The 61,511-nt window shown below is 43.9% G+C and overlaps 1 protein-coding gene across 1 annotated transcript; it reads left to right on the forward strand.

The window, feature by feature from the left end:
- Nucleotides 1–5,207: 5,207 nt before the first annotated feature.
- LOC142016089 (hexokinase HKDC1) lies at nt 5,208–50,713 on the forward strand. The gene is made up of 18 exons (XM_075000243.1): nt 5,208–5,339; nt 12,168–12,330; nt 19,539–19,687; nt 19,779–19,898; nt 20,838–20,933; nt 22,225–22,324; nt 23,573–23,756; nt 25,284–25,439; nt 26,762–26,995; nt 27,886–28,190; nt 28,758–28,906; nt 29,466–29,585; nt 34,835–34,930; nt 35,008–35,107; nt 38,354–38,537; nt 39,947–40,102; nt 47,231–47,464; nt 48,784–50,713. Exons 1-18 carry the CDS (start codon nt 5,277–5,279, stop codon nt 48,926–48,928), a joined length of 2,754 nt encoding a protein of 917 aa, XP_074856344.1. The 5' UTR covers nt 5,208–5,276; the 3' UTR covers nt 48,929–50,713.
- The last annotated feature ends 10,798 nt before the right edge of the window (nt 50,714–61,511 follow it).

Raw genomic sequence — 61,511 nt, forward strand, 5'->3', positions numbered from 1 at the left:
CTTTGATTGAGGGGACTGGTCACGACTGCAGCACAAATAGTAAATGTTATGGATACTGAATGGCTGGTAGGAACTTGGGCTTTCATTTGTATAGAACTAGTCCTTTTTTAGTCTTAAATGTAAACTGTCTTCTAGAGAGACTACATGCCCACATCACAGCTACTCTAAAGCTAGTCTTCCTTTCCAGTTCCTGGCATTTTACCACCTTCCTATACTCGACAAAAGAGTGAGAGACAGTAATGGAATCCACACACTCCATGGTATGGCTTATGTCAGCATTGCCACCAGAGGAAACTGGGTTAATAGCCACCCTTAGTGTTTGTTTTAAAGACAACTTTCCCCCATGGTTCTCTCGTGAAATGGCATCTCATAGAAGGCACTTGAGTGTTGAGATGACACTGGGATGAACCTGCTCTGCCACATCTGAGGGAAGAGGAAACAGCTGTCTTCTATCCCTCTAGCACTAGGCGTCCCCTTTCATCAGAAGTGTTGTCCTGTGCATATGTGCTCAGAGACAGCAGGTTGCAGATGCTGTTGACTTCTCCAATGAGGAAAATCTTCAGCTCCCAGCAGCAGGGAGTGTGCAGAGAGTTTTCTCGACAAACTGTCGACTGTGTGTCCCTACCGAAGTGTGGATTGGAACAGTGATCCGCTCTGTTGACAAAGCGGCCAGATGCCCTGAAAGCCAGCCAAACAAGGTCACATGGTCGGCAAGCCCTTCCAGGAGCCCCAGCCGGGTGTGCCCTTAAAGGGTCCCCCACCCTGGCCAGTGCCTGCCCAGGTCTTGCCCTGTGTACCCCTCCAAGGCACAAACAGGCTGGTGCAGGGATCACTTGCTGCCCCCGAGGGACCACACAGCCCAGTGGAGGCATGGACCACAACCAGCCCCCAGGCTGGCCCCTCAGTGCCCATCAGCTGCTCCAGGCACAGTTCAGCACAGTGCTGGCCCTTATCGCCTATGTGTAGGGGGAATTGCCCGACCCTGTGGATGCTGAGGACTCTCCTGCTGCCCCAGTGCCTCCCCTGCCCTCACCTCCCCTGGGTGCTGCATTGGGTGTGATGCTATAATGCCAGTGCGGAATGGTGGAACTGCCTACTAATGGGGGAAGTGGACAGCCACCAGTGGCTGCAGTACTTCTGCATATGAAGGGAGACCTTCCAGGAGCTCTGCAGTTGGCTCACCCCTGCACTACGTGGTCAGAACACCCACATGCAGCCAGCCACCCCTGTTGAGAAGCAGGTCGCCATCACACTGTGGAATCTCGCCACCCTGGACAGCTACTGCAATGTAGGCAACCAATTTGGGGTGGGAAAGTCCACTGTTGGGTCATCCTAAGGCAGGGAAGCCACTCTTGGGCTGCAGTCTTGGCTGGGGGTGGGGAGGTGGGGGAAGATGGGCTCCTGGGCAAGGGGAAACCAAGGAAGGTGGAGGAGTGAGTTGTGGGCGGAGTCGGGGAAGCCCCGCCCTCGTCCCCAGGGGGCCATGCTGTTCCAACCCCACAGAGACTTGTTGCTGGGGGGGGGAAGTTGCGCAAGAGGGACCTTTGGAGAGTTGTGGGAGATAGGGGAGACTGCTGTGGCCCAGGAGCTGCCCCCTACAGCCCTTCATGAGCATTCAGCCCCATCTTTTTCTAGGTAGTGAGGACTATGAACAGGATCCTGCTGAGGAGGCTCATCCAAGTCACTGATCTGGACTCTGTTATGGCTGGCTTCAACGCCATGGGATTCACAAAATGTTTTGGGGCTGTTGATGGGACCCACATACTGATCTGCGCCCCGGACCACAACACAGCACGATACATCAATCAAAGGGTACCACTCTATCATCCTGCAAGCCCTGGTGGATCACCGTGTCACTTCACTGATGTCTGTGTGGGGTGTTCAGGCCAGGCACAGGACGCAAGAGTTTTCTGCAACTCTGGCCTGTGCCAGTGGATGGAGGTGGGCATGTATGTTGGGACATTGGCTGTTGGGGACATTCATGTGCCCTGGTGCACAGTGGGGGATGCAGCTTATCCCTTCATGCCTTGGCTAATGTGCCTGTACACTGGCCACCTAGACCAGAGCAGGAAGCTCTTCAATGGCTGCGTCAGCCGGGTGTGGAACCAGGTTGTGTGCCTTTTGAGCGTCTCAAGGGGAGGTTCTGCTGCCTCCTCACTGGTCTGGGTATGGGGGAGACCTGCGTCCCTGAAGTGGTGGCCACATGCTGTGCCCTTCACACCCTTGTGCAGGGTACGGGGGAGGTCTTCCTCCCCGGGTGGTGGGCGGAAGCTGACTGTGGCTTTGAACAGCTGGGCATGGCAGTGGCCTGCTGGATGGGGATCTGCATCTGGGAGGCCCTGCAGGTAAGTTTCACCTGCAACCCTGAGTAACTCTCCCCAGAGCACCTCCACAGTAGCTGTGTCAGTGGGAGCAGCAGAGGGGGCTGGTGGAGCGAGGGGGGTGGTTATGGTGGGGCAGGGGCGCTAGCCACGGTGGGGTGGCCATCGCCATCTCCCACTGCAGGGCCTCGAGCATGGGGATGGGAAGGGCAGGGAGGGAGCAGGAGTGCAGGTGGGAGGCAGGCGGCGGGGGCAGGCATGGAAGCAGGACCGGGGCAGTAGGTAGATATGCCTGTGCCAGTGTGGCCTTCCAGAGGGTCCAGATCTGCTGGAGCTCGTGCCACCATTTGGACCCAGGCCCACTCACACCACTCTAGTAGCCCCTTCTGGAGCTGGTGCTGGCATTACAGGGCGGCTGCATATACAGCTGGAGTGCCCGAACTTGTGGCGGGGGGTGCCAGCTGTGGCAGGTTCTGGTCTGGGGCTGGCTTGCACCTGAGCTGGGTGCAGCTTGCTGGGTCTCGTTGGGACACGCTGCCGGGTGCGTGGTTGCACTTGTGGTGTGTGCAGCTTGGGGTCCCGCCCAGGCTGGCCTGGCAGGTCACACACCACCCCCATGTGCACCCACCCTCTATGCCCTGGGGTGTGTGGCCCAAGGGGTGCTCACTGGATGGTCCTGCGAAGAGGCCCAGAGATGTCTGTGGTGTTGCCTCACTGCAGGTGCCCCTGGTTGGACTCAAGGTCTGTGTCTGGCTCCGCCCCGACAGTGTCCCTGGCAGCTCCAGCTCGGGTGGCAATGGCCGGCCTCCTTGGCCACGTGGATGACCGCTGCATCATTGGCGCCCCCCAGAGGTTTGTGTAGCTGGGAGTAGTAGAGGCAGATGGCTGTCCTTGCCCTGACCTGCGGCATGCATCCCGGGCCTGCATGTACCCCAGCCACAGTTCCTTGGCCTGCACCGGCTCTAGGGTGTGCGTGGGGGGGTCCTCATCCAGGCTGTGGCAAGGTGTAGATAGACTGGAGCATCGCACCTCATGGCCAAGGGGTTAAGGAGGATGTTCTCCTCAGTCCACAGGCTGATCAGATACTCCAGCTCAGGTCTGCTCCAGGAGGGTCCCAGCATTTGCTGCCCCAAGGTGGGTCCTGGACCTCCTCTGCCCCCCCTGCCCCCCCGCAAAGGGTCCTGAGCAGTCCCAGGGTCCCTTCTTCCCAGCCATGGGCTCTCAGAGCTGGCTCTGAGGAGTACTGGGCAGCCAGTGAGCACGCTGTTGCTCTCGTGCACTCAGCTTCCTGCCATGGGCTTTCCAGGGCCCCCTGCAGCTCTAAGAGCAGCTGCGGCTCAGAACATAGAGCTGTGATTGCTGTGGACAGGGACTCCCCATTACCCAGCTGGCCGGTGCCATGCAGGACCCCTCTGTCAACAAAAGGGCTCCCCAGAGCATCCAAACAGCTCTTTTAGTGACAGAATCTATCGACATCGGCATTATTCCTTGTGCCTGAGAGGCAGAATGCTGCCCACGAAAGGTGCTGAATTTTGTTGACGAACTCAACAAAATGCATTTTGTGTGTGGACCTTCCACCTGTTTTGTTGACAACCTGGGTTTTTATCAGCAAAACTCGCTAGTGTAACCACAGCCAACGAGTAAAGAGACGGGTGTGTGTGTGCGTGTGTGTGTGTGTGTGTGGCTAGTTAGGTTAGAAGTTATTAAAAGACGAATTGTGGCGAAATGAGCCATGATCTCAGGCTGGCACAGTGTTTATTTTTAATGTGAAAGGTCTAGTTTAGCAATTTGTCTTATTTACAACAGGCTCATCCTCCTGTCTGCATTACAATTGGCTTGTCTGCTCTCATCCTGTTTCTAGTATTTGACAACTTATGAGAAGCTGGTTAAATTGGTTAAAGCTGGTAAAATGTGGTTAAATTCATCTCTGACCTCAGTAGATCCCTTTCTCAGTAGGCATAGCATACCTTCAATTATGATAGAATTTGTCTGAGTAAGACTGAGTCTGATGTTAGAATTGTCAAGCTGCCAAATGGGCCAAATTTTTCCCTTGCATTTGCCATGCTGATGGCATAAATCATACATTTTGTCATATCAAGCAGCTGAAGTTGATGTGTAATTGTTGATGAGGGTGGGAGGGGGCACAATTTAAAGGTTCTGCTGATATGCATCAGAAATCAGGGCAAGGCATAAAAGTCCTGGCAGAAATCTTGGTGGGGAGACACAATTCCACATTGTTGTGTCTTTCACCCCCATCATGCATCGCCACTGCAAGGAGCACAAAGGGAGAATAATGTTCTGCAAGTTGGAAATTGTCTAAGGAATAACTAGGGGCCAGAGTGAGTGTGAGGGCTTACTGAGAAGAGCCCCAGGGAAGTGTACACCGGAAAGAGTGTGACACATCTAAGAAATGTGGGTTTGCCTCTAAAACTGGCATGCTCACCAGAAGAAACAAACACCCTATATTCCAACAGCTTCACGTAACTTTCTAAGTGACTTAAAGTTCATTGCAGCAGCTTATGTTTGTCGCATTTTTGTGGACGTCTGTCAAATGCCACACAAGATGAGGCTGGGTTAAGCAGAGAACTCTGCATAGTAACTGGATTGTTAAGTGGTAAAAATTCCTGAATGGACCAATACACATCATTTTTTTTTCTTCACCTTGGCAGTAAGCCAAGTGCTTACTATTAGACAATAAAGTGTGTACCAGGGGAAGGGAGGGACTGGTGGGGAGAGAGAGAGAGAGAGAGAGAGACTGAAGTTTAATCATTGAACCAACCAAACTGATTGGATTTAGTCCTGGACTTGATTTCCCTGGCACTCTAGTGTCTCACTTGGGGAAATGGCTTTGCTGAAGTATTTTAAACTCTTAGTTCATGAATAAGGTCTGCCACTTTGGAATCAATTATTCACAGCAACACTTTCATTTCTGGATCACCAATACGCTTAAGGAAGATGTTTGCTGTGCATTTATTAGCTTTTTATTGTACAAAACTAAAAGAAGATCAAATAAAAAAGGTAAGGTGCTTTTTTGTTTGCCAGTAAGATTGACAGGGGTTAGAGGAGAGCAGAGCATATTTCAGTGTATGAGTAACAATGAGTGAGCATGGTGTGTCGTCTGCTCTTGGCAAGGAGGTGGAGATCAAAAGGTTGGTAAATCTTTGGACTTCAAAATAGTCCTCTCTTTATTTCGTCTTTAGACCTGATAAACTTAAAACTCAAGGAAACAAAGCTATTCACATAGTGAGTGTGTTAGTAATCTTCAGTGAGAGAAGACTGCAATGTTGGCTCTGAGGCTTCCTTTTAAAGTTAATGAAGTGTTTTCCAGCACATGCTCCAGCGGAGGATAGTATGAGAAGCTTTCACATTTTCCTGGTTGCATTGGCACTTGGGTTTAGATGGTGAAGTTGAAGTTTTTGAAACTGAGGAGGGGTTTCAGAGTTCACTGAGATGACACCCGTTGTCCTTGATGGGCTTTGGATCGGGCTCAGGGGAATTTGGAGATGCAAACGCCTTTTCGTTTTAATTGGCAGGGTTTCTTTTTTCTTGTTTTTTGTTTGTGTCTAGATCCATAGTTCTCAACCTGTTTGTTGTTATGGGCCACAGGTTGAGAACCACAGTGAGGTTCTGCCCTCCCCACCTCCGGAATAGGGCCAGGAGCAGAGCCCTGAGTGCTGGGCTGGGGAGCCAGAGCCCCCATATGGGACCACGCAGATGGACCCTGGGCCCTGCAGCAGGCCCAGGTGGCTGGAGCTGGGATGCCATGATTTTGAGCCTCCACTGCTGGGCCAGGCAGCTTTCAGCCAGATTCAAACCCGCTATCCAGTCTAAGTAGACCTGGATGTTGCAGTGTGGGGAAGGGAAGCTAGCAGGTGACCCATGTGCTGGACTAGGTGTCTGGATTCTGGAACCCAGCTGTGTGGGGCTGGACGGCTAATGGGGCGTGGAGTCTGGTGGCTGGCATCCAGCTCCTGCTATGCCATGCTAGATAGCTGGACTGCAGGATCTCATCATAAAGGTCTGGGCAGCCAGCAGCTGGACGTGGAACCTGCAGCATGGGGCCAGACAATGGACCACATGATCTGGCAGTGAACTCACACCCAGAATTGTCTAGAACTTCTAGTTGGCTTTGAACATCTTGGACAAGTTGATTATTTTGAATTAAAATATTAAAATTCAAGTCCAAGACAAACCAGACTTTAAGCTTCTTAGGTGAGAACAAACTAATGGTGCTCTGCCTGGGGCACACAACATGTAGCCACGTGGCACCATACTCGTATGTAGGCTCATGGTAATGTAGCATAAAAGCCTTGTACCTAATGCCTTGTGTCTTCTGCATTTCTATCAATCGCCCCACCCACCTCACCAATTTCCTGCCTTCTGATCTAACACTGGGTGGCCACTTGTCTCTGGCCAAGGGGGTCTACACTTGACTCCCTGTGGGGTCCTGTCATTGCCATTCTTTAATGAGCTGGAAGAATGGATGTTAAGATACACAAACAAAGCAGAAGCAAAAGTAGGCTGTGTTAAGCAAAACAGCAAGAGAAAATGAGCCCAGATCCCTTGAGTGATGTAAGCGTCACCACTGGGTTAGTCCAGCAATAGAATAAGGTTGGACCCTCCCCACCCCAAAAAACCAGAGTGCCTTACGCTGGAAGGGCTTGCTGGGTTGTTCTGTTGATGTCCTTCCTAAGAAAGAGGTGGTGTGTGGACATCACAATGGGTAATATGCTGTCCCTTTATCCTAACAAGCAGCTTTCCCTTTGATTTCCCCCTTGGTCTGTGATAAGCCTCCAGTTGTGGTCCCATGTAAACAGCAATGTTTTTTCATGATCATAACTAAGAAAGTGAGCAGCAACACGCGGAACAGCACCTTTCCTGGAATTATGCTAGGGCATTATTGAGGCTTATTGATGTAGAAATTTAACAGAAAAGCCACTGTGGGGTTTCTTGGAAGGACATTATTTAACAAAGTCAAAAAAAACAAAACAAAAAAAAAAAACCTTTGCTGCAATCAAGATCTCCCTAAAGGCAAAACACTCGCCATTTGGAAGTACTTTTATGGTGTCCGGAGATAAGCAGTCTCTGGTACAACTGATCTTTCAGTAACCAAAGAAGTGGGGAGACTACATCAGAGGCAAGGAAACTATCCCTGGCTTCTCTACTATTTTAGTGAAAAGATTTTAATGTGTGAATGCCCTAGAGCCCTGCTCAGCTCACCACAGCTACAGTGTCACTTTCTTAGGCAAGACGCTGACCACAAGAACTGTGTTGGTCTGATGGGATGAGAGGGAGCTGGTTAGATAGAATTTTACTGGGCTACTATGGAGGTTTTCCTGATCTTATGAAAGTCCCTATCTTTATAGTCAAACAATTTAAGGGTATGACCTTGCTGTGGGTGTAAAGCAGTTTAGGAATCACAGGAGGCTGGCTTGGTCTTTCTGGAATGTTTTGTTTTGAAGGGCTCTCTTATCTGAAGTGCAGAAGTTCCTAATGGATTTATACTTGTCCACAGCCTTCAGCTAAACAAGGGGGGTGATTGTCCAAAGTGAGCCTGAGAAAATGCTAGCAGAATACAAATTGAGCCTAACGTGTGTACACACCCACCCACCACTTAATCTGTTTTTTTTCCCTCAAGGAAGCAGATGATCAGGAGTAAATCTCTGCAAAAGAAGAGGAACTTTTTGATCACTATTTAGATAGTCCTCTCAGACTTAGCTGCTCTGAAGGAAAGTGTGTGTGTGTACACACATGACAGAGAGAGGAAAGAGGCATGTGTCTTAATACTTTCAATATAATTTTTTTCAGAAGTCTCAAGTTAGATGATACATTTCTCCGTTATCCCCAGGGTCCTGGCTGCATCTGAAAGACTGGCCTGTTTCTTATCTGGGTTGTCGTGTATGTGCTTTGATTAATGTTGGCTCATTGGTTTTAAATGGGACCATGAACGAGTAATTACTTTTCAGACATGGCCTATAAAAATATAGCTATCGGTGTTAAAATAGGCCAATTTACTCCTTTCCTTGCCCTCATTTAACTGAAACTGCCCGTGTGACTCCCGTTACTTTACCAACATGATTTCCTAGCACTCCCCAGGCTCCACTGTTGGACACCTTTTACGGTCAATGGCCAGGAAGCATCAGACAGCTGAAGTAGGACGGCAGCTTAAAACAGATAACCCTTAAGACCCAAAAGAAATGAATCTTTGGATCCCTATGATCCTGATCCTCTGAGGGGCAGAACCCGCTCAGCTCCCACTGACTCACTGCTGCCCATTGCAGGTGTCATTCAACACCTCACAGCACTGGGTACTGTTTAGATATGCTGCCATCAGTAAGGATGAGATGGCATTGAGGTACAACCCACCTGTACTGCTCTCAGTAGCTCAGCTGTGGTACGAAAATATCTAACTTAGCAGGGTACAGCAGAAATGAATGCTGGGGCGGGAGAAGGCTTAGCACACTGATTGGTTGACTCTTCAAAAGAGCCTGGAGAGTAAGTGATCACCTTCCCTGTGAAGGAGGCTCCTCTTGCTGAGGTGAGGACTGTGGTGATGTCCAAGGGGCAGGGAGCTTGATCGCTTCCAGTCTTGCTGTGCCCTTTCAATGTATAGGTGGTCAGACTGGTGTGTGTAATACTGTGCCATCCTTCTGCACAGGCGCAGAAACCGTGGGGTACACCTACGCTACCCAGTAGATCAGCCTGGTCAGGGTTGAGCTTCTGGGGTTTGATTTCATGCGCCTAGTAGCCATGTGTAAAATCAAACTGTTTGGTGTTGTCTGTTGATCCCTGTATGCCTCCATCTAGCGAGGAATCCAGGAGGTCAATGGGGGAGCAGCTCCCACTGACCTTCCTCAATGAGGGCAGCCAGGTAAATCAAGCATAGATAAATTGATTCCAGCTACGCAATTGCCATAGCTGGAACTGCATATCTGCAACTGACTCTAAGGTCTAGTGTAAACCTAGTCATGGTGCCAGCACCAGCTTAGTTAACAAACCATCAACTCCAGTAGAACTGGGAGGCACGGGGGGTACTGCAAAAGAAGGGCCTCTACCTAAACAAATGATAGATTCTTCCTTTGCTGTGTTAATACAACCAGTGTGAGCCCCCAGGTGAGATGCTTATAATTTTGGTCTGTGTGACTAGTTCTAATTTCACCCCAGCTAACAGGAGTGCAGAGGGATGCAGGCCTTAACCTGGAGGGGTGGCAGGTCTGGCTGTGTGGCATGTGATGAGCAACCAGAGGGGATGAATGGAATGAGAACACTAACTGGGACAAGAGCAGATAGAGGGGCCAGGAATAGTGGGGTCTACCTCTCCTATTCGAACCATCCATTATGCCGAATACTAGGGTCTTGATTTTTCGTTCGTTGTTCATTCTGCAAATATGTCCAAATAGTTGTAGCTTCCGTTTTATAGCCGCCTGCAGCTGGTTCTCTTTTGGCTGTACCTTCTTCTATAATTCCTCATTGGTGACCATCTGCATCCATCCTATTCTCAGAATATTTCTATAACAACTCCTCTCGAAAGCCAATATTCTTCTTTTTGAATCTTTTGTTATCATCCATGTCTCACATCCGTACAACGTGCTGCTGAATACACACGTATTCAAGATGCTCAGCTTTGTTCTTAAGCTAATTGCTTTGCTTTTCCAGATCTTATTCATCACCTTCAAACTCGCTCTTGCTTTCGCTGTTCTAGTTGCTGTTTCCTTCTTACAGTCTAGATCATACGTTATGTTGCTCCCCAGATATGTGAACTTCTCTACATTTTCAAGTTCAATACATCAACACTGATCTTCCTTCCTATTTCCTTATCTTCAAATACCATTGTTTTTGTTTTATCGATGTTCATAATCAGTCCGTACCGCTTCCCTTCTTCGTTTAACACCTGCACCATTTTTGCTAGCTTCTCCTCATCTTAACTATATCATCCGCGAACCTCAAGTTAATTCTTTTCCCGTGCACAGATATCCCTTCTATCTACCTCTGCCTTGATTTTGTCCATCGCTCTCTCCAGATGTGCGATGAAGATACTTTGCCATTTATTGAAAATGATCAGGCGGGTAGTTTTTTTTTCTTTGCAATTATAGCATCAGGAGCCACAAAGGAGTCCTTAAACAACCACAGGTCACAGACCCCTGCCTGAGTCTCTGGGATGCGGTCAAATATGAGGAGTGAGAGGTTCAGTCTGTGGGAAGAATGTTACCCTAATTTACACTAAAGACCACCCCATGATTATGCTAATTTTTTATTAAATGTTACTGTTGAATTAAAGGAAAAAGGGGAACTAGTTTTCAAGCACACGCCCACACACACTCGTACCCTCCTGCACTCATACACTTACACAGGGAATCTCAGGCAGGTGAAGAGTTCCATAGGGACAGGAGAAGCGGCCAAGGCATAGCTGGTCCAGTGAGTCTGGCTGTAGTCATGAATCTGGGGCATGGGCTCATTGTACGACCCACCCCCCACTTGTCAGCTCTCTCTCGCCAGTGTAGTATTCAGGAGCAGTCAGTACCATCCATCCCGGGGAGAGATCAGGGCCGGAGCCGTAGGCCTCCTCTTGCCGCCCCAGACTAACTCCTGCAGAGTGGTGATGGCAAGAACTCCCTATAGCTTTGCATCCGTCTTTTTGTATGTTTCAGTTCTCTTGTCCTGGTGCACTGCCCGGGGACCCTGTATGACCATGAGTCATCAGCTAGCAGCAGATGGGACTTTGATCTTCTCTTGATGAGGTTTTTTCTCTTTCTTGGGTGGACTCTTTCATAGGCTCAGCTATTATTCTCTGGCCATCAAAGTGCTGCTGGCAGCTGATTAACCGGACAGGCTGGCTTCAGGGACCGATTCCTTTGCACACAACACCACACTCACACTTTCCTCACAGAGCTCATAGCCTATCAGTAAGAGAAAATTGAGTGGGGGACAGCTGTCTTCCTGCAGATACACTACACTGCTACAAAGACATGTGACTGTGGAATAAACCTTGAATTTTTATTGTTCCACAGAGTTGTGGGGGAGTCAAAAGAAAAACTTCCCACCAGAGCCAGAGGGTGGGTGGGGGAGTCAGGAGAGGCTGCCACTGGCTTCGTGCTTAGGGTGGCCCCACTGCAGCCAGCCCAGCCAGCCTATGGATAGGATGGTGCCCCATATTGATGCTAGCTGCTATGGGGATTACTTGGGTGGGGCCTGGCATAGGGCAGCAACAGGGATTGGGCACCCCGTACTCCCTGTGGTGGCGGGAGCTGCAGGAAGCAGAGCAATCCAGCAGCCTGCTCCGCTTTACTGCTGGCTCCCAGCTGGGTTGCTCTGCTTCACCACAGCCACAGGCAGCAGAGTGTCTGGCCCCCACACAGAGAGCTGTGAAATGGACGTGGCAGTCACCTGGCCCCTGGAAGAGAGTATTTCTGAGCTGCCTCTTGTTGGTCACACCTATGGAGCACTGGTCAGGTTGCTGGTTGTGGCATTCTGCCATTGTCTGCTGGGTTAGACAGCATGTCTCAGTCAATGTGGATGTGAAGTCTGAGCCTCCCCTTTTTTCAGCCCATGTCACCTGACTGGGGACACGATCACACCTTCCATTGTGAAGCCTTAGCCCTAAAATATTTCTAATACAGGTGTAGAGCCAATAGCTATGACTTTACAAACAAACATGGCACAGATATACAAATAGCATAAACCGATTCAGGGCATTACCTGCCTTCATTGGACAGCTCATTTGGCCCACGTGGCCCAGGATTTGGTGCAAACTTAATACAGTGGACACAGAAATGGTTTTATAATTATTGTAAAAATCCAGGAACATCACACCTCCTCACACATAATATTCTGAATGTCCTGCTTTAGGTCGACAGGTTCCTTTATCACATGCGTCTTTCTGATGATGTATTACTCGATGTGATGACTCGGTTCCAAGCAGAGATGGTGAAGGGCCTGGAAAGAGATGCACACCCAACCGCTGCTGTAAAAATGCTGCCAACTTTTGTACGGTCAATTCCTGATGGGTCCGGTGAGTAGCCTGGAGCATTATTCCTTTTTCCTTGGTTTAAGGACTGGATGGATTGCAATGAAATATGTTAAGGCAGCTAGGATTGGCATTGGAAGCTGTGTAACAGTCTCAAGTTGTGTGGGTGGCTGGGTACCCTCCCAGAGTGTTCCCTTGAGACCTAGGATGGCCCTGCAGGTACTTTGTCATCAGTTTTCTAGCTAGGTTCTTTGCAATAGTTACTTCTCAGACCAGAATCTTTACAGAAAGAGTTCCTTCTGCAGGATTTTTTTTTTTACTCAGTCTTTTATCAACTCCAGTTCCTTTGGCCCCAAAGTCCCAACCCTTTGCCTCGCAGGTTCAGGAGTCCAACAGTTCTCATCTCAGAGGCAGGTGTGAAAGTCCAAGAGAGTCCCACACCTTCACACAGGAGTTCTGGGGCCCAATGGCTTTTGGTGCTTCTGAGGTTCTCTTGGGTTTTTCCTGAGCGCCTTTGAGGTGTTCCCTGTTCTCAGAACTTGCTGCCTCCTCTGGTGTTTTTCTCTCTCACCAGCCAGGCTCCTCCCTCTTTTTATCCCAGTTGGCGGTGATTTATCTTTCACAATTGGGGCTGAGGCCTCTCTCCCCTTGGGTGTCAGTCATGCTGTAACAAGCTGCTCCTTGCTCTAAGCACAACTCAGCTCAGCTGCTGTGGGAGCTGTGCAGGAACATTCTAATGTTCCCTTGGTTTCAAGGGGATGTTGATATTCAGCTGCACTACAGCAGGGACAGTAGAAAACTGGAGACTAATATTAACTTGCCAAATGCCCTTCCAGAGTGGTTGTCATTCATGGCGAAGACAATTGTGGCTCTTTAACAAAACCATCTAAATGCCAAATACTTTTCAGATACAATGTGCCATCAGATGTCACAAACATATTCTATGTCTCTATGCAAGTGTTCTTGCTTTTCTGAGGATAATGCTTAGCTAGTTATATAACCTTGATTTTTATTGAACACGAAAATGCTACGCTATTCTTAGCCATTGGTGCAAAGCTGAGCTCAAATCAGCACTGGATCTGGGATTAAATAGGTGAAGGGTCTCTCTACAGTGCAGTAACATCAGTGCAAAACCAAGTTTTTTTTCTGAGGATGTGTATAACTTCAGGCAAACAGCTGCTTTCCCTCCTGAGCTGGATCTACAAGAAAAAATAATTAAGTTAATGGAAGCCAGAATGGTGGAATATAATGAGGCTCAAGTCTTGTGAGTGGCTATGTGCAGAACGCATTAGAACGCTGAATTGTGTTGACTGGTGTTTGAAATTTGATTAGGAATATTGTTCTGAGTGTTAGCTTGCCAATGTGACCTAAGAATCTCTAAGTTTGCCCCCAGCCTTGGACTACAGATATTAAGAGCTGAAAGAGCTCCATGTCTCGAGGTATGTCTCGGGACCCACAGCAATCAAATGATTTTTATTAGAACTGGTATTAAGATCTCACACAGTCAAATGCCAAAAGCGATGAAAACATAACAGATTTGATTCCCCTGGTCAGTTATGTAAATGCAGCCTGAGTATACAGTTGCAAATGCCTAGTATAACACCATACTCAAGCTCCCTCCTGAGGAGTTGAAGGACCAGCCTCACTCAACTGGTGGGGAGAGGAAAGTATTATAGGACAAGAAACTTAAAGATTTAAAAGTACTAGTACCGGTAAGAGAGTCTGAGTAAGGAAAACTCTTTCTCTGAGAAAGAAAATCTTTACTTTGAGGAAGAGGAATCTGCTGTAAAACTATCGGCCCTGAGGCGTTAGGCTTTCTGAGTCACTCTGACCAGCTTCCCAAAACCAAAACCAGACTTCTGCACCCTGAGATTTTTGAAGGTTTGCACATTTGATCGGAGGATTAAACTATGACATCCCATTGAATATGCATAAGATGTCACTTCATGCCCTGGTGAACTATCTCTTGAAATGGGCATCTCTAGCTAGAATGCTAAGAAGTACCACATGGTAACCCTTGCCCCTACGGTAGAGCAGGACACCCGGTCTGACAGGGCCACTGTATTTTTTTGGTACCTTCAGATATCACACAAGATAATGTTGCATTCTATGTCAGCACATGGGTCTATTTGTTCTTCACCAGCTGTCGAAATTTCTAGCCCTTCCAACTCATACTCCCACTTACCTAAATATAAAAACATGCTAAAGCTAAATTCTTACAGAATGTGATCCCCTATATGCCTGTTGCATTACTGCTAAAAAAAAAGAATAAAACAGTGGAAGATTTAAGAAAATAGATAGGGATGAGTATATGCTGACAAACTATAAATCAAATATATATAAAATTTTCTAGCAATGGCAGGTGACCGCCAGTAGGGCCAGATTCAGTTCCTGGGGGATTCAGTCAATAATGCAACCAAACTGGCTCGAGCCCCCACCTAGTAACCTGCTGGGTGCCTATAAAGGCAGTTTTTCCCCTCTCACAAGCACAGAGTCTGAGATGGAAACAGCTTGTTTAATAACAGTAGCCTGACATAAATGTACACAGTGACACATGTAGTATTCCTAAACAGAGGAAAGGAAAACCCCATTAAGCAAGGCACTGAGCTAAGTCCCTTGCTTAAAGCTCTTTATCCGCAAGTCCCCACTTATCGCATGTACTTCTGCCTCAACTCTCCACTCAGCACGGTCTGATCCATATGAACCCTGAGCTCACAGGCACATCAGCATGGAGTCTCTTTCCACACAGGGGCAGGATCAGCTCCCAGCCGCTTGCCTGCTGCATGTCACCAGCCGCTTCCACTGGTTGCCCCTGCCAGCTGCTTGCCCACTGTGCTCCACTGGTCGCCTCTGCCAGCCGCTTGTCTGCCTGACCAGCAACACCAGTCATAGGATCCAGTGTGGGGGAACCCTGCAGCAGCGTGGCTTGAAGCTGGCTGGGCTGCTTAGCCCTGGACGGCAGTGCTAGCTGCAGGATCCGAAGTGGGGGACCCTGCAGCAGTGTGGTGGGAGCCAGCTGGGGTGCAGAGCCCTAACCAGCTCTCAGCTGCAAATGGCTCATTAAGAGCCCAGTCATTGCCCCTTAGAAAACCTAAATGCAACCCAAATTTGGGTCCCAACAACCCACAGGTTGAGAATCCCTGACCTAATGTAAACAACTCGTTGTACAGTCACAAATTAAGCTGTCACCCACTGTAGGAACTGTGGAATACCACCAATGCTTGAAATTGTAGTGGGGATACAGAACAGTTATCACCGCTGTGTAAGATGTGGCTCACACAGGGCTCCCCTCAGCAGAGCACTGTAGAGTGGAAGCGGGGAAGGGATACTGGTTGAACCAGCTGGCTGGGAGCCTGGAGTGATGGGGGTGATTTGGGGCTGAGGGGGGTTTAAGTTGGAGGGTGCGTTTTTTCCCAGGGGAGAACCTTATTCCCCTCCCGCATTTTGAATTGCCTTGGGTCATAAGGTCATCCTGAATTGTCAAAATGGGTTCCTCTCTCAAAAAGATTGGGAAATAACTGCAATAGGTGAACACCAGTGCTTTTTTCCTGCTACCCAGCAGGTCTTGTAAACAAATCAATTATTTACATGTACACTTGCTGAACTCCCCCCATTTCCATGTAAATGATCAGTAAAGAACACATTCTTCAAATTCCTTCAGCTTGTGCTTCCACATTCTGTGTGTGTGTGTGTGTGTGTGTGAGAGAGAGAGAGAGAGAGAGAGAGATCCTAATAGGCTACAATGGGCATAGGTTTGGAGTGAACCCCAGTGCAGGACTGGAGCCTTCGTATTAAATTCCAGCTATTGTACTGAATCTCTAGTAACTCCCATCTACCTCATGGATCCATGATTTCCTGACAGGGCTACCTAGTCCTTTCTCAATTTGGGTCCCCAGAGGGGCTTCTGTACTTCTGTTTATTTGTAAAAATCTGTGTCTACATTTTGAAAATTATATAACAGAGAAGGAGTTTTACCCAATACAATCTAACTATTCTGTCAGGAAAGTGCTTGTTAGATCTGATTGAATTAACCCTTATTTCTACCAATAGTAATAATTCAGCCAGACACTACCAAACAGACTGACTGAGGGAGTGATTTGTGCTGAATGAGGATTCAGCTGACCAGCAGTGGGGCCAACTGCTACTGCAGGCCTGGCTGAGGTGGGAGGCAGCCTGGCTCCAGGCCACGGGAAGGGGCAGGGCCAATGGCAGAAGAGGTGGGGCCTAGGCAGGGAGCCCTCCCCAGCCATGCAGAATGGCAGAGCTGTGCTACCGCAGCACTTCCAGGGCAACTGTCCCTTTTGCCCCTCTGCCCCCCACTCCACATTTGCAGGCCAGCCAGCCAGCAAGCCAAAGGAGACTGAGCCCATGGAAGTGGAGTGGGCCACTGCCTGGTGGAGCAAGGGACCCTCCAAGCGCTCCCCAGTCAGTTCAATGTCTCCTGCTTGCACATCCTGATGAGACTCCATTATACAGCGAGCACATTAAAGATATTTATTTTCCCGTAGGTACTGGGCTAAACAAAAGGGGAAATCTCTCCCCTATGCAGGCATATTTCTCAACCTGCCAATGCAGCACTCCATGTGTGACTACAGCCTCATAGCCAGGGTGCCTTTGTGGTGTCTGCTTATGATTTTGCCCTTGAAGGGCTCCTGGCATGGACTCCACACACTTTTTATGAGGTCAGAATATCCCTCTGTGAGGCCTGTGTTTGGTCACAGAAATGAACACAAAATCCCAAGTTAATGTCCCATAAACAAACATTTATCTTTCTACTCCCAAGCCTCCCTGGCTGGAGAGCTTTCACTTCCTTGCCTGCTTAGGGTCTCTTCTGCATTAGTTGGAGGCTTCCAGTCCTGCTGGGCTGGAGTTTTAGAGTATGTCTCCTCAGCAATTAAACATCTGCAGCTGGCCCAACTTAACTAACTCAGGCCCACAGGGCCTGGGCTTTGGGATTATTTAACTGTGGTATAGATGTTCAGGTCTGGGCTGGAGCTAGAGCTCTGGCAGAGCTCTGATACCAGTCTGCCCTTGAATGGCTGCCCCACGACCCCAGGGTAGCTGACCTTGTCCAGCCACAGGTGTTTCATTGCTGCGTAGACATACCCTCAGTCTAGAATCCCAGATCAGCTGACTTCTCACAGTGTCTCTTCTCACTGAGCCTCTCTCCATATGTCATCCAGCTGTTCTTTATAATAAATCACCCCAGCCCTCTTATGCGGGGCTCATCCTTTAATTGGGATTATTTTAGCCCCATGCTTTCCAACCCAAGAGCAAGTCACCCAGTTCCAGACCCAAAATTTGGGGGAACAAATTACTCATGCAGGACATTTAAAATGATGGGGGGGGCTGTCTCCCTTTGGTGTGAATAACCCTTCTTCCCGCCTCACTCCCATTGCTCTCTGTATTTGATGATTGATAATTTTCAACACTAAAAGTTGAGATAGCAAATTTGTAGGGAACTGAGGTAACCGTTGAGTTAGGATCAGTGCTGCCTCTTGAAATGAGGGACATATAGTTTATATACTTACGTAGGTACATAACTCTCTTAGGTCACCCTGCTGGAAATTTGAGTACGTTCTGTATCCCTATCACAAAAACAGAAAAGTAAATGATGGGGTAAGTCCCATTATACCGTAGCTTTTCACAGCTTTCAAATGACACTCAGCCTGGACTGAAACTCGGAAGTGGCTTCAGTAGACATCTGATTTCAACAATTGTCTCATTATTGTTTCACAACTTCACTTGTCTCAAAGCCAGTCCTGGGCAGTTTCTTCTGGCAGATAACAGTTTCTCTCTCTCTCTGGGGTCAAAGACTCATTGATATGCCATCATGTGACATACCTTACCCTTCAAATTAGGTCTTGTGTAATGCTGCTTATGCACACTTCCTGAATTCTCTATTGATTACTGGAGAAGAGCCGCTTTCTCTGGAGACAAAACTGATCCTGAGTATCTGAAAATTTAAACAAATTCCAAGTTTGCTGTTAACTTTCAGACTATCCGCACTTTGAGCTTCACTCTTTGAAATCTCATTTAACCGAGTGCTTTTCATTTTTGTCATTCAGCTATTAATTTTCTAACTAGTGCTATAGTTTACTGACTTATATAGTCTAATTATTTCCTGCATGAGATCAGCTCATAAAATTACTGATGTATATTTCCGGGTGGGTTTTCAAGGTCAGAGCCAGTAAAATCGGCCATGGAGTTTAGATCATGTACAGCTACACCAACTCCTGTGGGTGTGAGAATGAGAGAAGCAGGTAGAGAGCAGAATTTTTTTTTTTTAATTTAACTTTAAATTTTTTTTGATGAAGAGTGTTGCCAGTGTGAATTTTGGCCACTCTAGCTGTATGATGGCTCCATGATAGGGCCAAATTTAACTTCTAAGTGCCTCCAAAAAAAACTTACTCTACAATATTAAATGCATTTTTAAAGTATTAGTTTTATTGAAATTTCCTGTAAGAAGGCTCTGAGCAGTGGGAAGTTCTTGGAGAAAATTTGTTACTGAGATAGAGTGCTGCATGCAGAGCAGATGGGCAAGCTGATTCTTCTTCTCGCCCCCTGCCCACCTTCCCGGATATGTCCACACTGCACTGGGAGTGAACCTCCAGCCCTGGTTGATGGACTCATGCTGGTGGGGTTTGAGCTAAAACCAGCAGCTCAGGCTCTCAAGCCAAGAGGGGCTTAAGTGAGCAACCCTTGCACACACAGCCCACCCCCCACCATATGGCCCTGTATGTAGTTTCAGAAGAAAGTAAGAAGTAAGGGAAAGGAGAATAAACAAAAGAAAGGGAAACGGTAAAAAATAAAAATAAAATGCTGAATGTCAAACACGCACACAAGCAATTTCTCCTACATCTCCTTTTGGACTATGTCAGCTTGCATCAAATTCCAAGAGAGAACAGCATCCCCACCTCTATACTCCACACTCGGGCTCCAATTCAGGAATACATTTAACCAGATGTCCAAGATGAAGCATGTATTAGGCCTGTTGATTGTTCAGTAGGACTGCGTTTCAATATGGCCAAAAGTTCTTCCCAACACACTCTACAATATCCCTTATTTTAATTGCAGTATTTAGTGTAGAGCTAAAGATTTTCCTGCTCCTAGTCCTTTAACGACTGGCAACAATTCTGTTTCCAGTGATTTAAAAAGCACATTCATTATCCTGAGCATTTACCTTAAATATGTCTTCAGGTCATGCTTTATATTGCTGCAATAGTAAGTAACCTTTATTATTTTTCTTTCAGAAAAGGGAGAATTTCTTGCTCTAGATCTTGGTGGCTCCAGGTTTCGAGTCTTAAAAGTGAAAGTGTCCGAAGATGGGAAGCAGACTGTTCAAATGGAGAGCAAGTTCTACCCAACCCCAAAAGAGATCACACGCGGGAATGGAACAGAAGTATGTGGCACGTTGTCCTCTGCGGAACTGCTGTCTGTGTTGAACATAACTGAAGCTATTGACCTGTCTTGATCTTTTTTCTTTCTTACAGCTATTTGACTATGTCGCTGATTGTCTGGCAGATTTCATGGAGACCAAAAACATAAAACATAAGAAATTCCCTCTCGGTTTTACATTTTCTTTTCCTTGCATACAGACTAAATTAGACGAGGTAAGATTAACAGAAAAAATTATTGGTACCTACGCTGTAGTAGTAGCCGCAAAATACCCAGCATTTTTGAAAGGATTGTTGAAATATGGCAGCATACGAAATGGTAACCTTTGGAGGAAGACAAATATTCTATATTCATAGTTCAACCTAGTTTCAAATCACACATAACACTCTGCATAGTGTTATAAACCTCCAAGAGGAAGACGTGGGAATCACAATCATGTGCTAAGGTAGAGCTCAAGGATTAGTCATCATATTTCAGTACAACTGGAGCTTGAAGCTGAAGCTCTCTTTTGGGTATCAAGACAGGATTTAAATAATCTACTCAGCTGATAGAAAATACTACATGGATTTCAAAAGACATGTTTTGGTGCTATAAAGCAGGTTTATATTATAATGCTTCTTGGTTGGTATATTTATAGTAGACTTAAAACATGGGGGCACATGGCTGAAATAATCAGGTAGCATATAGAGGGTAGGAGCAGAAGCTGCAAGGACTATCATTATTTAACTGCCGGTTTTTGGCCACCTCTCCAACAATAGTAACAGTTAGTGTATTAGGCCCTGATACTGCAAAGGTTATGCGCGTGCTTCACTTTAAATGGGTGAATAGGCCCACAGAGGTCTGAAGCAGTACCTATGCTGAAAATGAAGCATGTGCGTAACTGTTAACAAGATCAGGGTCCTATTTTGGGCAACTTCTGTCATATTTTTGGTGATGGCTGTAGCTGAAACTGTCTGGTTTGCTCCAAATCCCGGTGTTGTTGATCGCCAGTGGGCGGTTCCGCTACTTTTGCTCAAATTCTTACTTGTGAAGCAGCGGCAGTGAAATTCTCCAAAAGCCAGAGAATAGAATATTCTCTCTTCTCTGCTACCTCTGCGTTTATTAATGTTAAACTTTATTTTTAAATGTGTAACATAGATTGAATGTTTTTAAAGGGTGTGCTGCTTTCCTGGACAAAAAACTTTAAGGTCCGAGGAGTGCAGGAGACAGATGCGGTCAGTTCTCTACGTCATGCCCTCAGGAAGCATAAGGCAAGTTTTAGAGTGAAAAGTCTGAATAATAACTAGAATAAAATAATTTCCCACTTTAGAATTACTCTATCGCTGATAATGCAGGATAGCGTACATAACTTTACAGTCTCATGCTTGACTTTGCTGTACCTGCAGTAAAAAGTACTAACTATGGGACTATTGATTAGATTTTAAAATTAGTGCTGAAACAATTAAAATATAATGTTAGCTTTCTCTGTACATATTCAGTGATACTTTAAGAAGGTAATTTCCTTTACACTTCTCTACCTGTGCAACATTTAAAAATATGAAAATTTGTATGTGTATTGATCTCCTTTTATCATATATTGTATTTCACTGTTTCTAACGTGGCAAAATAAAACCCCAGTTCTGTTTTTGTTGTCTCTCTCTCTCTGTATTAATCTTACTGATATCAGCAGAAATCTGTGCAGCTCTGACATGAATGTTTATCCCTTAGGGCCAGGGAGTGCAAAGTGTGGGGCAGGCTTCATTGGAGGACATGAAATTTTGTAAGGGAGGCACAATGTGATTGGCTGCTGGGTCTCAGGCTCATCCTTCTCATTAATAATGTTCACATTTATATACCGATTAATAAAACTTTTACATTCTACACACTTATCTTACATGTGTTGAAAGACGGCTTTTTATATGAATTTAACTACAATTTCCTTTGGTTTAGATTACGTTAGACGGGTGGGGGAGGCCCTGCAAACTGCAGGGATGAAAAGTGGGTCCTGATGCATCAAGTTTGCTCACTCCTGGCTAAGGGTCCTGAGTCTGGTGCACTTATTTAGGTTATTTAGCTCTGTTTTCTCCCAAATTTCTTTTGACTCCAGTGGAACTATGCAAGAAATAAGGTGCATGAATACACCTTCATATGAGTAAAGGGACCTGAATCTTGCTCTGAGGTCATGACTGTACTAGCAAACTTAGTTGAAATTAAGCCCTAGTGCAGCCCAGGCCTGAGTGACTTGCCGGGTGATCTCTGGTGCCATCACATGAACATCGGCACTTTTGTTTTTCTTTCATGTCTTGGCAAAGTACTGGTGGATTGGAGGGAGTGGGAAAACAAATGAAGATTCTGGCCCTGATTCAACAAAGCACTTACACATGTGCTTAAGTCCATCCTAATTAAGCATATGCTTAAATCCCATTGAGGTAAATTACTCTTAGTCACACTGTTACACTGGTTCCTCTAAAAATTAGTCAAAGTTGTGTCTAAACACTGTTACTTAAATATAAGGCTGGGTGTAAATGTTTCTCTAAACACTCAAGGTCTTTATTCTCTTAGGATGTTGATGTAGATGTTTTGGCACTGGTAAATGATACAGTGGGAACAATGATGACCTGTGGATATGATGATCAGCGCTGTGAAGTTGGTGTCATAATAGGTAATTTTTATTTTATTGAAGCAGAGCCGCAAAAGAAGCTGATGATTTTAGAAAATCTGGGGGATGGATGCAATTTTGACTTCCCAGTTCAAAAATAAACTATTTGAAAACGAAAAGCATAAAAGGCTGGATTTGCTGGAATGTAAACATTCCAGGGGCACTACGAGCATATCCAAAATTTTACAGATGCAAGAAGATTGGCTTGTTAAAGCTGTTGTGAAAAGAAAATAGTCCTAAATCAATAAAATTAGTGTTGTCAAATTAGATGCAAGATCTATGCTTTAAATAGAAGCTACTTGGCATATTTTATTTTAAATGGAATCTTTTACAAGTGATCACTACTTAAATGCTTCTACTTACTCCAGTTCTAACACAAATGTTTGTCTGTCTCTTCCCCCTTTATTACCTTTCTTCTAGTGACTTCTTCTGACTACACTTTGGGGCAAGATAGTTGCTCATAAAATTTTAATATGTTAAATGTATTTAGGTCTGTTAAACAAAAATAAGAGGAGAAGACATTCCCAAGTCCTGAAACACAGGCGAGCTTTTGGGATCAGGCTCACAGTGAATAGCTTTTTTTTGCTTGCTGTTTGAAAAACTCATTTCACTACAGTCAGTATTTTCAAGCCTTTTAATGACAGCAACAATCTTGCTTGAAAGTGACATTGTTTATGGTTCCTACTGTAAGGAAGTGAGTGATCCATAACGGTAAAGGAATTTGCAGCCTGTCTATATACAGGTTTATCTAGAAATAAATGAGTTTGTTTCAGTGCAATATTTTCCAGAGATTCTGACCTGAAAATAAATAATTCTGCTAATGAGCTAAAAGATCCATGTTTGTTTTGTCTAGACGAAAACTTCATCTTACCTTTCCCAACAAGAATGAGACACGCTTTTCATAACATGTCTGCTCCACATTTTCCCAATTCTCTCTTTTACAGTATCATACTTAAGTGAATATGAAATAGCACAAAAATTTTGAATGACTCTTGTATTCAGCACCTTTCATTCATGACGTCCTCAGGTCCCTTCCAGTTCTATGAGATGTGTATCTCCACATTATATTATTCACTATTTCGTTGATATTCAATGGTTATTTAACAGGCTTCAAACACAGAAAGTTTTGTATAGCATAACATGCAACTTAATAAAAGTATATTTTCTGGTAAAGAAAGCACTGAATCTAATTCTAAAATGTATTTCAATTAATTCTTCATTTGTAAATTTGTTTCTTTCTGATGCACCCAGGAACTGGCACAAACGCCTGCTACATGGAAGAAATGAGTAACATTGATCTGGTGGAAGGTGATGAGGGGAGGATGTGCATTAACACTGAGTGGGGCGCCTTTGGAGATGATGGATCACTGGAGGATCTCAGGACTGAATTTGACCGGGAGATTGACTTGGGATCTGTCAATCCTGGAAAGCAATTGTAAGTATTGTTCCTCATTCATTTACTAACATGAGACTCCCTGTGACAGTCTCAGCATGTGGTGTCTGTTTACAGAGCATACATGGAACTATAGTGCCCTTGGGTATGGAAATAGGGTTAGGTGAACAGTTCTGCCATGACAAAAGCTGGCTTAAGCCTCCATCCATCCATCCCCAAAGTGTTTTGGGACCAGTTCAGTTAAGATCTTCCTCTTTTCTGTAACATATTGTTTGATGTTGGAATCTCTTATCAGCAAGGTATATTTAGTTTGGTCATTAGAAAAACTTCCTAACTCTCAGGGTGCTAAAGCACTGGAATAAATTGCCTAGGAACATTGTAAAATCTCCACAGCTGGAGATTTTTAAGAGCAGGTTAGACGTACACCTGTCAGGAGTGGTCTAGATGGGTATCGGTTGTGTTGTTAGTGCAGGGAAATGGACTTGATGACCTCTTGAGGTTTATTCCAGTTCTGTGATTCTATGATTCTAAGAAATCTCTCGTGTTATCACAGTTAAATTCCTGCAGTATTATTTGTTAACACATTGGAAATTAACTGCTTCATGTTTAATGTGTTTTCAATTACTATTAATAGCCATTTTTAAAATACAGATGGTTGTTGATACCTATTTTTATGTAGGTTTAATTTCTCTCTCTCTCTGTGTCTCTTTGCGGTCACTTATATTTTATCTTCTGAACATATAGCAGTACTGGTGATCTGTAGACAGAATTAGATTCATTTAGGCATCTTGGTAATTTTGTATGTAAGCACAGCCATACTGGGTCTAGTCCAGTATGCTGTCTTCTGACAGTGGCCAGTGCCAGATGCTTCAGAGTGAATTAATAGAGCAGGGCAATTACTGAGTGATCCATCTGCTCTTGTCCACTAGGAGTCTCTGGCTATTGGAAGTTTAGGGACACCATGAGCATAAGGTTGCATTCTTGACCATCTTGGCTGATAGCTGTTGATGGACCTACTATTCAGGAAAATACCTAATTCCTTTTTAATCCAGTTATAGTTTTGTCAATGAATTCCACAGGTAGACTGTGCAGTGTGTAAAGAAATACTTCCTTATATTTGTTTTAAACCCGCCACCTATTGATGTCATCAGGTATCTCTTAGTCCCTGGAACTCATGGCAAAACTAAATATTATCATACCCCCCCTTCTCTTTTCTAAAATGAACAGTCCCAGCCTTTTAAATCTCTCCTCTTATGGAAGCTGTTACAGACTTCAAACCACTTTTGGTGCCCTTTTCTGTGTGTGTGGTTTTTTTTTTTAATTTTAATGTATCTTTTTTTGAGATTGAGTGAGCAGAATTGCATTTAGTATTCAGAGTGTGGGTGTACCATGGATTTTTACAGTACCCTTATTCTATTTTCTGCTATCTATCCCTTTCCTGATGGTTCCTAATGCTCTGTTAGCTTTTATGACTGACACTCTACACTGAGCAGAAGTTGTCAGAGAACTTTTCATGATGACATGCCAATATCATTCCTGAGTGTAACCATTTCTTGTATTCACTAACAGGTTTGAAAAGATGATTAGTGGCTTGTATTTAGGAGAACTTGTAAGACTCATTCTTCTAAAAATGGCAAAGAAAGGCCTGCTCTTCAATGGCAAGATCTCAACTGCTCTGCGTACTAAGGACAAGATTGAGACATATCATGTAGCTGCTATGGAAAAGTAAGAGCTTTACAAGTACTGTTCAGTAAGTGATTTTTTGGCCTTCCCATAAGTGCAACTAGTTTTCTCCCGTTCCATAGTAATATGTCAATATTTGAAATTGATTCTTGATATTGATCCTGGATTGAAGATCGGGGGAGGCGTTGTCCTCCAGCTCAAATGCTGAGTTGCTATCAGCAAGACAGAAGCAACTCTCTCTTCTAGCCTCAGAACAGAACATTTAATGGATTGATCAACGACTGAATGGAGCCACCAGAAATCCTCCTTCACTTGGGGTTCCGGTTCAAAATCAGACACCTGGTCTCTGAACTCGGGCTGTCTCTCTTCCAGCCTTGGTTCCCTCTGGCCAGAACTGGCTGCCCTCCAAAAAGGGATGGGCCTCTAGTCATCAGATAGTAGAGAACCCACTCTCCGCACCATTGTCCAAATCCCATCTGAGAGGGGAGGTCACTGGTCTTCTGCAACAAACTCGCTCTCCTGCCACCCTTGTTAAATATGCAGCCTGAAGGGGAACCAAGGTACACAGTATTCGTGCAAAACACTCAAACTCCTCTACTTCGACACAATCCCCAAAGCGTTCACCTGACTTCCCATGCAGCTGTTACTGCTTCATTATGTTCAGGAAGGGTGGAGGGATTTAAGTTATTTATGGCAGACAGACCTGCTCCCTTCTACCTGTGTTGCATGTGGGCAGGGAAGGAATGGGATAAGCAGTGGCTAGAGCATTGGCCTGCTAAACTAAGCATTGTGAGTTCAATCCCTGAGCGGGCTATTTAGGGATCTGGGGCAAATAGATTAAAATAAAAGGGGTGGTGCTTGGTCCTGCCAAGAGGGCAGGGGACTGGACTCAGTGACACCCTAAGGTCCTTTCCAGTTCTCTGGGATGTGTGTAAGGTGGCTGGCTTTTTAAAAGACTGCAGTGTTGTAGATCTGGTTGGAAATTTGTCTTTGGGGTGCAGTGCGCCCTTTAAGTTTTTCCATTCATAGGCTGAATATATTTTGTTATGCGTGCCACGGCATGTGCAGAGGTACACCCCCAACAGAAACACATGCTTCCACTGTCAGTGGCTGTGGGAGCTCTGCTAATCAGCTGGGAAGCACCTGAATCTGTCCCAGGAGGCTGCCCAAGTGCTCAGCTTAAAGGGAACACAGCTTATGACCGAAATCTGCTTTATTTTCTGTTTGTGTCCAGTTGTAACTATCGTTCTGGTTAATGGATGTTCCTTTGTTTGAGCAGAATGAATTTTGTATTTATTTATTATGACATGGGCTGTCTGCAGAGCCACAACTGACCACTGCAGTTGCATAAATCCTTTGTTTAGACATAAAGAAGGTCTCAAAAACACTAAAGAGATACTGATGGAACTTGGCCTGACTCCCTCTGAAGAAGACTGCATTGCTGTTCAGCACGTCTGCACCATTGTTTCATTTCGCTCAGCAAACCTCTGCGCTGCTGCCTTAGCAGCAATACTGACCCGTCTTAGAGAAAATAAAAAACTGACGCGACTGAGAACTACTGTTGGAGTGGATGGAACACTGTATAAAACACACCCTCAGTAAGTAAGCTGCCTCACTGCTGCATTATTTTGCCTGTGTTATTCTGCAAAGGTTATTCATATTAGATCTGCGGCGGGGTTGGGGAGGAGAAGGGGAGAGAAAGCAGCTTACGTACCGTTCACCTTTCTGAAGCAGTACTTGGCCTTGAAATCTATAGAGATGGTAGAATTTTTTGTAGAACAAGTGAAAGTAGCCCCCCCGCCCCCCACCAGCAAACAAAAAAATGAAAATAGATTTTTATGATCTGTCGCATGGAACTTTCAAACTGACCCTCTATCCTAATTAAATTCTTTATTTTGAACCTTTGGTTTATTAGCTATAATGCTATTCCCTCTTAATGAGAGAGGTACCTGAGTTGAGAAGCTTGAATCCAGAATGTAATCTAAATCAAACTTGACCAAATTCTAGGGTGTTCAGAGTCAGGGCATTCTAGAAAAAGGGGCCTGAATTCAAAGCTTGCATTTGAGTCTATACCTACACGTCCACAAAACTGAGAAGGTGGCAAGTTGTAAGTGGTCTGACTAAAGCCCATCTGTTCACTCTCCACATTGAGTCATATGGGACCTCCCTTCTCCCCAGACTCCACTTCCCGCTTACATGTGCCAAAGTAGCAAGACTTTAAGATGTGATTTCACTGTCGCCTATTTGTATGGATTCGCTCAGGGGAGATATTGCCATCTCCCCTAAGTAACAGAACTGAAGCTGCCAGATAAGCCAAAAGCAAGCATTGCACATCCGTATCCCCTACTAATTTCTGAGGCTGCATTTAGCTTAATTTGCTTTTGTAGTTGTGGAGTTGTGTGTGCTTATTATAGACGTGTATAGTTTCCCCATGTATATTATGTGCATAATGTTCTGCAAGAGTCTAAGCCAATGATTTTTCTTCTAGATATGCTAAACGCCTGCACAAAGTTGTGAGAAGGTTGGTCCCAAACTGCGATGTCCGATTTCTTCTCTCTGAGAGTGGTAGCGGGAAGGGAGCAGCAATGGTAACGGCAGTTGCATGCCGACTGGTGTCTCAGCGGAAACGGATTGATGAGGTTCTAGCATCATTTCAGCTTTCTAAGGAGCATCTTACTGACGTGAAAAGTAAAATGAGGGATGAGCTGGACTACGGATTGAAGAAAGAAATGCATGCGACTGCCACAGTGAAAATGTTACCCACATATGTTTGCGGAACACCAGATGGAACAGGTAGGGGTCTGAGCAAGCCTCACAAAACGTGAGGGTACATAGGGAGATGGATGGAAATTTTCCTCTGGAATGTTTTTCTGCTGGAAATTGCTAATTCATCAGAATTAACACTTCTTTTGAAATTCTTGGGACTCCTTACAGTCCAGTCTCCCTGGGTTTTAAAGTTCCCAGCTCCTTGACTGCCTGGAGCTCCCAAAGCCCATAGTTCTGGGGCAGGCTGCCTTGCAGGCATGTTTCCTAGGCTTTCCAGCCTCATCTGGCTCTTTGGAAGCGTGGAAGCCCTCAGACTCCTGGCTCTCAGGCTCCTTGAACTGCTGAGCTTCACACCAGGCAGGCTGAAACAAAATGAAAGTTTTCTTTAAAAAATTTTTTGGAATTCTCATTATACAGAATTTTTGATATATTATTTTCCGTTCTAGAACACCTTTTAAACTTGGGAATTTTCTGCTCTGATCTATTATTTTTGGTATGCTGTATTGGCCCTGCTATCTTGCCTGTTGTGAGTAGGCAGACGTACTGTGTCTAACTGCTGAGATGCACTGAAAATAATATGTTTTTCTGATTTAGAAAAAGGAAAATTCCTTGCACTTGATCTTGGGGGAACGAATTTCAGAGTTCTGCTTGTAAAAATTAGAAGTGGGAGAAGAAAATCTGTGAGAATGTACAATAAAATCTTTGCCATTCCTTTGGAAATTATGCAAGGAACAGGAGAAGAGGTAATGTACAGACCAGTGTTTGTTTAATCGAGCTGCATGTGTCTCAGGTTAATGCAACTGCAGTCTCTGACTGTGGTGGGGAAACCGCTCCTGTCAGGGGCAGCAGCCTGACTTTTGCCACCCCAACAACAGCAGCAAGTCCTGATTAGCTTCCTGGCTCCAAGGAGTGGAGGGGAGCTGGGAGTCAGGAAACTGAACAAAGCTGCTGTCCTGCTCAGTTTCCCCTCTCTGCAAACGAAAGGGAGTTGGGACCTAGGCTGCTGGTCAGTTTCCTGAGTCCAGCAAGTGGCAAACAGCAGGGAGACTGGGAGCACTCAGGAAGCCAGGAAACAGACCAGGCCTGCTGGGTTGGTCAGTTTCCTTGCACCTTCAGACACAGAGGAGCCAGGAACCAGGCTGCAGCCTGGTTCCAATATCCCCTTGACTTGCACGAAAATTCAAGTTATGTAGGGGTTGCACAAATGCAATCCCTGAGTTACTGGAGGGTTTATTTAATTTTTGTCACAATATTTTCCATTAAATGTGTTCTGACTTTTACACACTGCCTCTATGTTTCCAGCTCTTTGATCACATTGTGCAGTGCATAGCAGATTTTTTGGAGTACATGGGAATTAAAGGTGCACGTCTCCCTTTGGGCTTCACGTTCTCTTTCCCCTGCAGGCAAGCTAGCATTGATAAGGTAAGGACTGCAACACCAAACAGTGTTGAACAGCTATAGTAGACCTGATTCCTAGTAGAAAATTGCTGGATCATTTTGGTGGATTTTTTTAACTATTCTCTGTTCAGACATTTAATGTACAAGCCCAGAATTTTAAATCCAGCATATAAAAATGTAAATTTTTTACGAGAATTGCAAGGTTTTAAATATCAGAGGGGTAGCTGAGTTAGTCTGTATCTTCAAAAACAACAAGAGTCCTGTGGCACCTTATAGACTAACAGATATTTTGGAGCATAAGCTTTTGTGGGCCAAGACCCACTTCGTCAGATGCATGAGTGGGGGCTCCAGAGGAGAGTCCAAATTTATAGGTTCATGAAAAGGAGAGAGTTCCAGTCAAGAGGAGGGCCAGAGCTGACAAGATAAATTCCGTCAAGGAGAATGTGGTTCATTATCAGCAACTAATGTGGAGGTGTGAACATCAAGAGAGGAGAAACAAGGTCAAAAAGAATATTCAGGACAGGTCTTTATGTGAATTAATTGCCTCACAGAAGCTGCGTCTACACGTGCACGCTACTTCGAAGTAGCGGCACCAACTTCGAAATAGCGCCCGTCGCGTCTACACGCATCGGGCGCTATTTCGAAGTTAACTTCGACGTTAGGCGGCGAGACGTCGAAGTCGCTAACCTCATGAGGAGATAGGAATAGCGCCCTACTTCGACGTTCAACGTCGAAGTAGGGACCGTGTAGACGATCCGCTTTCCGCAACGTCGAAATTGCTGGGTCCTCCATGGCGGCCATCAGCTGGGGGGTTGAGAGATGCTCTCTCTCCAGCCCCTGCGGGGCTCTATGGTCACCGTGGGCAGCAGCCCCTAGCCCAGGGCTTCTGGCTGCTTCTGCGGCAGCTGGGGATCTATGCTGCAGGCACAGGGTCTGCAACCAGTTGTCAGCTCTGTGGATCTTGTGTTGTTTAGTGCAACTGTGTCTGGGAGGGGCCCTTTAAGGGAGCGGCTTGCTGTTGAGTCCGCCCTGTGACCCTGTCTGCAGCTGTGCCTGGCATCCCTATTTCGATGTGTGCTACTTTGACGTGTAGACGTTCCCTCGCTGCGCCTATTTCGATGTTGGGCTGAGCAACGTCGAAGTTGAACATCGACGTTGCCGGCCCTGGAGGACGTGTAGACGTTATTCATCGAAATAGACTATTTCGATGTTGCAACATCGAAATAAGCTATTTCGATGTTGGCTGCACGTGTAGACATAGCCAAACAGAGATAAAAAGACCCCACACATACACAAAAATATTCTAAGAGAGTATATGGTCACATTTTGCCACTCTTGCTTATACTGAATACTGGTTAACTTAGCCAGTTGATTACTTACAGAGCAAGGGTGATACTCCACATAAGTCAAGGTGGTAGAATTTGACCTGTGAAGTCGAGTGACAGTCAGAAGAGTCAGGAAAAACAATGACAAGTCCTGTGGCACCTTATAGACTAACGGATTTTTTTGGGAGCATAAGCTTTCATTGCATCTGAGGAAGTGGGTCTTAGATTTTTGGGAGCATAAGCTTTCGTGGGCAAAGACCCACTTCATCACATGCAATGAAAGCTTATGCTCTGAAAAATCTGACTTCTCGCCCTTTTTGTGGATAGAGGCTAACAAAGCTACCCTTGTGAGAAGAGTCAGGGTTGACTTTTGTAGTACTGAATGTCTTTCTCAGAAGAGCAAGCCATGGTGATGAATAATTATCTTTTGTTTTAAAGATTTCCCATTCTTCTTCAGATCCATAATAGTTATGGAGATAAGTCTTCAAATGACAATAAAATGATATCTATACTTGGTGCTTACTTTCACACTACACTTATTTCTTTTTGTGGTGCACCACTGAAAAGAGCTGAACTTAGCCCTTCAGAGTGAAGGGTCTACATCTGTGAATTTTGATTGATCATCAAACAGGTTTCCATGATACTACTTCTTCCTTTTCTGAATTGACACATAGGCCATGTCTACACTAGCTCCTTCCTTTGAGAAGGGGCATGGTAATGAGCGAGTTGGGAGGATGCTAATGAGGCACTTTTGAATAGCGTGTGGCTGTCATTGTGCTAATGAGGTACTGCATATTCATGGCAGCACCTCATTAGCATCTTCCCAACTCGCTCATTACCATGCCCCTTCCAAAAGGAAGGGGCTAGTGTAGATGTCGTCATACACTCTATAAAAATGAAAAGGAGATTGAATGCTTCATTTATTTTAATGCTGTACAATCCCTCAACCCCCAAAACAACAATAAAAAACAGCCATACACACTGCATCTTCAGCCAAAGGACTTGGTTATAGCTGAGAATTATTTCTCACTCTGCCTTTTAAATATGCAGCAAACTTGTGAGTGATGGGTTAATGAATGCAGTCCCAATGACAGACTATGAGCTATAAATCCAATTCAGGGATTGTACTCTTTGGGTCATTTTGTTTACTGTCTTCCTGTGACAAGAATTTTCTATTTCAAATTCATCTTGTTTTTTGAAAACTTGGTGTAATTAACAGCTATGATTTCAGCATTGCTCAGAAATTGTCATTGGGTCATATTGAGCAGTCTGTATAACACCGCTTGCAAAATGGAAAGTGAGTTATTTCTAGCATAACTTTAAAACTTCATGAGTGGAATCAGATTATTTATCTTTGAATTAAAACAAACCACAGGGGAACCTAGATAAGAATCCCCAGTATCACTCATCAAACGAGCTGAAATTTTGCAGTGGGAGTTTCTTAAGACTCTTTAAGTTGACTGCTTAATTATTTAGAGTAAATATAATTCTTGTCATAATTTACACACAAACGATGAAGCAGGTGAATTACCTGCAAGGAAGTGGGTGGGACAGGAATGCATCTCCAAGTAGGTTCAGCTTTTGCTGCTACTTGTTTGACTGCTCTAGTTGCTCTTGTGCCTGATAAGAGGAGGGATAACAGACAAGGTCTTCTGACCAGACTGAACATGTTTGTTAGGTGATTGTGAAACTTCTGGCCCTTCATGATGATGATCCTGTTGTTGGGAAAACGACAACACACTGGGGGGGAGCTCAATGAACCGCTAGTGGCAGGGTCGGCATTTCAGGCTGGGGAGATAGTGAGGCTGACAGCCACACTAGGGGCCAGGGCAAGGTGGGAACAGGTCCGGCTTCATGGGCAGGGCTCAGGGCAGTCAGCCCTCAGGCCTTCTCCCAAGCTAGTGGAGTAGAAGTGTGTGCATGTATGTGGTTGGACTGGGGGCTCCCCCTTTTGTGTGTGTGTGGAGGGGGTGAGACTGGGCTCCCCACTTTCCTCTGGGGGGTGTGTGGCTGGGCTCCCCCCCTTCCCTCTGTGTGTGTAGCTGGGCTCCCCTCTTCCCCCCGGGATGAGTTTGCACACACCTGCTTTAAAAACACCTTCATTAGTAACTGATGAGCGTGGTGCTGTGGTGACATACATCTGAACAAGCACAGATTAACCTCAGGATTAACGACAAAACTCACTCCACTCATGGATGTAAAATCTTAGAGGGAACTGTGCCTCACATCCCAACCCCCTACATCCTGACACCCCCCCACCCCATCCCTCTGCTGTGAACCTCTCCCCACCCCTCCCCCCAGCACTACACCCAACGCTTACATTTCTTACAGGCACTGTTTGATTGTAGTGGCCTGCCCCGCCCCCCCCCAAGGGCTGGTGGGTGGGGATGGGAAAGGCTGTTATAGTACACTGCCTGTAAGAAATTTGTTACTTTCACCCCTGCTTATGAATAAATACGAAGGATTGGAACGATTCTCTTATCACGCACAAGAGCAATTGAAGCAATCTACCAAGTAGCAGCAAAAGCTGAATCTACTTCTTTGAGATGCATTCCTGTCCCACCTACTTCCTTGCAGGTAATTTACCTGTTTCACAGTTTGTGTTTAAATTATGACAAGAATTATATTTACTGTAAATAATTAAGCAGTCTACTTAGAGTCTTAAGAAATTCACTTTGCAAAATTTCAGCTCAGCTCTCTGAGGATTTGAGTATAAACATCACCTCTGCAACATTCAGAGAAGGTACTCAAGTTTGAGACACTGCTAACCTCATAAATATTACAAAGTAAACAGGAGCTAAGATTACTTACCAGTTGGAAGACCAGGATTGTACAGGAGAGAGACAGCTATAAAATGGCTTACTGTTTAGAGCAAAGATTTGTTGTTTCTATATAGTATCCAGTAGCAAAGGTGTTCTGGGAAAGAGTCCTTAGAATTCAAAAGTGCATCTGCTATCTTGCTGAGGAATCGACATGTGTGCGACTGTCTGGGCCTTACCTAGTAATCTGACGCAGCCTATTGTAAAGAAAAGTCTGTCAGCTAAGTGCAAAGTGGAACTAAATGGAAGAATAGGTGCCCCACCCTGGGATACTGTCATTCCCCAAAACTAGAGAGTAGGAAAAAAATAGGAAAGTTTTTAAAGTGTAATTAAGCAATGTTTATGCTTGTTTCTTTACAGCAGGAGGTCATTCTTTAGCTCTGCTGCTCTTACAGTGAAGCTTTCCTAGGTGATAGAGCAAAGAATAGGCAGCCTGTGAGGAGACAGAAGTGAAGTTATAATCAGGGTAGCAGGGCGATATGGGAGAGGGTATCCTCAGAGAAACAGCAGAGCCAGAGATGCATAAATAAAGTGTCCTACATCCTCACACTCCTGGGCAGAGGGGATGCAGGAGCCCATGTCCTGCAGTGGCATGGTTCTTGGACAGGGGCTGCTTTCCTTAAATTCCCCCCCATGATGCCCCGGGCTAGTTGGATAATAATGGCATATGTGAGGCTATTTTCTTCCATTCTAACTGTGTCCCTGTTGTTCTGGTAATAACCTTCGCCTTGGGTAATGTCTAGTATTTAGGCACATTACTTAACAAATTGAACCACTGTTTGTGATGTAAGCATGGAGTGCAGAATCTTAATAAACCATGGACAAAAGCTGTTAACAGCAAACAGTGGAGTCATTTCCATGCAGCAACACAGTGGAAGTTGGGTTTTACAATACTACATATCAAAAATGACATTAAAAGCACCTTATGAGTTTGCAAAAGTCAAACACTCAAATGTTAGGAAATGCTGGAATTAAGGTTACCTGTGCAACCTTAATTCAGTCACCTTGTGCAAATGTTAGTCATTCATTACATACATACATATTGATTTTCCCACAGGCCCTTGCCCAATTCAGTGCACAGGATTCACATCCAACTACATTTGCAATTTTTATTGATGTTCTGTTATAGGGAACACTTGTGGAGTGGACAAAAGGCTTCAAGGCAACAGACTGCGAAGGAGAGGATGTTGTTGATATGCTGAGAGAGGCCATTAAACGCAGAAATGTAAGGAATTCTATTCCTACCTGTTTGCTTTGTTAAAGCAGCTGCATCCTTTTTAAGTAAAGTGATTTCCATTGCAGGAGTTTGACTTGGATATTGTTGCAGTGGTAAATGACACTGTTGGGACAATGATGACCTGTGGCTATGAGGATCCAGATTGTGAAATTGGCCTTATTGCAGGTAAAATACAGTCAAATGTCTTGTTTAAAATGAAAGCAAAATATTTAAATGGTTGGGTGATTTGTAACAGAAAAATAAATCTTACCAATCTTACCAAGGCCTGTGAAAGTGGGGGATCATTGTCCAGGAAGTGGATCTCCTGTGTGGACTGTTCCAGGCTGAGGTTGATGTTGGGGTGACAGTTGTTGAAGTCCCAGTGGGTGGTCTGCCTCCCAAGACCTGTGAAAGTGGGGGATCATTGTCCAGGATGGGTTGTAAATCCCTGATGACACGCTGTAGAGGTTTTAGCTGAGGACACTACATTGATGACATCTTCATCATCTGACCCCATGGGAAGGAGACTCTGGAGGAATTCCACTGGGACTTCAACAACTTTCACCCCAACATCAACCTCAGTCTGGAACAGTCCACACAGGAGATCCACTTCCTGGACACCACGGTGCTAACACACGATGGCCACATCAATACCACCCTGTACCGTAAACCCACTGACCGCTACACCTACTTTCATGCCTCCAGCTTCCATCCCAGACACACCACACGATCCATGGTCTACAGCCAAGCACTAAGATATAACCGCATTTTCTCCAACACCTCCTACAGAGACAAACACCTACAAGATCTCTACCAAGCATTCTTGAAACTGCAATACCCACCTGAGGATGTGAAAAAACAGATCAACAGAGCCAGACGTGTGCCACAAAGCCTCTTACTACAGGACAAGCCCAAGAGAGGAACCAACAGAACACCACTAGCCATCACCTACAGTCCTCAGCTAAAACCTCTACAGTGCATCATCAGGGATTTACAACCCATCCTGGACAATGATCCCCCACTTTCACAGGCCTTGGGAGGCAGACCAGTCCTTGCCCACAGACAACCTGTCAACCTGAAGCAAATCCTAACCAGCAACTATACACCGCACCACAGTCACTCTAACTCAGGGACCCATCCATGCAACAAACCTCGTTGCCAGCTCTGCCCACATATCTACACCAGCAACACCATTACAGGACCTAACCAGATCAGCCACACCATCGTGGGTTCATTCAGCTGCACATCTACCAATATAATTTATGCCATCATGTGCCAACAATGCCCCTTTGCTATACACATCAGACAAACTGGACAGTCTCTACGTAAAAGAATAAATGCACACAAATCAGATGTGAGAAATGGCAATATACAAAAACCCGTAGGAGAGCACTTCAATCTCCCAGGCCACACAGTAGCAGACTTAAAAGTAGCTATCCTACAGCAAAGAAATTTCAGGACCAGACTCCAAAGAGAAATTTCTGAGCTACAATTCATCTGCAAATTCGATGCCCTCAGCTCAGGCTTAAACAAAGACTGTGAATGGCTGGCTAAATACAGAAGCAGCTTCCCCTCCCTTGGTGTTCACATCTCCAGATCAACTGCTGGTAGTAAGCCTCATTCCTGCTGACTGAGGTAACCTTGTTATCCCCACCCTTGCTCTGGCTTATTTATACCTGATCCTGAAGATTTCCAAGACCAGCATCTGATGAAGTGAGTCTGTGCTCACGAAAGCTCATGCTCAAAACTTTTCTGTTAGTCTATAAGGTGCCACAGGACCCTTCATTGCTGTTTCATAGGAATTGTTAATGTCTGGAGAATTCATGCCAGCTTGATAGCTCAGTGGTAATGATCTGCACCAGGCTGTAGGGGAATGGCATTCACTAATTTTCAGTCTTTGGGTTGGTGGCATGTTGTTTTTCACAGCATAAAAACAGATAAATGGGATACAAACATTAAACACTTTCTACAGGACAACTTTAAAATAAGACTACTTTATTTCTTAGAATTCAGTACACGTTACAGTTCTCCCCTCCCCAAACTGGGGGCAACAAAATAGGCTGCTCAGCTCATCTGACCTGCCTGTAGCTTTCTGCAGCTAAGGCCAGGCCTACACTAAAGGGAAAGATTGAATTAAGATATGCAACTCCAGCTATGCTAATTACGTAGCTGGAGTCAATGTACCTTAAATCAAGCTTCTGCTTCATCTCCATTGGGGGAGGTGGACGGATCTTACTCTTTATCTCAGCGAGGGGCAGAAGTATGGGCACCAAAGGCGGAAGCCCTGTGAGTTCGATTTAGCCTGTCCCTACCATGGTAGTATCACTCTTCCCAGTAGCGAAGACATCCCCTAACTTTGTAAGGTGTAGAATGAAGTGTGACTGATGGCACACTTTCCTACAAAGCTGTACCCTGTGAGCTGGCCCGTGATTTAAAGTGACAGCTTGTGATTTTTATTGTTTTCAGTACCTAACTCTGGGCCTGTGAATACAGTTGGGGAAGGCTGTGACACATTCTGGATGATATCTCACCTCTTCCACTAATGCTACATTTTTAGCGGGTAGTCTTTAAGCCTTATGCTATTGAGGATGGGGAGGGTGTTTAAAGCAGAAAATAATGGGGGAAGCCTTGGTGACTGTAGCTAATATTGTAGGAAGGAAGATGATTAATTTATCACTTAATTTGTAATTAAGGAGGTGCTGTGTCTCAGACAATTAGGTGCCAGATCTCAAGCAACTAGTTTTCTTCCATAATTCACGTGGCAAGCCCAGAGGCGCCAGGGCTCAGCCCTGACAAGGCCTGGCTCAATTTAAGGACTGAAGACAGTGCTTTGCCCACTCCGCTATTTCTGATTCTGCTGTTATGTTCTTTTTGCGAATGTGTCCACATGCAGAGACCAGCTGTGAATCTGGTGTATCCTCTAAGCACAAAGATTCAGGATGCATTGCAGTTTGGCAGATAAAGATGTCTGGCCAGTGTGTAGTACCAGCTGATCAAGAAAGTAAGATACATAGAAGTATGAACATGGGATAAAACCAAATATGGTTGGACCAAATAATTTTATAGCAGTGTGATTTGTCTGGCCTCCAAATGTGATGCAAATATCAATAGGGTAGTGTTCAGTCACCTGACTCTGTGCCTCATCCCTCTCCCTTTCTTCAGTGAGATCCCCAAGAGGACATTGCTCAGTGTAATAGAAAATCTCCACTACTTGTAATTTCTATGGAAAACCTATGTCAGTTCTGAATTTCAGTGCTTTAGAAGACACTATCAGAAAGGCCAAATTGCTGATAGTGCCTTGGGATATCTTTGTAATTCAGCTCTGGTTCAGGAGAGGTGATATTTAAATATTGCACAGTGTAGACATTTTCCTCTGTGCATTTCAGCTGCGCTTTCACTAAATGTGACTGAAGCCCTGTTGTTTTCTTCTAGGAACAGGCAGCAATGTGTGCTACATGGAAGAGATGAAGAATATTGAAATTGTGGAAGGGACTGAAGGGAAAATGTGCATCAACACTGAATGGGGAGGATTTGGTGACAATGGGTGCATTGATAATATCAGAACAAAATATGACAAAGAAGTTGATGAAGGTTCATTAAATCCTGGGAAACAGAGGTAAAGCGGATTTTATTGCTCTTAAATGATGAATAGATTACTTCAGCTTCCCTAAACCTGAACTTTTTCTTTTTTTTTTTTAACAAGTAACTTTCAAAGACATTTTGCTCAGGGGTGGGAGGTTAAGTACCTGTGACCAACAAAAGCTTTGCTCAGTTGCCAGTGTAGACAAAACAGGGTATGTCTACTTTACAAAGTTTTGAGGACAAAACTTATGTCAGCAGGCAAAAGCTGACAAAACAAAAATCAGAGGGCGTTCACACTTCCTCCCTCTGTAACAGATCATGTCCACACTGGGGGCACCATCATGGACAGTGTGATCAATGCACTGTAGGTATATATCCCACAGTGTCGTGCTGGGGGAAGGCAGAGTTGATCTCCGTATCTTGGGATTCCTGCCAAATTCTCCCACAGCCACCTCAGCTACCGGGAGCAGAATCACAAGTAGGTCAGTGAACTCTCTATACTGAGGACAGCACAGCTATTGGGGCAGACATTGTGGGATACTGGCAGAAGCCAGTTTGGACAATAAAGGTAGGGCCACCATATCTTCCCATCCCAAATACGGGGAGATATAGCAGGCAGGGACAGCTCCTCCCAGCACCACCAAGCCCCAGGGAGCTGGGAAGGAGGCAGCAACCACTGGCCCACCCCAGGAGCCTGGGGAGCTCCAGGGAAGTAGCAGGGACATGGCAGATGCCCCCGCTCCTGCCACTCCCCCAAGGCTCAGGGAAGTGATGCCTGCGCAGCTGCTGGTGGAAAGGGTCAGCAGGAGAGGGCCAAAATACAGAACAATTAGCCCCTTTTAAACAATAAGTAGGGACACATTTTTGGTGTCCCAAATATGGGACCCTCCTGCCTAACATGGGACAGATGGTCATCCTAAATAAAGGGAGGGAAAAGAAAAATATCTCTTGCAGGGGTAGAATTTTTTTTCTTGTGGAAACAGGGCATTTTCCCCAAGAGAAGTTGCATTGCAGTGGGTACGCTCTCTTTGTTTTGTTTCCAAAAAGCAGTTTTTGGTGACAAGACTTGGTAGTGCAGGCAAAGCCTTAGAGCCAATTTATATCTGCTACCAAAAGAAAAGGCCGGGGAAGGTGGATAAAATGTTCCCATTTTAGATTACTTCTAATTTCAACCACTGCATTATATTTAATATTGTGTGTTTTCTTTCTAACTTGTCTTTTTAAAGCACATGAAATATTGTAACTAGTGTTTGTGCTTGAAGTGATTGTAACAGACAATGTGGATTTTTACAACCAAGCAGCAGTGAGTTCAGGTAGTGGAATTCCTGAGTTTTTAACATTTTTAGAGGGTGATTATAGTGTGTACGACCAATGGCATTAAACAGAATTAATTGGCTGTCTTTTGATTATTTGGAATTATTATTTATATGTTTTATAAAACAGGTATGAAAAAATGACCAGTGGAATGTATTTGGGTGAAATAGTGAGGCAAATTGTGATTGACTTAACCAAACACGGACTTCTGTTCAGAGGCCATATTTCGGAATCGCTCAGGACACGAGGCATATTTGAAACAAAATTCCTGTCTCAGATTGAAAGGTAATTCATTGAAGTGAGGTGGTTTCTGTCTTTTTTCCATTGCCAATTGCTCCTGTACAAATAGGAGTTATGGAGGTAAGGAAATGAAAAATATATTCGGCTAAATGCTGAAGTCTTTCCCAGGGGAGCTGCTCCTATTGCAGTGAATGGAATTTGTGTGATGGCTGGTCACCTGGTCTGCACTGGGAACTTGCATTGGCATAGTACATTGCTCTTGTGGAGTATTACATCCATTTTAAAGATAACCTTTCTGTACATTAGATAGTTCAGTGACTACCCAGGCTTACAATGAGACCTAATTTCTCTCTGCATGGTTACATGGTAGCTGTCAAGGGCTGGATCTCAGCCTCTCCCCCAGCCCTGGAGCTGCGTGGTGGAGAGAGGCACCTCTTTTCCACCCCCAGAACTGCTGTGGGTGGAGAGAGTTGTGGGGAAATCCTTGTCCAGGTCCTCTCAGAGAATGAGAGGGGCCTGGGCCACTTTGAATATAGAGACCCTAGCCCCATGCCCCAACGCATCTAACTTCTCATCTACAGGGCTGTACTGAAACCAGAAGAATATATGAAAATGAACACTTGAGACATTTATTTATTAACAACTAAGTTGTTATACCAATAGCCTGTATGCTAAAAATGTCACTTTAATTGTGAATTTGCAGTGCAAACAAAGCTCTTCACTTTAGGAATGCTTTTCTGGCTCTGTTGTGTGCAAACTTGTTTATAATTAAAGAAAAATCAAATTTACATGCAACATCTCTGTTAATGTTAAGCACTGCAAGCCCAGTCAAATGTTCTTGTCCCATTGTAGAATGATGATATTTTTACTTTTTTTTTTTTTTTAAACACGTTGAATGTACATTTATCTGAAGGCACTGATGCAGGGAAACTGACAAACGTACATAGTGCAGTTGTGATATTAGGAAACGCAGTTGACAGGATGAGACTGAGTATTTCTGGAAGGAGTTATTTTGGCTTGTAGTCAAATGTAAAGTTGGTGGAATATATAAGTTTCAGGGAGGCAATCTTGTCACAGAGATCTCTTGAAATTTCATCATTGTACCCTTGTTCAAACTGTTCAGCCAGTGTACATAGATCTTCATCACTAAGCTCTCTGAACTCCCAAAGGAATCCAAAAAGGGGACAAATTTGTTGCAGTGACTCAACTTGACATATAAGAGCAGATTTGTTGGAGTCAATAATAACAAAAAAAACTAAAAAACATTGACTCGATAGGGCCTTTCTGTATCAGAATGAGATGTTGGGCTGCGATTGGTGGAAAAGTCAGATGAAATATCAATAACCTGTGCTACTGGTCTGGGCTCAGAAAGGATTGCATCCCATTGATCACCAATCTTTTGAATATCTTTAGGAAGTGGTTCAGTGTTATTCCTCTCAACATCAAACATAGCACTGCATGCTTCAGTTACAAGGTTAGTTTTGTGGATCATTTTTTTAGCAGCTTCACCCACCTTAAAATGCATTCAAATTTAGATGTATACTTCTGAATTGACTTAAACTCAGTGTGAACCTGTGCTGTGAGAGTAAGAGTCAAGCTCACTTAAAGCTTTTCTCACAGAGTCCAAACGCTGTGCAACTGATTTAACATCAGTTCATGCTAACCATCTCATTGTCAACATGCTGTAAAGGGAAACAGGCGAATGCTGCTTCAGAATTTCCCACTTTCAAGGACTGTTACTGAAGAGGTTATAACACAGCTGGATTGTGTCAAAGTATGTGATTGCTTCCTTGCATGCATGGTTCAACACAATCAAAGCCAACAAGATTTAGTGTATGGTTGTCACAACTAGATAGGGTGACCATCCATCCCATATTTGGGATGCCAAAAAAGGGGTGTCTACTTATTTTTTAAAAGGGCCTAATTGTCCCATATTTGGGACCTCCCCCTGCTGACCCTTTCTGACAGCAGCTGTTGGCCAGAAAGCACTTCACTGCCGTGTCTGTGCCACTTCTCCTGGGCTCCAGGGGGGGAGGTCGGGTGCCATCTGACAAAGTGGGCCTTTGCCCACGAAAGCCTATGCTCTAAAAAATCTGTAAGTCTATAAGGTGCCAGGATTTCTCATTGGTTTTGCAGACACAGACTTAACACGGCTAGCCCTCTGATAACTAACTTTCAGAAGCAGCTGCGTTTGAGGAACATTGCTCTTTTCAACAAGTCCAATATCAGGATCTGATGCCCATGTTGTTTCACTCTGTCCTGTGCTAGCCATAAGTTCTTGCTCTTGCTGTGCAGCATATCCAAGGTCTTTATTTTTTGCCTGCACTGTCTGTAAATTGAGCACGGATTCTGTATCTATCATTACTGTTGGCACTTCTGTGTCCTGATTAATGACCTCCTCCTTCTGAGGTAGTGGCATTGAAATGTCATTTGTGAGTACAAAGTTTTCATCATCAGAACTGGAAGTATCACTGTCAGTATAGTCACCATCTAATTAGATAGTCATAGAATACTAGAAATGGAATGGACCCTGAGAGATCATCAAGTCCAGTCCCCTGCTCTCATGGCAGGACCCAGCACCATCTGTATCATCCCTATTAGATATTTATCAATTTTTTTTCTTAAATATCTCTGATGATGGAGATAATCACTGTGGGCAATTTATTCCATTTTTAGGTGCTCAGAAGCTCCCCTCTCATCCTTTCCTTTTCCAAACCAAACAAACCCAATTCTTTTAATATTCTCTCAAAGGTCATATTTTCTAGACCTTTGATCATTTTAGTTGCTCTTCTTTGGACCGTCTCAAATTTCTCCACATCTTTCCTGAAATGTGGTGCCCACAACTGGGCACAGTACTCCAGGTGAGGCCTAATCAGCACAGAGCAGAGCAGAAGAATTACTTCTCGTGTCTTGCCTGCAACACTCCTCTTAGTGTATCCTTGAATCATCAAAACAAAAAGCAGTCAAGTAGCACTTTAAAGACTAGCAAAATGGTTTATGAGGTGAGCTTTCGTGGGACAGTCCCACTTCTTCAGACCATAGCCAGACCAGAACAGACTCAATATTTAAGGCACAGAGAACCAAAAACAGTAAACAAGGAGGACAAATCAGAAAAAGATAATCAAGATGAGCAAATCAGAGAGAATTCCACTTTGGAATTCCAAAGGAAATTACAACAACTACTGAAGGAACTCCCTGCTGCTACTCGGGACCTCATTAACTCGGACGCACCATCTGAGCCACAGCCTGGACTATTCTATTTACTTCTCAAAATCCACAAACCTGGAAACCCTGGACGTCCTGTCATTTCAGGTATTGCCACCCTTACCACCGGACTATCCAGTTATGTGGACTCCCTCCTCAAACCCTATGCCACCAACACTCCCAGCTATATCCGAGATACCACCGACTTCCTGAGGAAATTACAAAACATCAGAAAAGTTCCTGATAATGCCATCCTTGCCACAATAGATGTAGAGGCTCTGTACACTAATATTCCACATAAAGACGGATTACAAGCAATCAGGAATACCATCCCTGATGCCACCACAGCCAAACTGGTGTTTGACCTCTGTAACTTTGTTCTCACACACAATTATTTCCGTTTTGGGGACAATTTATACCTCCAGATTAGTGGAACTGCTATGGGCACCTGCATGGCCCCACAATATGCTAATATATTTATGGCTGACCTGGAACAACGATTCCTCAGCTCTCGTCCCCTATTACCACTCCTCTACTTAAGATACATTGATGACATCTTTATGATTTGGACCCATGGTACAGAGGCTCTAGAGGAATTGCACAGAGACTTTAACAATCTACACCCCACCATCAGCTTATGCCTCAATTACAACATGCAAGAGATACATTTCCTGGACACTACAGTACTAATCAAGGATGGCCTGATCAGTACCACACTGTACCGAAAACCTACTGATCGCTATACTTATCTACACCCTTCTAGCTTCCATCCTGCACACGTGACCTAGATCCATTGTTTACAGTCAAGCTCTTAGGTACAATCTCATTTGCTCTGATCCAACTGACAGAGACCAAAAACTACAAGAACTTTACCAAATATTCATAAACCTGAATTACCCCCCAGGAGAAGTATAAAAAAAAAAAAAAAAAAAAAAATTGACAGGGCCAGACGAATACCCAGAGACCAGCTACTCCAAGATCGGCCTAAAAAAGCCAAGAACAGAACACCACTGGTCATCACCTACAGCCCCCAACTCAGACCACTGCAACGAATTATTAAAGACCTACAACCTATCCTTCATCAGGATGCCACACTCCAGAAGGCCCTGGATGACATGCCTGTTCTCTCCTACAGACAACCTCCCAATCTCATGAGGATCCTCACTAAAAGCCACAGTCTATACCCCAGGAATACCAGTCCTGGAACCTTTCCCTGCAACAAAGCCAACTGCTAGCTTTGTCCACATATCTTCTCTGGAAATACCATCACTGGACCTAATCAGGTTACTCACAGAATCATGGGCACTTTCTCATGCTCCTCTACTAACATCATATATGCCATCATGTGCCAACAATGCCCAGATGCTTTGTATATTGGACAGACTTCTAACTCCCTTAGACAAAGGGTCAATGGGCACAAAACAGACATCAAAACACTCCAGAGCCACAAACCAGTTAGTCAACAATTTAATGGAATGGGGCATTCTGTCAATGATCTAAAGGTATGCGTGTTACTGAAAAGGAATTATCGCACAGGTTTGGAAAGAGAAACATCTGAACTGGCTTTTGTATTCAAATTCGGCACATTAACACATGGTTTAAATCACGATGGGAACTTTCTGAGTCACTATAGGGGCTTGTCTGCATACTTGGCTCAATCTAATTCTTGACCTTCCCCCCCCCCGCATCCCTCCACTCTCTGATTTGCTCACCTTGATTACCTTTTTCTGATTTGTCCTCCTTGCTTACTGTTTTTGGTTCTCTGTGCCTTAAATATTGAGTCTGTTCTGGTCTGGCTATGGTCTGAAGAAGTGGGACTGTCCCACAAAAGCTCACCTAATAAACCATTTTGCTAGTCTTTAAAGTGCTACTTGACTGCTTTTTGTTTTGATAGTGTATAGACTAGCACGGCTTCCTCTTTGTTACTATCCTTGAATCATGTTTGCTTTTTTTGTAGCAGTGTCACACTGTTGACTCATACTCAGCTTGTGGCCCACTATGACCCCTTGATCCCTTTATGCAGTAGCATCTTAGGAAGTTACTTCCCATTACGTATGGATGAAACTGATTGTTCCTACCTAAGTGGAGTACTTGGCATTTGTCCTTATTGAACTTCATCCTATTTGCCTCTTAGACCATTCCTCCAGTTTGTCCAGATCATTTTGAATTCTGAACCTATCGTGACCAAGAGTACTTGCAGCCCCTCCTGCTGTGGTATCATCTGCAAACTTGATAAACCTACTCTCTGTGCCATTATCTAAACCATTGATGAAAGTATTGAACAGAATTGGTCCCAAAACCGACCCTTGCGGAATCTCACTTGTTATTTCCTTCCAGAATGACTGTGACCCTTAATAACTACTCTCTGTGAATGGTTATCCAACCAGTTATGCACTCACCTGATAGTGGCCCCATCTAGGTTGCATTTCCCTAGCTTACTGATAAGAAGGTCATGCAATTCTGTATCAGATGCTTTGCTTAGGTCTAGGTATACCATGTCCACTGCTTCCCTTTATTCACAAGGCTTGTTCTCCTATCAGAAAAAGCTATCAGGTTGATCTGACAGGATTTGTTCTTAAGTCCTATCATGAGTGCAGGGGACTGGAGTAGATGACCTCTGAAGGGCCTTTCCAGTCCTATGATTCTGTGATTCTCTAACAAAAATGTGGACCATTCCCCTTCCATGAAGCCTGTAAAAATAGGGGCGGGGCAGGAATTACAAAATTATTCTGTAATTGTTAGAAGTGATTATCCTCATGCTGATTACCCAACCATGCCTCCCTACCACTACGCTCAGCCTTTATCTCCATCACAGTATTTGCCAAGGCACTCAATTATAAAAAAGAACTGCCCTTAACGTCTGAGTGTATGCATGTGTGGGTGCTTGTGCATGATTTTCAAAGCTATATGAAATGTCCCCACCCAATTTGTTTAAAAGCACTTTTAGATCCTTAAGGAAAAGATGCTAAAAAAAAAATAGGGTGTCTGATTTGTGACCCACTGGTGGGAGAGTTTCAAAGGCAGAAATGATAATGAAGGTGCCTAATTCCTACTGACTTGCAATGAAAGGTACCAAAAACTATTTGTGTATTTGTGCAGTGGGGTGGTCATCCCCCTCCAGGAGGTTTAAGGATTAAACTCAGTGCTGGGGGAGAGCTGAGACTGTGGAGCCAGCAGGTGAGGCAATTAGGTGCCAATTAGGGCCCAGCTAGAGATGAGGAGAGGAGACTCTTGCTCCAGATCTTGAGCAGGAGAGACCTGGCTGCCAGGGAGGCTACAGAGGCTTTCTGAGCCAAACAGTTCTGGGGAAAGGCAGGCCATGCTGGGGAGGTCTGGCCTCACCCCACTTCTAGGACGTAGGGCATGAGACAAGGCCTGAGGGTACTTGGGCTGCAGGAAGGCAGCAGGTCCATGCCCCTTTGGTAATGATGAGTGGTCATTTCACACTGCAGTTTGCCCCTGAGGAACAGGGCTAGATGAAGCCTGGCAGTGAGTCTCTGAGGCAAGTTGTGTATTGGGGTTTGGGGCTCTGTAGGTGGGGAGGAGCCCAGAGTGTTGGACACTACCATGGGGCGGTACCTTAAGTGAAGGGCTCTGCAGTCAGAGAAGGACATGAGTCTGGACAACTGGTGGAGAACAGATAACAGGTAAAAGTGGGTGAGACATTGGCGTGAAGGGGGCACTCCAAAGGCTGATATGAGTTATTCCCTGAGTGACCAGCAGGAGGCACTGGGGTGGTGAGTTGTCTGAACACACTTTGACAAACTACCTGACTGCTGTTAAGCAGTATTCACAGCTCAAAATGCGAAATTTGGATTCTGATCAAAACCACCCGCAAAATGAAAGATGTTTTATGCTTTTCTCCAGAGCTAATCTCTGATGATTCAGTTTTATTTCTAAGACTAAAAATCCAAAAGTACACACACTATCCCCTCACCAAAAATTATTATTGTTTTTGTGCAAACACAGTGACCGGCTAGCCCTTCTTCAGGTCAGAAAAATTCTGCAGCAGCTTGGATTGGACAGCACTTGTGATGACAGCATTATTGTAAAAGAAGTGTGTGGTGCTGTTTCAAAGAGAGCTGCCCAGCTGTGTGGTGCAGGACTGGCTGCTATTGTAGAGAAGAAGAGAGAAAACAGAAATCTCGAGCACTTGAAAATCACTGTTGGAGTGGATGGAACTTTATACAAACTACACCCACAGTGAGTACTTTGTTGATTTAAGAGTCTCTGAAGAAAACTATATTCAGTACCTGTAGTTGGTTCAGATAACAGAAACTGAAAGGTTATCTTCAAAAAGTGAATGTGCATCCCTGCAGCTGATTTAGTAATACAATATAAATGCATAGATACAATGGATACTGAACTGGTTGGCCCCTAGAAGAGAATACAATACAAATATATGTACCGTTAAATAATAATGCAATATAAAGCGTATTATCAGTGTATTATTATAGTAAGTCAACTCTATTACTGTGCTAAGCCAACAGCTGTGTTTGTCAAACACATTACCTCTCTGCTTCATTTTGCCCATATATGATGCTTAAACATTTCCTTTTTATGAACCTCTGGATGACCATAATGCATTAAAATCCCAGTTAGGGGGTGAAACCCATTCCCCAAATAACTTCAGTCAAGAGGAAATCTTCATAATGGAATCCTACAGCAGAAGTTTCTAATGGTTCTGAGTGAAACTTTGGCATTCTGGACCTTTAATGTTTTTGATGATGACTTGGCCAAAACTTTGGCCTTTTTGAAGTGGACTTTATGTAAGTTGCTAAGGTTACATTCATGTTTCATGAATGAGTCCTAACAATTGTAGTGGGAGGAGTCGAATTTGCTGCCAGACTAACTGCATCAGAAGACCCATCTGACAGAAGGGAGACTGTCTATCATCCTCAATCGTTTCTAAAATATGAGACTTCTCTACTTAACTTCAGCTCATGATGGTCGGAAAGATGGGAAACCTGAAAATGTGAACTATGACAAAGATGGGCAAGTGCCACTTATGCGTGAGATGGCAAACAGCTGGCTAGATTAGTGACTCGGGTGCTTATTATTATGAAAGGCATCTGGAAACCAGTGTTGCCTGCTGTTGTGTGCACAAGATGGAACCATCATTAAATGACACATACTCCCCTCTGAGGAAATGAATCCCCTTCTCTCGCCATCTTGCAGGATGCAAGAATTTGTTTCTATTTCCTATTGTAGTAGGCAGAACATATTGAAGTGGGAGGGGAGAACCAGTGGAAGGTGTCGATTAGTACACTGTCTTGTTTGTTTGGCCCCTTGCTGCCTAGCGGTGAAACGAATCTTTTTAGTCTGCGTTAGTGAAGAAAGGATGTGAATAAAATGGGATCCTTATATCTGGGTATACATTATGGTAACCATTAGCATAGAATCAGCAAACTACAAATTTCAGAATCACAAAATTAAATTAGGTGGCGATTTAAGTAATTTAGAAAGCAAGATAAATGATCACCCCACATATTAAGTGATTTTTTTTTTTTTTTTGTTTTTAGTTTTTCTAGAATTTTACAGGAAACAGTGAAAGAACTGGCTCCTCAGTGTGATGTGACTTTCATGCTGTCTGAAGATGGAAGTGGAAAGGGAGCTGCCCTCATTACTGCTGTGGCCAAAAGAATGCATACTGTTGGAGAAAATTGAAAACAAAGACAAATATTTAAGCACATCTGTACAAACATGTTAGAGATTTGCTCAATGACCACACAAAGTAACTTGTGTGGAGAGCAACAAGAAATGCCCATTATTAGCTTACACCGAAACTAGAGCCACTGCCAATGCAAAACAAGTCAGTCTGGGGAGGCCTGTTGTTAGTTAGCACTGTATCTTAGCGTACTACAGTAGACTCATTGCTTCAGCATGACCTAATGCCATGTATAGTGTGATACAGGGCGGCACATGTTCTTTTTCCAAAAATCAATTTTTGAAGTGTTCAATTGATCTCCTTCTCCACTACTGTTGTTTTATGAATTTGTCACCCAGTTTTTCAGGGTTTTAGTTTTTTTTCTTAGCCAAGTAAGAATAAGGGGCTTTTGAATTTAGGGGGGTCCTTTTGAAAGGCCCCCCACCTACATGGGCGGTGTGCAATTCGAAAGCAGCACTTTCGAATCGCCACGGTCATCATTATGCTAATGAGGCACTGCATATTCATGGAGCACCTCATTAGCATCTTCCAACCTTAGTCCTTAACATGCCCCTTCTGAAAGGAAGGGGCTAGTGTGGACACAGCTAGTGGGTATCAAGGTCAGGAACCTGATCACATGACCAACCTAATGGTTACATTGGTTCATCTCTAGTAGGTATACTGATTCATTTGTGGTGTTTTTGCAAATAGGTATACAAATTAAAATAGATTAATTGACTTTATCTTATGACTTATCAAGTTCAGTTAAATGTGTTAATAGTAGGCTGCCAAGCAATTAAAAATAATCGCAATCACATGATTAAAATGTTTAATTTGTGCTGTTAATTACAGATTATTATGTATTTATATATTTTTGATTGTTTCCCACACTTTCAAATATAATTTCAATTACAACACAGAATACAAAGTGTACAATTCTCACTTTATATTTATTTTTCATTACAAAAGTGCTGTTTGAATACCTGTTCTGATTTTCAGGTGATCTTGTAAATAAGAAGTGAGCAACATTATCTCCTATAAATTTAAACAAACTTGTTTGTCTTGGTGATTGGCTGAACAAGAAGTGGGACTGAGTGGACTTGTAGGTGATAAAGCTTTACATTAATTTATTTTTGAGTGCAGTTATGTTAAAAAAAAAAAAAAAAAGTCTACATTTGTAAGCTGCATTTTCATAATAGAGATCCATACTAAAGTACTTGTATTAGGTGAATTGAAAAATACATTATCATTTTGACAGTGCAAATATTTGTATGAATTCTATTAAGTGAGCACTGTATACTTTATATTTTGTGTTGTAATTGAAATCAATGTTTGAAAATGTAGGAAAGTATCCAAAATATTTAATATACTTTGATTATATTCTATTGCTTAAGTGAGATTAGAACTGTGATTACTTTTTAATTACTGTTTGTTTTTTCAGTAAACCATGTGAGTTAACTGTGTTTGACGCCCACTATTACTATATTTTTTTCTGTCTTTGTTTCAGAGTAGATCTAAGGCCATGCATGATACATAATATGGACCCTGTTAGAAAATGGATGTACTGTACAAATATCAGCTTGTATAGGAGAATATATGCTCAGTTGTCCATCAGTCTCAGACTCTCTCATGCCCTGGGGCCCTCCTTTGTAACCTCCAGCTGAGAATCAGATCCAATCACATATGTATGTGTGGCTAGATTGGCCGACTCCCAGCACCTGTCTGTTGCGCTTCTCCTCTCCCTGTATGGTGGCCAGAAAGCAAGTGTGTGAAATTGGGATGGGGTAATAAGCCATATATATATATAAGAAAAAACCACAAATATTGGTCCCTATAAAATGGGGACATCTGGTTGCTTTAGCTCCCTGCTCCCCAGCCTTTCAGAGTACAGACATACACCTCTCTTCATCTCTGGGTCCCAGAAATATTTTCTGGAAAAAGGCCACATTAATCTCTTTGATTCTTTTATTCTTTGTTTTCCTTCTATTCTGTCCTCCCCATTCAACTCTTTTAAAAAAAATCAGATTATTTCCATGTGGTGGAAGTGTTTCTCTTTTTCCATTTTTCGTAGTCCTCTGGCTGCTGATGTGCCTGTCTCCAACCGTCCTCAGTTAACTCTTGGTGGAGCAGCATGTTTTGTTGCTCATGCCAGAAGTGACTCTTCCGTACCATTGAGAGAGCAGCAGAGACACGCTGATACAAACTTCTAAAAGTGATCAATAATACTTGAGCTCAGAAGCTGGGCAGTTAATAAACCTAGTTCATTAATGGGGAAGGGCCAGTGAGCAGGGACTATTTCTGTTTCTTTGGGCTGTTCTATATTTATCAGTGAGAAATGGACAATAAAATATGCTGAGGTTTATAGGCACCTTGAAAATAGTCAAAATCCTTGTATGTGAGACTTAAAAGAACATTCTATGGAATTGCCCAGTGAAGTAATAAATGGTGCAAAGAACAAAAATGGCAAAACAGGAAACCTCTTGTTTCTAATCTCAACTGTTTCCATATCCTCTCAATCTCCTATTCACGTACATTCTTTTGTACTTGTGCTGGGATCACAATAGGACACAGCTCTTGTGCTGACCGCAGGCTGCCTGCGGTAGACATATTCTAGGGGCTTGGATGCATCCATAAATATTGTGCACTGTGTTAAATAGTTGGCTTCATGTTAACAATAATATAAAAACTGAAATAAGATTGATTGTTGGTTGGCTTAAATTTTCAATCAATCAAATATTCTAAGGCACATTCACATATTTTTTATTTATTGAAAGCTGATTGATGGCTTTTTCACTATGACACTGAAATTATAGAATGCATGAAAAAATAAGGCCAATTAATGAAACTGAAAATGCTTTTCACTTGCTAAAGCACTAAAATATCATTTTTGTTTCATGTCCAGCTGGAGAAGATAAATGCATATTAATATTTTAAGAAGAGAGTACTTATGCAATCATATTACAAACAGAAGTATATCCATCGTCACATGAATGTTTACATGATTTCTTGCAAGTAGTTTAATAATTGTACATTTATTTTCATTATAATACTGCTTGATCAGATTTTTGCATGAAATACTCTCTCTTCACAGAAAACTACTTTTGGTGACTAAAATAAGTGGACACAATTTAGAACCAACTTTTCCAAAGCAACAAGAAGCACAGATTGTGTGATATTGAGCATCTTAGAAAAACATTAGCTAGAGTGACTGGATCTCTTCTTTCAGAACTGTAGGTAGTAAACCAAGCACGGCACACAGTATTCCCTGTAGGGAAAGAGTGGATTGTGGTACACTAGCAACCCTCGATCAAAAAAATTTTTTATCTATGCATTCAAATGTGGCTACAGGAACAATTAGATGATCCCTACATAGCTAATTTTAACTTCAATAGCAATCGCACAACATCAGCTGACTCAAATGTATCCTGGCTACCCATGACAGAGGATGAATATTTGATTTGTATTAGTTTTGCATAGGAATACTAGCAACTGTCCGGCCTTAACGTTAGCGTGAATATTTAAAAACGAGTAAGTAGTAACTAGGGAAAATAGAAATGGTCAATGCTGTCACATCTGAGTCACCATCTACCCAAGACCAGAGCACTTAAAATAGCTGTGAGACACTTGACAATGCTGGGCCCTGGTAGCTTCTCTATTGGGACCTGCTAAGTCCCTCTACAAATGGGCTTAAACTTGTATTTATGATCCAGTAGTGTGAAGAATGTTCTTGTGAGAAGTGCATTGCGGTCTGGGAAACCCCAACGAGGAATCTGAATGGAGCTGTGGGACTCGGTGCTAAAGCCACTGGCTTCTGCCTGAGGGAAGGAGGTCGTGGTTCCCACGTAGGGGGCGATTCCTTATAGTCCCCTCACAGAGAGGAGAGAGCATGGCCTATTGGTATCGGATGCACTCTAGACATTTAAAATGTTACAGTTGTAGAGCTCCGATTTGATTTATACAAATGTTGATTTGATTTCTATTAAAATTTATAGGATTTTCCTGTAAAATGACTGGATATTCATTCATTTAAAAAATCAGTTTTTATTGCGATTGTTTTTGGACCTTTGTGCTACATAGCTGTCTGGACTGGAAATTCAGTATATCTGAAGAAGTGGGGCTGTCCCACAAAAGCTCATCACCTAATAAATCATTTTGTTAGTCTTTGAAGTGCTACATGACTGCTGTTTTGTTTTGTTAGGAGAGATGTGTTCTGCTAAGGTCATGTTATTTTGTTGGGAAGCAGGAGCCTCCAGATTGATCTACAGATAGTCTGAGAACCGGTTTAACAACATCAGTTTAGTCAAACTGCCACAAATCTTTTGTATTTCAGAAATGTCTAAATACCGGCACCTTGGCAACCCCAGCCGTGGGACTGGCTGCAGGTGCAGAGCTAGCTGAGTGCTGGCTTTTTTTTTTAAACAGGAAAAAACCACTGCCTATTTCACTCTTTTCTGTGTATAAATGTGCCTTTACAAGCCCAGTGCTGAGTTAAAGACCACCTCAGCTGCAGTGTGTTTTTCTTGTGGTATGCCAGGCCAACAATATACATTTTGGTGGGTTCACTTCATCACTTACTATAGGTGTTGTGGAAATCTGAGCATATGCCCACAAAATGCTGCTCAAACAGTAAATTTAAATCCATTGTCTAAACACACCTCAAAATGCCAAGGGGATTGTTGTAGTCCACAGTCTAACTTTCATACAAGCACCAGGAGCACTGTGAATCCAAACACTGCCCACACAGATATGATAAAACATCAGCAGAACAATGAGATGTCATCACAGTAGGGGAGACTCCTGACTTCTGAAAGTGGATAGAGAAATAATGAACAAGCTTCTGACATAGAGTCTCTGTTCTCTCTCCCTCTCTGAAGAGCTAAGGATTGGCAGCTATTGCCCCACACTGATTTCCTCAAGAGCGACAACTTTTAGGGTCTGTACACTTTTTAAACTTCAGCTTTGTCTAAAATAAGTTCTTCTAGAACTAGCTAACAATATGGCCCATTGTTTCTGAAATCAACATAAAATGTGAAAGGAATGTTGCAAACTTGCAGCCTTGCATGTACATATTTTAAGTAGCTGAATTAAAATCCTTTTCACCTCACACACTACAATAACTTCTTTTGCTTCAGCTGGGTTTTAAAACATGAAAACTTCAGACAAATGCCTGTTACCCAGCATGCAGTACATTGAAAATGTATGCAGTTTTATTATGTATGTAATTAGCATAAACTTGTGTAGCAGATTTATAATAAAATGAGTCACAAAATTGTGCGAGTGTGTTGCGCTTCTTTCATTCTGTTTTTTCTTGGAGTTGGGAGAGCTGACAGAAATCTAAATTGTAGGCTTGATGCAGAAATTACTGGCTCAAGTTTTATGGCTTCTGAAAGTGATCAGACATGATGATCATAATGACTTATGGCCTTCAAACCCATACCTCTGTGAAAGAATGGGCTCAAAGATAGTCACAGAGAGATGAATACCCAGAAGCCAGCTACTTCTAGATAAGCCCAAAAAGGTTAATAACAGAACACCGCTTGGCATCACTTAAAGCCCCCAACTCAAACCCCTCCAGTGCATTATTGACAATCTACAACCTATACTGGAACATGATGCTACACTTGAAGAGGCCCTGGGACAGAGGCATGGCCTTTGCTACAGATGACCACTAACTTTAGGAAAAGTCTCCACTAGCAACCACACACCAAACCACAGAAATATTAATCCTGGAACTTTGCCCTGCAACAAACTCTGTTGCCAACTCTGTCCACATTTACTCTGGTGGCACCACCACCGTACCTAACCATGGGCGTTACACAATTGGGGTTCATATTCCTGTACCTCCTCCAATGTGATATATGCCATCATATGCCAGCAATGCCCTTCTGCTATGTATATTAGACAAACTGGACAATCAAACAATGAATGAATACAAATCAGCCATTAGGAATCTGAATACACACAAATCTGTCAGTGAGCAGTCCAGCGGCACAGGCCATAGCCTCCAAGACTTGAAAAACCTGCATCCTAAAACAATGAGACTTTAACACCAGATTACAAAGGGATACATCTGACTTGGAATTTATTCGCAAGTTTGACACTTTATGCATTGGCCTCAATAAAGATAGCAATTACCTTAGAAATTACAAGATGTTTTCACATCTTTCATATTAGTAGTAGCCTTAGGCAACTCACCTAACATAATAGACACTTGCAGTAAGTAATTTTCTTTGTCCTCTTCTCTTGCTTCACCCGTCTTCTTCTACCCTATGTAGCTGATTCATCAGTTTTCATTTCATGTTTTTTATCTTTCTGTTACATTCTTGTAATGCCAGTTTACTTTTAACAGAATTTCCAGATCTGAAGAAGTGGGTCTGTCTCACACAAGCTCTTCATCTCATAAATCATTCTGTTAGTCTTCAAAGTGCTACAAACCTGCCTTTTTGTTTTCTCAAAGCTAGGTTCTTCTCCCATTTTTTCCCCCTCCTTCTTGCTATTTATCCTCCCTGGTGTGAATGGATGTACATTGATTGCCAGACGGTTGTTAAAACATTTGCTTCTAGTTTAGAGGTCAGAGTGACACAGTGTAACAGATCACCAGTGAAATGCTTCCCTTGGTAATGCTAACAAACCAGCGTTCAGAAGTAAATATGGGCTCACCTGAAAATGCTTCAGCAATCACAATGTTAATGCAAATTTTTGCCCATGAGCATGTGCTCACGGTGCTCGAGGGCAGCACAGACGACAGATTCATTTTTTGATACTTTACATAACTATTCAGCTACAGCTGGAACAGAGAATTGTGGGCTAGGGTGCTTTTTCTTCCTTCAGAGGAGGTACAATCTGATGAGCCCTCCTTGGATTACAGATATTATTGTCTGACAAACCTTTGGCAGTGAGTCAGTAGCCAAGTTGCTGGGTGAAGTTGTTTCACCTGCCATGTTAAGGGGATGAGACAGACGCTGATGTTAGCAGAGAATGTGATGTTACCCTTTTACATTTAGGTGGCATATGTGTATCTTTCTCCTGGGAAACTGTGGTTGAAATTTTCAGGTACTCTGGGGCAATAAATATAAATCAGTGTAGTACAGTCTGCCTGCCAGCTAAGGTTGGGTCTTGAGGCTGGTATGTCTTAAAGCTTTCTTGGTGGCGTTTGTTTTTTTTAATTGTCATGCATTCATGCCAATACAGATAGGTAATAGCCACTCCTTTTCCAGGATTACTGGCAAGTGTCACAGGGAAAGAAATGTGGAAACAGAGGTGCAAGCGCTGAAAGGGTATTTTTTTTGTTTTCCAGCAGCAGCCGTCCCCTTTTGTACAACTTGCTTTAAAGAGCATTCCCCACAGAAGTTTCTGAATTAGCCTATTAAATGCATGGCCATCCCTCCACTCCTCTCTATGCACTTCCTTTCCTCCATCTATCCCCCTCCTCTGAGTTTTGCTTCTATTTTTGATCTTCTTTTTTACCACTTTTTAAACTAGGTTTCTTTTATTTTTAATAAACAAGTGTGGGTGAGTTTGTAAATTGTGTAACAATACAATTCAGTTATTTGTATTTCCATAAATCATATTCTATATAATTAAAGTTTTCAAGTTATAGGTATGGTTAGGTAGCAAATGTTTAATATAGTATGATAAATTTGTTTATCTTTTGTTTCTTTGTTGGGTTCATATTTTAAAAATGCCATGCAAAGTTAATAGGCACCTGGGGTTTCTCACAGTTTCCATGTTGTTCTGAAGGGACTGGACTCAAGTATGTCCCAGTCCAGCTAAGCTACTTGGCTTCTGGATTGCCAAATTTGTATTTTTGGGGGTTTGCTGACAGTCTAGCTTCCCCTAGGAACTGTAGAACCAACAACAACATGTGGCCCAAGTGCCAGCTGCCAGCCTGTGTTGAAAATATCCACATCATCGAGGGATGCCACTGGATGGCAAAGCATGTGGGCCATGCCATGCCATGCTGGGAGTTGGCTGCAGCTCTGTGTAAGCCAGAAAGCATGGTAGTGATCTGAAAGTGCCCCAGGGGAGCAGCACATACTCTTTTTTTCCTTAAAGTCTTGCATAAGTGGAATTGGCCAGTGCCCTTTTGTCAAGGGCTGTGATATACCTGGCCTTTCCCAGATGAGCCAGAAGCTCATTTACCAATGGCAACAGGTAGGGCTCAAGCTAGGATACAGTCTAGTATCTCCAGGAATCCATATAGCGAATGGATAGTGTTGAGTTCCGGCATTGCCTATACCCCCTTTTTCACCAAGCTACTCAAAGATTTGATAGGTCTTACTGGAAGAGAAGAGACCACAAAGTTCAGACCTCAAGCAGATGGCTAGAGAGACTCCTATGATCATGTGGAGGCAGAACCAGAGAGAGGCTATGGCTACACTAGCCCCAGACTTCGAAATGGCCATGCAAATGGCCATTTTGAAGTTTACTAATGAAGCACTGAAATACATATTCAGCACCTCATTAGCATGCGGGCGGCTGCGGCACTTCGAAATTGACACGGCTCGCCGCCAGGCGGCTGGTCCAGACAGAGCTCCTTTTCCAAAGGACCCCGCCTACTTTGAAGTCCCCTTAGTCCCATCTGCTTATCGGAATAAGGGGACTTCGAAGTAGGCGGGGTCCTTTCGAAAAGGAGCCCTGTCTGGACGAGCCGCTTCAATTTCGAAGTGCCCTGGCCACCTGCATGCTAATGAAGTGCTGAATATGTATTTCAGTGCTTCATTAGTAAACTTCGAAATGGCCATTTGCGTGGCCATTTTGAAGTTTGAGGCTAGTGTAGATGCGGCCAGAGAGAGAGTATCCTGTGGCATCTCTGAGGGAGGCCAATCAGACACCAGCTGGCCAGGTAAAGAGTCTGGCTGTTCCCATTAAGGGCCAGCTCTGAGTAAAACCAGGCTGGGGAAAGAATGTTCTCACTGGCCCATGGTTTGCATCTGGACTGTGGCTTGCCTGGATCTAGTCCCCCAGGCTTGGGAACCCCAAGGTTCACAGGTTGGATCCAGGCAAGCTGGTGCCAGGTCTGGCCTATGGGCTCTGCCTGGCAGGGTCAGGAAGCTGCTCTGCCACCACTGTCCATGTCTGCTGCTGCTGCCTCCTCTTCTCCTGCCGCTTCCCTGGCTGGGGGAATGGCAGCATAATGCCCCACTTCTCTGATTTGAGTGGAATTCCAGCCAATCAGAGCCCGGGCGTGGGGGGTGAGCTTACACCTGGGAGCATGGGGAAAAAAGCCTCACCCTTGTGCTTTTCTCCCCACTGCTGTTCTCCCAGCTGGGGGAGAGGGTGGCAGCAGCAGTGGTGCATGGAAGTAAAAGACTCTCTATCACCCAGCCTGCTCAGTTAGGATATGTCTACGCAGCAAAGTTATTTCAAACACAATGCAACTGTTATTTTGAAATAATTTCAGAATAGCAGCTGCCTTATTTTGAAAGAGGTAAACCTTAGTCCCTGAGGAGTAGCGCCTATTTCAAAATAGGGGCTGTGTAGACAGGGAAGTGGAGCTATTTCAAAATAAGCCTTAGTGGCTACATCTGCTCTAGCCCCCTCTTTTTGAAAGGGACAGAAACGAACAAGGTTGGAAGATGTTAATGAGCTGCCGCCATGAATATGCAGTGTCTCATTATCATAACGGCAGCCACAGCAGGTCAAAAGTGCCGCTTTTGAATCATGCACCGCCCATGTAGATGGGGGCCTTTCGAAAGGAGCCCCCCACTCTTCAAAAGCCCCTTATTCCTACAACCAAATAGGAATATGGGGTTTTCGAGTCTGGGGGGGTGGGGTCCTTTTGAAAGGCTCCCGTCTACACAGGTGGCATGCGATTCGAAAGCAGCACTTTCGAACGGCTGTGGCTGCAATTATGCTAATGAGGCACTGCATATTCATGACAGTGAATATTAGCATCTTCCAACCTCGCTCATTACCATGCTCTTTTTGAAAAGAAGGGGCTGGTGTACATGTATCTAGTGTGTCCAATGACTCTATTTCAAAATAGGCTTTATTATGGCTGGATGCTCTATTTCAAAATAGCACTCAGCTATTTCAAAATGCATGTTGTGTGCAGCAGTGTTATTTCAAAATAAGCTATTCTGGAAAATTGCTTCTAGAATAGCTTATTTCAAAATAACGCTGCAGTGCAGACATAGCCATCAGTGGAAGCTGGGATAAGCCCTAAATGGGTTTTGAAGCAGAGATGTCCAATGGCCACCATTTTAAATTAATGAAATGAATCCTGTGACCACTCACGATACTTTTAATAGCCTAATTCTTGCTTTAAATGTCCTGTTATCCTTTTGTTCATAAATCCTGTAATAATTGCTCAAATAGAGAGAGAAGAATTTTTAAAACTTCAAAAATGGCCTGAAAGGTAGTTGGGAGTAGTACCAATAGGTGTCAGAGAGACATGCTATGAGATTGTAAAACCACTGTATATTATTTATGAGTGTGTTCCACTGAATTCCTGCCTGTTCTATTTTATTCTTATCTCTACCTCATCCCGTGATAGGGCTACACGCTCTCTCTGGAAATATATTGCTATTGAAATATGCCCCCAAATGGATTATAGAGCAGGCAAGAGCACAGTTATTAAATTTTACACACACACACACACACACACACACACACACACACACACACACACACACACACACAATTTACTCTGGACAAGAGCTGGCAATCTGATACCCCAGTGATGACAAACAATCAAGACAAAAACTTACAAACGAAAAACAAAAAGCCCCTACTGACTGCAGGCTGAACCTCACTAACCTGGAACTCTCTCACATAGCAACATCTGCAACGAGGCACGGTTTTAGTTCCCTGGACAACCACCTACCATGGATACGGCCAAGTTTCCCATGATCACATAAAGTTTGTTTACAGCCACCAGTCCTGGTTCTCAGTGTTCTATGCTGGTATTTCACTGTAATTTACCTGTAAATGGCTTCTAAGAGCCAAGTAAGCAGTAGAAGTGTTGGTAACATGCTGGACAATATTGACCTCCTGGCAAATGCTCTCATCTGGCACCAGTCAGATCCCAAGGTTGCTGGACGAGAGAGGTTCAACCTGTAATATACTTGCAAAAGTGTTCTTTCATGCTTGGTTATGAATAGAAAAAGAATAGAAGCTTCATATCTTTGAAAGCAGAAGGTTAAAATAATCCAGCCTTAAAGCTTCTTTTTTTCCCCTTTTTTGCAGGGACGGATGGATGCTGTTTGGAAAAGGAGTAGAAGATGAGTGGGGAGAATTGTAACACTATGGCCTGATTGCCCTCTTGGTTATACCACACCATACAACAGGTATAACTGAAATCAGTGGCACTACCCTGGGGCAAAGGGGTTAAGAACGAGGCCCTTTGAATAAAAGGAATAAAGGGCGGCAAAATAAGAAGCTAAATTAAAAGCATACAATGGCAATGCTTGAGTAAGCAACTCACTTAACTGTTTATTGGAAAGGTTAGGGAGATGTGATGTGTTGCTTGTGCCAAGTACTCTGTTGTTCCCCTGGAGCAAGTTTTCACACCTGAGGGTTCTTCTCTTGTTTAAAATATGAAAAGTGTTGTTGTCCTGGAAGGCTGGATTCTACATCTCTTTGCAGCTTGTTTAGTCATTGACTCCTGAGTATAACTGAGTATAAAACACTACTACTGGTGTGAGTAAATGCAGAATTCTGAGCTGTAAACATTTTACATACAATCTGCCCTGGTGAAAAGGACACAGAATATGCAAGGTAGTGGGGAAGAAATCCCACAAATGCTCTCTGTTTTGGATATGTATTGTGTGAGCTCTCTATCCACCAACATTTGTGTTGTCTCTGCTCTAAGCCCGCCTCCAGAATGAGGTGTACTGACGCCCACCTCAAGTGTATAAAACTCACAATGCAGGTCCCTGAAATCATGAGATTTCAAAATGTAATAAAGCTTAGGAGTTATTTACCTTCTGGTTTTGGAGCCATTAGTACTCATGATTTCAAACTTTTTCTTGGTCCTCGGCGGATACAAGCTTAGGTTTTATTTAAACAAAAGCTGAGAGTTTTTAAGTAATCAAACTGCCTGGAAGGGGGACTTTTAGAAAAATTACAAACATTGCGTGACAGAGCTCATCACTGAGTCTGGTGGCTCTGGTGTGTGCTGAGAAGTGATGATTACAGAGCAGTCAAAAGGAATGACATCAGCTCTTCACAAGGAAATAGGCTGGTCAACCCGTCCTTAGCAAAAGAGACCACCTGGAAAAGTAGAAGGCAATGGGACCAAGAGTGTCTGTTTTCTTCGGCAAAAAAGTCTCAGCTCTGCCCCAGCCTCAGCCATCAAGCTTGCTTACAAGCCAGGTTTTGAACAAGTGCTCACTCTGCAGAAATGAAGTCACCGCCTCCTCCCTGCTTAATGGCAACATGCAGAGCCCAAACAATCTGTGTCAAGTGTTCCCTGTTAGCTATGCACTTGTGCAGCCACCAAGGAGCAATTCAAATTCTGCCCAGCTGATTAGCAGAGCACCCACAGTCAGGTTGTGTGTTTTCATTGGTGCATATTTGCCCATGCCCTTGGTGCACGTAAAAATGTATTCCACGCATGGATGCAAAAAGTCCACCCATGGATGGAAAAGATTAGAGGGA

This window comes from Carettochelys insculpta, chromosome 7, assembly GCF_033958435.1.
Source record: "Carettochelys insculpta isolate YL-2023 chromosome 7, ASM3395843v1, whole genome shotgun sequence".
NCBI classification, from domain to species: Eukaryota; Metazoa; Chordata; order Testudines; family Carettochelyidae; genus Carettochelys; species Carettochelys insculpta.

Excerpts from the sequence above, each read along its gene's own strand:
- LOC142016089 (XM_075000243.1), top strand. The coding sequence starts at position 5,277 with ATGTTTGCTGTGCATTTATTAGCTTTTTATTGTACAAAACTAAAAGAA. Across the intron at positions 23,757-25,283 it reads GTCAATCCTGGAAAGCAATT|GTTTGAAAAGATGATTAGTG; the intron begins GTAAGTATTGTT and ends ATTCACTAACAG. Across the intron at positions 28,907-29,465 it reads TGCAAGGAACAGGAGAAGAG|CTCTTTGATCACATTGTGCA; the intron begins GTAATGTACAGA and ends CTATGTTTCCAG.